This window comes from Anomaloglossus baeobatrachus, chromosome 11 (assembly GCF_048569485.1).
Source record: "Anomaloglossus baeobatrachus isolate aAnoBae1 chromosome 11, aAnoBae1.hap1, whole genome shotgun sequence".
Taxonomy (NCBI): domain Eukaryota; kingdom Metazoa; phylum Chordata; class Amphibia; order Anura; family Aromobatidae; genus Anomaloglossus; species Anomaloglossus baeobatrachus.
This window is the reverse complement of record NC_134363.1, coordinates 29,854,370-29,926,458: the sequence shown is the minus strand read 5'-3', so window position 1 is coordinate 29,926,458 and position 72,089 is coordinate 29,854,370. Positions and strand designations below refer to the sequence as shown.

General features: G+C 47.1%; 1 protein-coding gene across 1 annotated transcript; it reads left to right on the top strand.

Moving 5' to 3' along the window:
• Positions 1 to 30,361: 30,361 nt before the first annotated feature.
• Positions 30,362 to 41,554, top strand: LOC142256368 (phospholipase A2 inhibitor and Ly6/PLAUR domain-containing protein-like). Its single transcript, XM_075328006.1, has 5 exons — positions 30,362 to 30,486; positions 31,072 to 31,191; positions 35,292 to 35,441; positions 35,580 to 35,726; positions 41,319 to 41,554. The coding sequence occupies exons 1-5, from the start codon at positions 30,435 to 30,437 to the stop codon at positions 41,462 to 41,464; spliced, it is 615 nt and encodes a 204-aa protein (XP_075184121.1). The 5' UTR covers positions 30,362 to 30,434; the 3' UTR covers positions 41,465 to 41,554.
• The last annotated feature ends 30,535 nt before the right edge of the window (positions 41,555 to 72,089 follow it).

Sequence of the window (72,089 nt, the reverse complement as noted above, 5' to 3'; positions counted from 1 at the left end):
GCACCGAGCATGGTAGTGCCCGCTCATCACTAGTTACGAGTACAGAGCACCCAAGAATGGTAGTGCCCGCTCATCACTAGTTACGAGTACTGAGCACCCGAGCATGGTAGTGCCCGTTCATCACTAGTTACGAGTACTGAGCACCTGAGCATGGTAGTGCCCGGTCATCACTAGTTACGAGTACAGAGCACCCAAGAATGGTAGTGCCCCCTCATCACTAGTTACAAGTACCGAGCTCCCGAGCATGGTAGTGCCCGCTCATCACTAGTTACAAGTACCGAGCTCCCGAGCATGGTAGTGCCCGCTCATCACTAGTTACCAGTACTGAGCAGCTGAGCATGGTAGTGCCCGCTCATCACTAGTTACCAGTACTGAGCACCTGAGCATGGTAGTGCCCGCTCATCACTAGTTACGAGTACAGAGCACCCGAGCATGGTAGTGCCCACTCATCACTAGTTACCAGTACTGAGCACCCGAGCATGGTAGTGCCCGCTCATCACTAGTTACGAGTACTGAGCACCCGAACATGGTAGTGCCCGCTCATCACTAGTTACGAGTACTGAGCACCTGAGCATGGTAGTGCCCGCTCATCACTAGTTACCAGTACTGAGCACCGAGCATGGTAGTGCCCGCTCATCACTAGTTACGAGTACAGAGCACCCAAGAATGGTAGTGCCCGCTCATCACTAGTTACGAGTACTGAGCACCCGAGCATGGTAGTGCCCGCTCATCACTAGTTACAAGTACTGAGCACCTGAGCATGGTAGTGCCCGCTCATCACTAGTTACCAGTACTGAGCACCCGAGCATGGTAGTGCCCGCTCATCACTAGTTACGAGTACTGAGCACCTGAGCATGGTAGTGCCCGCTCATCACTAGTTACGAGTACTGAGCACCTGAGCATGGTAGTGCCCGCTCATCACTAGTTACGAGTACAGAGCACCCAAGAATGGTAGTGCCCCCTCATCACTAGTTACAAGTACCGAGCTCCCGAGCATGGTAGTGCCCGCTCATCACTAGTTACAAGTACCGAGCTCCCGAGCATGGTAGTGTCCGCTCATCACTAGTTACTAGTACTGAGCACCTGAGCATGGTAGTGCCCGCTCATCACTAGTTACCAGTACTGAGCACCTGAGCATGGTAGTGCCCGCTCATCACTAGTTACGAGTACTGAGCACCCGAGTATGGTAGTGCTCGCTCATCACTAGTTACGAGTACTGAGCAGCCGAGCATGGTAGTGCTCGCTCATCACTAGTTACCAGTACTGAGCACCTGAGCATGGTAGTGCCCGCTCATCACTAGTTACGAGTACTGAGCACCCGAGTATGGTAGTGCCCACTCATCACTAGTTACGAGTACTGAGCACCTGAGCATGGTAGTGCCCGCTCATCACTAGTTACCAGTTCTGAGCACCCGAGCATGGTAGTGCCCGCTCATCACTAGTTACCAGTACTGAGCACCCGAGCATGGTAGTGTCCACTTATCACTAGTTACCAGTACTGAGCACCCGAGCATGGTAGTGCCCACTCATCTCTAGTTACCAGTACAGAGCACACGAGCATGGTAGTGCCCACTCATCACTAGTTACCAGTATTGAGCACCCAAGCATGGTAGTGCCCACTCATCACTAGTTACCAGTACTGAGCTCCCGAGCATGGTAGTGCCCGCTCATCACTAGTTACCAGTACTGAGCTCCCGAGCATGGTAGTGCCCACTCATCACTAGTTACGAGTACTGAGCACCCGAGCATGGTAGTGCCCACTCATCACTAGTTACCAGTACTGAGCACCTGAGCATGGTAGTGCTCGCTCATCACTAGTTACGAGTACTGAGCACCCGAGCATGGTAGTGCCTCCTCATCACTAGTTACAAGTACTGAGCACCCGAGCATGGTAGTGCCCGCTCATCACCAGTTACCAGTACTGAGCACCCGAGCATGGTAGTGCCCGCTCATCACTAGTTACGAGTACTGAGCACCCGAGCATGGTAGTGCCCGCTCACCACTAGTTACGAGTACTGAGCACCTGAGCATGATAGTGCCCGTTCATCACTAGTTGCGAGTACTGAGCACCTGAGCATGGTAGTGCTCGCTCATCACTAGTTACGAGTACTGAGCACCCGAGCATGGTAGTGCCCGCTCATCACTAGTTACCAGTACTGAGCACCTGAGCATGATAGTGCCCGTTCATCACTAGTTGCGAGTACTGAGCACCCGAGCATGGTAGTGCCCGCTCATCACTAGTTACGAGTACTGAGCACCCGAGCATGGTAGTGCCCGCTCATCACTAGTTACCAGTACTGAGCTCCCGAGCATGGTAGTGCCCGCTCATCACTAGTTACGAGTACTGAGCACCTGAGCAAGGTAGTGCTCGCTCATTACTAGTTACCAGTACTGAGCACCCGAGCATGGTAGTGCCCGCTCATCACTAGTTACGAGTACAGAGCACCCGAGCATGGTAGTGCCCGCTCATCACTAGTTACGAGTACAGAGCACCCGAGCATGGTAGTGCCCGCTCATCACTAGTTACCAGTACTGAGCACCTGAGCATAGTAGTGCTCGCTCATCACTAGTTACGAGTACAGAGCACACGAGCATGGTAGTGCCCGCTCATCACTAGTTACGAGTACTGAGCACCCGAGCATGGTAGTGCTCGCTCATCACTAGTTACCAGTACTGAGCACCCGAGCATGGTAGTGCCCGCTCATCACTAGTTACCAGTACTGAGCACCCGAGCATGGTAGTGTCCACTTATCACTAGTTACCAGTACTGAGCACCCGAGCATGGTAGTGCCCACTCATCACTAGTTACCAGTACAGAGCACACGAGCATGGTAGTGCCCACTCATCACTAGTTACCAGTATTGAGCACCCAAGCATGGTAGTGCCCACTCATCACTAGTTACCAGTACTGAGCTCCCGAGCATGGTAGTGCCCGCTCATCACTAGTTACCAGTACTGAGCTCCTGAGCATGGTAGTGCCCACTCATCACTAGTTACGAGTACTGAGCACCCGAGCATGGTAGTGCCCACTCATCACTAGTTACCAGTACTGAGCACCTGAGCATGGTAGTGCTCGCTCATCACTAGTTACGAGTACTGAGCACCCGAGCATGGTAGTGCCTGCTCATCACTAGTTACAAGTACTGAGCACCCGAGCATGGTAGTGCCCGCTCATCACTAGTTACCAGTACTGAGCACCCGAGCATGGTAGTGCCCGCTCATCACTAGTTACGAGTACTGAGCACCCGAGCATGGTAGTGCCCGCTCACCACTAGTTACGAGTACTGAGCACCTGAGCATGATAGTGCCCGTTCATCACTAGTTGCGAGTACTGAGCACCTGAGCATGGTAGTGCCCGCTCATCACTAGTTACGAGTACAGAGCACCCAAGAATGGTAGTGCCCGCTCATCACTAGTTACCAGTACTGAGCACCCGAGCATGGTAGTGCCCGCTCATCACTAGTTACAAGTACTGAGCACCTGAGCATGGTAGTGCCCGCTCATCACTAGTTACCAGTACTGAGCACCCGAGCATGGTAGTGCCCGCTCATCACTAGTTACGAGTACTGAGCACCCGAACATGGTAGTGCCCGCTCATCACTAGTTACGAGTACTGAGCACCTGAGCATGGTAGTGCCCGCTCATCACTAGTTACCAGTACTGAGCACCGAGCATGGTAGTGCCCGCTCATCACTAGTTACGAGTACAGAGCACCCAAGAATGGTAGTGCCCGCTCATCACTAGTTACGAGTACTGAGCACCCGAGCATGGTAGTGCCCGCTCATCACCAGTTACGAGTACTGAGCACCTGAGCATGGTAGTGCCCGCTCATCACTAGTTACCAGTACCGAGCACCCGAGCATGGTAGTGTCCGCTCATCACTAGTTACTAGTACTGAGCACCTGAGCATGGTAGTGCCCGCTCATCACTAGTTACGAGTACTGAGCACCCGAACATGGTAGTGCCCGCTCATCACTAGTTACGAGTACTGAGCACCTGAGCATGGTAGTGCCCGCTCATCACTAGTTACCAGTACTGAGCACCGAGCATGGTAGTGCCCGCTCATCACTAGTTACGAGTACAGAGCACCCAAGAATGGTAGTGCCCGCTCATCACTAGTTACGAGTACTGAGCACCCGAGCATGGTAGTGCCCGCTCATCACCAGTTACGAGTACTGAGCACCTGAGCATGGTAGTGCCCGCTCATCACTAGTTACCAGTACCGAGCACCCGAGCATGGTAGTGTCCGCTCATCAGTAGTTACTAGTACTGAGCACCTGAGCATGGTAGTGCCCGCTCATCACTAGTTACCAGTACTGAGCACCTGAGCACTGTAGTGCCCGCTCATCACTAGTTAGAGTACTGAGCACCCGAGCATGGTAGTGCCCGCTCATCACTAGTTACGAGTACTGAGCACCTGAGCATGGTAGTGCCCGCTCATCACTAGTTACGAGTACTGAGCACCCGAGCATGGTAGTGCCCGCTCATCACTAGTTACGAGTACCGAGTACCCGAGCATGGTAGTGCCCGCTCATCACTAGTTACGAGTACCGAGTACCCGAGCATGGTAGTGCTCGCTCATCACTAGTTACGAGTACTGAGCACCCGAGCATGGTAGTGCTCGCTCATCACTAGTTACCAGTACTGAGCACCCGAGCATGGTAGTGCCCGCTCATCACTAGTTACCAGTACTGAGCACCTGAGCATGGTAGTGCCCGCTCATCACTAGTTACGAGTACTGAGCACCCGAGCATGGTAGTGTCCGCTCATCACTAGTTACGAGTACTGAGCACCCGAGCATGGTAGTGCCCGCTCATAACTAGTTACCAGTACTGAGCACCTGAGCATGGTAGTGCCCGCTCATCACTAGTTACGAGTACTGAGCACCCGAGCATGGTAGTGCCCGCTCATCACTAGTTACGAGTACTGAGCACCCAAGAATGGTAGTGCCCGCTCATCACTAGTTACGACTACTGAGCACCCAAGCATGGTAGTGCCCGCTCATCACTAGTTACGAGTACTGAGCACCTGAGCATGGTAGTGCCCGCTCATCACTAGTTACGAGTACTGAGCACCCGAGCATGGTAGTGCCCGCTCATCACTAGTTGTGAGTATCGAGCACCCGAGCATGGTAGTGCTCATCATTAATTTTTATATATATTCTAGCTGTAGCATCCGGCATTGCCCGGGATAGTAACTGTCTCTCTGTTTCTCCTGTTTCTCTCGCAGTGTTTGTCTGTCTATCTCTCTATTTGTGTCTGTCTCTCTGTCTCTATCTCTTTTTCTGTCTCCTTCCTCGTCTGTCTCTTTCCTTGTCTGCCTGTTTCCCTGTCTGTTTGTCTCTCTATCTTTTTCCCTGTCTGTCTCTTTCCCTGTCTGTCTCTTTCCTTGTCTGTCTCTTTCCCTGTCTGTCTTTGTCTGTGTCTGTTTCTTTGTCTGTCTCTGTCTCTGCCTGTCTATTTCCTTCTCTGTCTCTTTCCATGTATTTTTGTCTGTCTGTCTCTGTCTGTCTGCCTTTTTCCCTGGCTGCATTGTGACATGCCTAAATCTCTATTTTCTTTCATTTACAGGTGGTAACATTACAGAATTGTATTTCAAGGGGTGCATATCTTGGCTTGTCTGTCTTTTGAAGTTTAATGCTTCAATTGCTTTGGAAGAAATTCAAACAGATAAATTTAATTGCGATTAATAACAATTTAACTAAATGTAATAAAGCTTTTAAGTCTATGTGTGTCAAAATGAGCTCAGTGTCTTAGGCTGTGTTCACACGCATCATTTTTCCAGTGGGTTTTTGCAACTTTTTTTACTGCAAATTAAAATCTGCCTTTTATTTTACCAGAAAAACCTATGAGATTTCAGAATTCTCCTGCACACGCTTGTTATTTTTTCTCTCTCTGAATTTAAGAACTGTTTTGCAATCTGCAGCGTGTCAATTCTTTCAGCAGTTTTTAAGCTATTTTTTAGCATTTTTCCACCTATACAATGCAATTGGAAAATGAAAAAAACGCTGCAAAAATACTCAGCAAGAAACATTTACTAACCATTAAAAATCAACTGTAATCTGTGTCAAAAAAAGGCTGGAAAAATATTGACAAAAATGCAACAAAAAAATGCCAAGACGTGCATTTTTACAGCAAAGAGAGAAGATTTTTGCTCCAAAAAAGGCAGTAAAAACTACATAGCCTTATATTTTATAATATTCATCTGCTTATTTCAGGTACAATGTGATTAACAGTATAATTTATAAACCATCAATGCAATAAACCATCAATGCAGGAAGCCAGAATGAAGTGTCCTGCGCACCTTGACGTGCGTTTCACAACTGCATGCGAATCGTGCGTCGGGATGGCAACACACTTCACTTGGGCTCCCTGCATATTATGGGCTTATCATCATAAAGGTCATTTACCCTGCAATGTGATTATTATTAATTTTTGAGATATTTATCAGTTGTAATGATCAATCATGAATATTTGCGCTTCAATGTAAACGCTTACTACCTTACAATCTTTATCTGCGTCCCAATTCTCTACAGAGTTTGTTTCCTGTGTGTTTGAGAAATTTGAATCTAATAAAAGCAATGATTTTATTATGATATGTGTTTTATGTCCTTTACTTGAGCTTCACGTCATCAACAAGACAAGATCAACCCAGTTCATTGGCCACACATGGCCCCCGGCTTGGTCTATTAGTCAGGTACTATAATATCACCATGTACTGTATATCATTCTTAGAGAAGCCAGAAAGTGTAAAAATATGATTTACAGAGGAGGTAACTTGGCAGTAGAGCTCAGCATACCAGTACAATGGCATCAAGAGTGACCTAACATATTCGTATAATAGATGTCGACACATGTGGATTAAGCAGAAAAGTGACAGGGACCACACTTCACCCTATAAATCCAATACAGAGAATGAGATTTTATACTTATACATGTTTCAGCCATTATGAGATGCATTATTATGTCTCTTCCTTCTGGACCATCTCATGGACAGGTAATCACTTTATTACTCCAGCACCCATTCATGACCCATTTTCAAAATAGGAGGTGTATCTCTTCAGTATCAGGCAGTGGACCCTACACAAATAACAAAGCTGTACTGTCACATGAAGATTTTTACAAAGTTCGGCAACTGTCATGTGGCATTGGGATCTGTTCAGACTACTGATTCTGAAATTCCTCCTGATAACGTCTCTCATGTCTGTTACTGTGATCAACACAGGCAGACTTGTGCGTCAAGCTGCAGAGTGATAGTCCATAGGCAGGCTATTAAGAGTTAATCTCTGCTAGTCTGCTTGTTAATCTCCTTTGATCACATGTTGTGGGGGGGACCAGATAAATCTGCCCCCTGCTACATATTCTAGTTAGATCGTTCCTTCTCTGCCAGCTATAGTTTATCTTAACTGATCTGGTGAGGTGCTGTGATGCAGACTATCTGGTGATTGTGGTACTTGTTGCTCAGAATGGCTGTGGAGTTAACCCTTGTTGACTTTTGTTGCTACCTTCCTACTCTTGCTTTTCTCCTGAGTTTCTCATTGTCTATTCCTGAGTGTGTGCAGTGTGTCAAAATTTTGGTTTCCCCTTGCCTTTTCTTTTCTCTGTTTCCATGTCACTTCTGCCTCCTCCTTTCCTGTTGGGAAGGAGAAATCAGATTAGTTCCTTCCCAGGAGGGAGGGGGGAATCAGATTAGTTCCTTCCCAGGAGGGAGGGAGGAATCAGATTAGTTCCTTCCCAGGATGGAGTTGGGAATCAGATTAGTTCCTTCCCAGGAGGAAGGGGGGAATCAGATTAGTTCCTTCCCAGGAGGGAGTTGGGAATCAGATTAGTTCCTTCCCAGGAGGAAGGGGGGAATCAGATTAGTTCCTTCCCAGGAGGGAGGGAGGAATCAGATTAGGTCCTTCCCAAGAGGGAGGGAGGAATCAGATTAGGTCCTTCCCAAGAGGGAGGGAGGAATCAGATTAGTTCCTTCCCAGGAAGGAGGGGGGAATCAAATTAGTTCCTTCCTAGGAGGGAGGGAGGAATCAGATTAGTTCCTTTGCAGGAGGGAGGGGGGAATCAGATTAGTTCCTTCCCAGAAGGGAGGGAGAATCAGATTAGTTCCTTCACAGGAGGGAGGATGGAATCAGATTAGCTCTGGTCAGGAACATAGCAAGGAATGGGACTCTGGCATCTCCACCATCAGGAGTAACCCTGAGGTTAGGGATAGCCTAAGGTCCCCTAGCGTCAGGGACAGGATAGGAGCCTCTGTACCCGGCTATCCCAGTCACATTGTGACATGTGCTTTCTATAAACATCCAGCACTGAAAAGAGTTGACCCATTGGTGTGCTGAGTGTCAGACCCCAACAAGTTGATATTGATAACCTATCCTTGTGATTGGTCATCAGCAAAAAAGTGGTGGAACAATGCTTTAATCTTCATCCTGTTTAGTCCCTGATTATGATTTTCAATGACCATTTGGTTTCTAATACCCGTTGAGCAAAACCATAAAAAAGGAATGATTTACACTTCTTGCTGTGGAGATGACATGTAATAATGCATCAATGCCCAAAGAATACAAAGGCCTCGATTATATTGGAAGACTTCAAGGTCCATGTATGGTATCTACACTATTACATATCTACAATAAATCGATTAGACAAGTAGATATTACTTTGTATAGACAACTTTTAGCTTCTTATGTGATGCCAAGACAAATAGAGGAATCAGATTAGTTCCTTCCCAGGAGGGAGGGGGGAATCAGATTAGTTCCTTCCCAGGAGGGAGGGGAAAATCAAATTAGTTCCTTCCCAGGAGGGAGGGGGAATCAGATTAGTTCCTTCCCAGGAGGGAGGGGGGAATCAGATTAGTTCCTTCCCAGGAGGGAGGGGAAAATCAAATTAGTTCCTTCCCAGGAGGGAGGGGGAATCAGATTAGTTCCTTCCCAGGAGGGAGGGGGGAATCAGATTAGTTGCTTCCCAGGAGGGAGGGGGAAATCAAATTAGTTCCTTCCCAGGAGGGAGGGGGGAATCAGATTAGTTCCTTCCCAGGAGGGAGGGAGGAATCAGATTAGTTGCTTTCCAGGAGGGAGGGGGGAATCAAATTAGTTCCTTCCCAGGAGGGAGGGGGAAATCAGATTAGTTGCTTTCCAGGAGGGAGGGGGGAATCAAATTAGTTCCTTCCCAGGAGGGAGGGGGAATCAGATTAGTTCCTTCCCAGGAGGGAGGGGGGAATCAGATTAGTTGCTTCCCAGGAGGGAGGGGGAAATCAAATTAGTTCCTTCCCAGGAGGGAGGGGGGATCAGATAAGTGGCTTCCCAGGTGGGAGGGGGAAATCAAATTAGTTCCTTCCCAGGAGGGAGCAGGAATCAGATTAGTTCCTTCCCAGGAGGGAGGGAGGAATCAAATTACTTCCTTCCCAGGAAGAAGAGGGGAATCAGATTAGTTCCTATAGACAACTTTTAGCTTTTTAGGTGATGCCAAGACAAATAAGACACAATTGTTTGGGGAATTCAACATCCAATATGGAATTTCCGTATTCCAAGGAGGAAATAAACTTATTCAAACAATGAACTATTCAGATGTATTGACTTATTAAGTCCTTTAGTAATGGCCCCCATCCGTTATACATTAGAGACAAGTCAGACCATCCCGCCAATATTGGCGTAATCGGTGTAATATCTAATGTGCATGTGGCCTCCCAACCGTCGTTCCTTGATAGATTATGTCTGGAAGAATAAGAAACGGCTGGATGAAAATCATTGCCCAATCCTTATGTTTGGCAAGCAGCTACGACATAACCAGATGACTCTGCCAATGGCGCTCTTAGAGAGAACAGAGAATAGTTCAGCCAGGTGGAGTATCCATGTGTATGATGGAGTCAGGAGAATTGTTAAAACTTTTTATTGATGATATGTTTTTTCCAACCTGCAAAGAGTGGATCACCCAACAATTTTGGGGTTGGAAGAACCCAAATGAGACAGGTCCTATGTAGATTTAGAAGCATTTCAGGGTGGGCATTTGGTGGTGCTTGATCTGATCGGTCATCTTTATATAGGAAACCTGCTACATTCAGAAACATAACCTGCAGAATATAGTGGTAACCTGCAGATGAACATCATTTAAAGGGAACCTGTCGCAACTTTTTTGGCCTATAAGCTGCAGCCACCACCACCGCTGTGTAGAGCGTAAAAATCACTTTATAATACTTACCTAACGGTCGTGCAGTTGGCCTAATGGGTGTCTTCGTTGACCGGTGCCGGCGCCACCTCTTTCGGCCATCTTTGTCCTCCTTCTTCTCTAGCGCGGTGCATGACGGGTCCAACATCATACACACTCGCCGGCATTCATGTCCTGAGCAGGGCAGATCAAAGTAATGTAGTGCGCCTGTGCAGGACCGGCGAGTGTGTATGACGTAGCCGCGTCATGCACACAGGCTTCAGAAAGAGGACGAAGACGGCCGAAAGAGGCGGCGCCCGCACCAGAGAACTGTGACGCCCATTAGGCCCACCGCATGACCGTTAAATAAGTATTATAAAGTGTTTTTTATGTTATACCCCCGGCCTGGGCTCTTATATACCGCATGTTAAAATGCTGTATATAAGAGCCCGGTGGTGGTGGCTGCAGCTTATACACCAAAAAAGTGGTGAAAGGTTCCCTTTAAATCCTGTATAGTCATTTATTGGAGCAGTGGCTTCAAGGAGAAAATGAAATTTTATTTTCCCTGCAGCCGCTTGCTTCCAGTTTTTGGTTTATGGGGCAGTACAGCAAGTGATTACAGTTACTACTCAATACAAAGTGAGCATGCTGTGATCCCATCTCCACATATTGATTGACAACCTGTTCTGCACACATTCACTGTATAGACACGCTGCAGAGTGGCCTGTCAATCAAAATTCTAGGCAGTAATCACAGCGCACTTCCTTTGTAGTGATCGGTGACTGTCTTACCTCCCCGAACCGCCTTGATAACCGGATGCAAGCGTCTTTAAACTGTTCATCTTATCTGAATGAAAAATTATTTTCTTCCCTATTGTCACCCTCATTCCTGCTTTTTAAATCCGTATAATGTCCATTCGTCATCCATTTTCATATATCAATAGTTAGAAAAAAAACCAATCCAAATATAATTCATTAACATAACAATTGCAATATATCCGTAAAAAAAAAATTAATAAAATCCATTTTTTTGCCGAACCATGGTGCCAAATAGCTATGTGAAATTTGAAAAAACCTTTTTCATATGGACGGGCTTTAACTCCTTTACCCTTGGGTGATTTTTCGTTTTTCGGAACAAATTTTTTCGTTTTCTCCTCCCCTTCTTCCGAGAGCCGTAACTTTTTTATTTTTCCATAAATTTTGCCGTATGAGGGCTCGTTTTTTTACAGCACGAGTTGTACTTTTGAATGAAATCATTAGTTTTACCATATGGTGTACTGAAAAATGGGAAAAATAGGAAATTTTAAAAAAAAGTGAAATTGCACAATTGTTTTGGGGATATTTTATTCACCATTTTCACTATATGGTAAAATTGATGTGTCCATGTGATGCCTCATGCTAGTACAAGTCTGTACATACCAAACATGTATACTTTTATTTTTATCTAAGGGGTTAAAAACAATTCAGAAATTTGTTAAAAAAAAGAATTCCGCTTTTGGCGCCATTTTCCAAGACCTTTTCTTAATTTTTGGGATCTGGGGCTCAGTCATGGCTTATTTTTTGTGCCTTGAGCTGAAGTTTCTATTGATATCATTTTTGTGCAGATACCAAATTTTGATCGCCCATTATTGCATTTTAAAAAATAATTTGTGGTAACCAAAAAACGTACTTTTGGTGTTTGGATTTTTTTTCTCGCCACACCGTGTACTGATCAGATTAACTGATTTTATATTTTGATATATCAGGCATTTCTGAACACGGCAATGTCAAATATGTGTACATATTTTTATTTTTTTAACAGTTTTATTTTTAATGGTGTGAATGGGGGGGTCATTATACCTTTTAGGGTTTTTTATTTTTTCATATTTTTAAAAATGTTTACATTTTCTCTTTTTTACTATTTTATTTACTATTCTTTTTTTTTTTTTTTTTACTAGTCCTGCTACGAGACTTTATCACTGCAGTGCCTGATTGCTTGTGCATTTCTGCTGATCAGAGCTGCACAGCTCTGATCAGCAGAAATGCTTCCTTTCTGTGAGTGCCAGTGCTCTGTTGTCTCACACAAGAAATACGTCATGATAGCGACAGGGGTCATCATTGCTCCTAAAAGTCATCATTTTTAAAGCAATGAATAAATGTTACAAATGTTGGAAACTAACCTAACAAAGCTTTAAAGCCAGTGGTTCAAAACATGGTTGGAGTCTGATATGAGCAAAATATGCATGTAGGTCTTTCCTACCTGCTTCAGGTCTAAGGGGTACTTTGCACACTGCGACATCTCTGGCCGATGCTAGCGATGCCGAGCGTGATAGGACCCGCCCCTGTCGCACATGCGATATCTTCTGATAGCTGCCGTAGCAAACATTATTGCTATGGCAGCTTCACACGCACTTACCTGCCCTGCGACGTCGCTCTGGCCGGCGACCCGCCTCCTTCCTAAGGGGGCGGGTCGTGCGGCATCACAGCGACATCACACGGCAGGCGACCAATAGAAGCGGAGGGGCGGAGATGAGTGGGACGTAAACATCCTGCCCACCTCCTTCCTTCCGCATAGCCGGTGGAGGCAGGTAAGGAGATGTTCCTCGCTCCTGCGGCTTCACACATAGCGATGTGTGGTGTCGCAGGAATGTGGAACAACATCGTAACAGCGGTCAATCCGACATTATGGAAATGACCGACGCTACACAGATCGCCGATTTACGACGCTTTTGCGATCGTTTATCGGCGCATCTAGGCTTTACATGTTGCGACGTCGTTACCGGCTGCGGATGTGCGTCACTTTCGATTTGACCCCGACGATATCGCAGGTGCGATGTCGCAACGTGCAGAGTACCCCTAACAGTTGGTCATGGCATGTGGATTCTTCATTTTTATCAGTGTTGGGCAAGGACTGAAACAGGGAAGTCATAGTTGGCAGCCTCTCGAATCGAATGAGACATGTTAAAATAATTTAGTTTTGTACCTTTAACTTGTTCTTTTCATTTTTCTTGCTAACTACCTTAGGAAAAAATGACAGAGCCTACCTCCTAACCGTTCCGTTCCGAGAAGTCAACATCCATTATCCATCAGTTAGATCGGCAAATATTGTTCTCGCTTGTGACTATTGTACATTCTTGTGTTTTCCTATTTCTTACTGGTGATGAGTGATACATTCTTGCCATCCTCTGGTGAGCCTATTCATATTGTTTAATTAGCTTGCATGAATTGTTTGTAAATGAGAATTACTTATAATCATTGTATATAACCTTATCATGTACTATTCCTAAAATTGACCTCTAGTTGGAGATTAGCGGATTGTTTGAAGTTTGAATTCACTACACCGTGTGCAGAATTATTAAGCAAGTTGTATTTTTGAGGATATTTTTTATTATTGATCAACAACTATGTTCTCAATCAACGCAAAAGACTCATAAATATCAAAGCTTAATATTTGTGGCAGTTGGAGTGGGGTTTTTAGATTTGGCTATCTTAGGAGGATATCTGTTTGTGCAGGTAACTATTACTGTGCAGAATTATTAGGCAACGTAATAAAAACCAAATATATTCCCATCTCACTTGTTTATTTTCACCAGGTAAACCAATATAACTGCACAAAACTTAGAAATAAACATTTCTGACATGCAAAAACAAAACCCAAAAAAAGAGTGACCAATATAGCCCCCTTTCTTTCTGATGACACTCAGCAGCCGACCATCCATAGATCCTGTCATTGCTTGATCTGTTTACGATCAACATTGCGTACAGCAGCCACCACAGCCTCCAGACACTGCTACCAGAGGTGGACTGTTTTCCCTCCCTGTAGATCTCACATTTTATGAGGGACCACAGGTTCTCTATGGGGTTCAGATCAGGTGACAAGGGGGCCATGTCATTATTTTTTTATCTTTTAGACCTTTACTGGGCAGCCACGCTGTGGAGTAGTTGGATGCATCTGTTGGAGCATTGTCCTGCATGAAAATCATGTTTTTCTTGAACGATAGCGACTTCTTCCTGTACCACTGCTTGAAGAAGTTGTCTTCCAGAACTAGCAGTAGGTCTGGGAGTTGAGCTTCACTCCATCCTCAACCCGAAAAGGTCTCACAAGTTCATCTTTGATGATCCCAGCCTATACCAGTACCCCACCTCCACCTTGCTGGCGTCTGAATCGGAGTAGAGCTCTTTGCCCTTTACTGATGCAGCCTCTGGCCCATCCATCTGGCCCATCAAGAGTCACTCTCATTTCATCAGTCCATAAAACCTTTGAAAAATCAGTCTTAAGATATTTCTTGGCCCAGTCTTGACATTTTATCTTATATTTCTTGTTCAGAGGTGGTGGTTTTTCAGCCTTCCTTACCTTGGCCATGTCCCTGAGTATGGCACACCTTGTGCTTTTTGATACTCCAGTAACGTTGCAGCTCTGAAATATGGCCAAACTGGTGGCAAATGGCATCCTGGCAGCTTCATGCTTGATTTTCCTCAATTCATATGCAGTTATTTTGCGCCTTTTTTGACCAACACGCTTCTTGCGACCCTATTGGCTATTTGCCATGAAACGCTTGATTGTTCGGTGATCACGCTTCAAAAGTTGGGCAATTATCAAGACTGATGCATTCCTCTGCAAGACATCTCACAATTTTGGACTTTTCAGAGCCCATCAAATCTCTCTTCTGACCCATTTTGCCAAAGGAAAGGAAGTTGCCTAATAATTAAGCACACCTTATATAGGGTGTTGATGTCATTACACCGCACCCCTCCTCATTACAGAGATGCACATCACCTGATTTACTTCATTGGTAGTTGTCTCTCAGCCTATACAGCTTGGAGTAGGACAATATGTATAACAAGTATCATGTGATCAAAATACTCATTTGCCTAATAATTCTGCACACTGTGTAGTTTTGCTAAATTTTCCACAAGAATCTAATTTGCGAAAGAACAAATTTGCATGAATCTCTATACTTAAAAGCTTGTAATTGCTCGGAAAATACGTGTGGGAGAGAGGAACACACTCTACAGGAGAAAGAGAGAGAGAGAGGACCCCACTGACCATTAAGAGCTTACACTCTACAGGAGAAAGAGAGGACCCCACTGACCATTAAGAGCTTGAACTCTACAGGAGAGAGAGAGGACCCCACTGACCATTAAGAGCTTGCACTCTACAGGAGAGAGAGAGGACCCCACTGACCATAAGAGCTTACATTCTACAGGAGAAAGAGAGGACCCCACTGACCATTAAGAGCTTGCACTCTACAGAAGAAAGAGAGGACCCCACTGACCATAAGAGCTTACATTCTACAGGAGAAAGAGAGGACCCCACTGACCATAAGAGCTTACACTCTACAGGAGAGAGAGAGGACCCCACTGACCATTAAGAGCTTGCACTCTACAGGAGAGAGAGAGGACCCCACTGACCATAAGAGCTTACATTCTACAGGAGAGAGAGAGGACCCCACTGACCATTAAGAGCTTGCACTCTACAGAAGAAAGAGAGGACCCCACTGACCATAAGATCTTACACTCTACAGGAGAGAGAGAGGACCCCACTGACCATTAAGAGCTTGCACTCTACAGAAGAAAGAGAGGACCCCACTGACCATTAAGAGCTTGCACTCTACAGAAGAAAGAGAGGACCCCACTGACCATAAGAGCTTACATTCTACAGGAGAAAGAGAGGACCCCACTGACCATTAAGAGCTTGCACTCTACAGGAGAGAGAGAGGACCCCACTGACCATAAGAGCTTACATTCTACAGGAGAGAGAGAGGACCCCACTGACCATTAAGAGCTTGCACTCTACAGAAGAAAGAGAGGACCCCACTGACCATAAGAGCTTACACTCTACAGGAGAGAGAGAGAGGACCCCACTGACCATTAAGAGCTTGCACTCTACAGAAGAAAGAGAGGACCCCACTGACCATTAAGAGCTTGCACTCTACAGAAGAAAGAGAGGACCCCACTGACCATAAGAGCTTACACTCTACAGGAGAAAGAGAGGACCCCACTGACCATTAAGAGCTTACACTCTACAGGAGAGAGAGGACCCCACTGACCATTAAGAGCTTGCACTCTACAGAAGAAAGAGAGGACCCCACTGACCATTAAGAGCTTGCACTCTACAGAAGAAAGAGAGGACCCCACTGACCATAAGAGCTTACATTCTACAGGAGAAAGAGAGGACCCCACTGACCATTAAGAGCTTACACTCTACAGGAGAGAGAGAGGACCCCACTGACCATAAGAGCTTACATTCTACAGGAGAAAGAGAGGACCCCACTGACCATTAAGAGCTTGCACTCTACAGAAGAAAGAGAGGACCCCACTGACCATAAGAGCTTACATTTTACAGGAGAAAGAGAGGACCCCACTGACCATAAGAGCTTACACTCTACAGGAGAGAGAGAGGACCCCACTGACCATAAGAGCTTACATTCTACAGGAGAAAGAGAGGACCCCACTGACCATAAGAGCTTACATTTTACAGGAGAAAGAGAGGACCCCACTGACCATAAGAGCTTACACTCTACAGGAGAAAGAGAGGACCCCACTGACCATAAGAGCTTACATTCTACAGAAGAGAAAGAGGACCCTTCTAAGCATAAGAGCGTACATTGTAAAGGAGGGAGACAGAGGAATTCACTGATCATTAGAGTTTACATTCTACAGGAGAGAGAGAGACAGCGAGGGGGAGAGCTAGAGATGAGAGGACCCCACTGATAAAAAGAGCTTATACTCTACAGGAAAGAGAGGGAGAGGATTCCACTGACCGTAACAGAGTGAATTTGAATTAGTTTTGGAATATTCAAGGTAAATTTAGACTCCGATAATGCATTCATGTTAAGTACATATACATGTTCCAGCTCATTACTCGGCCTTAAGTTCTCTTAGCTTTGTGAATTATCCATGTAGCCATTATTAAATTTCAGTTCACTTACATGGCCTATCTGGAGGCACAATATTACTGACGATAGGTAGACTTTTACCGACTGCTAATCCATAAATACCTGTTTACAGAATCAGACCAAAGAAAATGATGCGCACTTAGGTATCTATAGAAGATTGCTCAGTGCTCCTAGCATGTTATTGTTACGGGTGACAAACAGTCATGTGGTTTCTGCAATAGAAGGTCACAGCATCTGGCTGCGCAAAATGCTCCCTGACCTTCCATTGTTCCTGCTGTCAGTATTCATTGGTATAGGCAGCTTTCATGTTGGATTCATCTTTCCATCTTTAGGACCCAGCTGTTGATCATCAGTATTCCCTTGATGTTTAAATACCCCTTCCTTCCTTAGACTTGTGCTGGTGATATTTTCAGTTCATTCAAGCCTTGGTTGCAAGCAGGAGGCTTGTACTTCTCTGTGGTATCGTTGCGGATAACTCTGCTGAACTTCTACCTGAGTCATCTAATCATAAGTAGTTCATTCTTTTCCCCTGTGTGACCCCCTTGTGTCTTCTAAAGTGGTTTTGAGGGTTGATAAAGCACTCATCCCATCCGTTCCCTAGTTAAGGCCTAGCACTAGGGATACCTAGGGTCAGGAATCCAGCTCGGCGCATAGGTGCGGAACCTATCTACTGTAGTGAGGGACCCCAAGAACCAGCGGTAGGTTTGGTCAGGGGTCACCATATTTCCTTTCACTAAACACAGGGTTTCCCTTCCCTTTCCTTTTGCCGTGTGCTTCGTACTTCCCCGTACCTAGCGGGACAGTCATAGACCTTGGCAGCATGAGTCTTATTTGTACAGGATAATGCACCGCTAAGAACGATGATTTTTTTTGTGTAGCACAAAATATAATTTCGCCCTATTAATGAGCATTTTGTTCAGTAATTTGGTGATCTACAGCTTGTTTATATGACAAGATAATCATAAAACATTTTAAACAATGATTGTTGATGATTATCTTGCCGTGTGAGTGTGCCCTTTTTTTTAAGAAATGCCTCATGCAGAGTATTGCTGAGTCATGGATCTAAAGGGGTTGTCCACTACTAGGAAAACCCCTTTTCATTTCCCATGTTTGTAGCCATTAAAATAAAAAAGCTTATACTTACCGCTCGTGCTGGCGCCATGTCGGCACTGGCATTCCTGTTGCTCACGCGAGGTTGCTACATCACCCAAGCTCCGCGCCCAATCATCGCCAAATTCTCTCTTCTGCTCACGCGAGGTTGCTACATCACCCAAGCTCCGCGCCCAATCATCGCCAAATTCTCTCTTCTGCTCACGCGAGGTTGCTACATCACCCAAGCTCCGCGCCCAATCATCGCCAAATTCTCTCTTCTGCTCACGCGAGGTTGCTACATCACCCATGCTCCGCGCCCAATCATCGCCAAATTCTCTCTTCTGCCTTCGGACACACGAGTAATCAACAGGAAGTGAGAGTTACGTCTGGCTCCTCAGTGCAAATTTTGACCCCTTTAGCTTTGAGGATCAAGGATGCGCCTGGACGTTGAAGTTGAGTGTAAAGAAGAGTGCTATGGCAAGGAGATTAATGACTATGTGAGGGATAATGATGTAGCATCTGTGAAGGGGGTGCTAGCAAATGTGCGCACAAACCAGCTACTGCAGGAGATGGCTACCAAAGAGACCAACGAGCAGTGAAGAACCAGCCTGTCGAAATTTGAATTCGGCAATTTTTTCAAATTTGGCCAGAAATTCCATGTACATTAGTTATTTGATGCAAATGTACCTTCTTATGATCTGTGTATGCCCTAGATAGAGTGACTTACCGCTCAACTATCCCACAGATGCCATAGTCTCATGCCCATTCATCTGCAAAGCTCCATCACACCTCTTTTTTCCTTGGTGTCCTCTGATGGCATGTTTACTTTTTGCCGGGGCTTCTGGCACCAAGGAGACATGAAGCCCTGGTGCAGAGTAAAGCTACCAGAAGTGGACAAGATGCGATGATGGAAAGAAAAGGCAGAGCGGAGCATTCCAATGAGGAAGGAGGGGCAGTGATTGGCGCGGAGAGTCATTTTTTTAACCCTTTCTCCAGCCCAAACAAATCACAAAATGGTGGCAGGCCATCTTTACTGAATTTGCACATAATAAATGACTAAAAAATTCACATTCAGATGAATGGAAATTTTGGGAAAAATTTGAGAGAATGTCAAAGGATGTGACAAGGTGTGTAATGAAGGGACAGGTGACCTCAGGCTGGCCCTCAGGCTAGAGTACCTGTGCTGTACATTATCTCAGAGGTAGGTTTGATGGTACCCAGGTCCGATCCCCCAGTGTAACCCTAAAGGCGGCGTTACATGCTACGATATATCTAATGATATGTCATCGGGGTCACAGAATTCGTGACGCACATCCAGCATCGTTAGAGATGTCGTAGCGTGACACATCCAAACGACTGTTAATGAGCAAAAATACTCACCTTATCGTTGCTCATTGACACGTAGTTCATCTTCATAATGTCGTTCCTCCTTCTGCGTGCCGGTTGTTCATCGTTCCTGAGGCAGCACACATCGCTACGTGTGACACCCCGGGAATGACGAACACAGCTTACCTGTGTCCCGCCGGCAATGAGGAAGGAAGGAGGTGGGCGGGATGTTCCAGCTGCTCATCTCCACCCCTCCGCTTCTATTGGGCGACCACTGTATGACGTCGCTGTGACGCCAAACGTCCCTCCCCCTTCAGGAAGAGGATGTTCGCCGCCCACAGTGACGTCGTTAGGGAGGTAAGTACGTGTGACGGGGGTTAACGACATTGTGCGCCATGGGCAATGAATTGCCCGTGACGCACAAACAACGGGGGCAAGTGTGATCGCTCATGCGATGGCACGATATATCGTAGTGTGTAACGCCGCCTTAACTCCTGTCCGAGCCCGAGCCACACTCTCGAAGCAGGCAGGAGAACACAAAGACAAAACCCAAAAAAAGACACAGACAATGGAGTACACGTAGCACTCAAAGCAAATAGGAGAGACAATATGTGTACTGGGAAACAACGGAAAAAGGGGGGGAAAGTAACACACAATGCTCACACCACTCAGAAGCGCAGCACGGATCACCATATATGGGAAAACTACCAAGACTGGGATCGCTGGAGTAACAACTGAAGCTATCATCAGCACAAACAGGAAGGAAATTGTGCTTTAAAAATGGAGGAGACAGCTGCATGAAGCAATAAGCAACCTGAACTCTTAGGGGCACTTTGCACACTACGACATCGCAGGTGCGATGTCGGAGGGGTCATGTCGAAAGTGACGCACTTCCGGCGTCGCACTCGACATTGTAGTGTGTAAATCCTAGATGATACGATTAACAAGCGCAAAATCGTTGTAATCGTATCATCGGTGTAGTGTCTGGGAATTCCATAATTACGCGACTGCGACAGGTACGATGTTGTTCCTTGTTCCTGCGGCAGCAAACATCGCTGTGTGTGAAGTCACTGGAGCGAGGAACATCTCCTACCTGTGTCCTGCAGCTCACGCCGGCTACGCGGAAGGACAGAGGTGGGCGGGATGTTTACGTCCCGCTCATCTCCGCCCCTCCACTTCTATTGGCCGCCTGCCGTGTGACGTCGCTATGACGCTGCACGACCCGCCCCCTTAATAAGGAGGCGGGTCGCCGGCCAGATCGACGTCGCAAGGCAGGTGAGTCCATGTGAAGCTGCCGTAGCGATAATGTTCGCTACGGCTGCTATCACAAGATATCGCTGCTGCGACGGGGGTGGGGACTATTGTGCTCGGCATCGCAAGCATCGGCTTGCAATGTCGTAGTGTGCAAAGTGCCCCTTAGGTCCTGCTCACCAGTCTGCAGGAATTAACTGCTGAAGAGCTGAAGACCATTGAACCTGAACCAGCCGATGTCCAGTTCTAGCTGAACAATACAGAAGCCTCAGGTTGCTTGTCAGACTCTGTGGTGTGAACAGAGTCCGAAAACGTCGTGCCAGCAGGTGTCTACAGAGCCGAACGTTGCATGACAGGAACATTTTCAATTTACCTTTGACCAGTTTGCTCATGTTAACAAATGAGGCATAGGATTCATATTTGAAGTCCACTTAAAGTGGAGGTGACGACCTCAAATTTTACGACGAGACAATTAATCTTGACCTTTTACTCATGAAATTCTTCATTTGAGTCACCACAACCCTTAAGGTTGTTTCATAGCACCTGCAGTGAGAATAATAAACTAATTGGGGTATAATATTGACTTCCAGCAAATATTTTGGCGCCAGGTAAATGTTAGTGTTACGTAGAGTTCTGCCAATTAGAAAATAGAAGATAATATCATAACGCAATGTTTCCCAACCTTCTTGGACTTGGGCATCCTTGGTAAAAACAACATTATCTTCTGGCAGACCAAAGAATGATTTGTTACGAATGAACAAAAACAGCTAAAAATGAAATCAAAATTGCTTTATATACAGTATGCCACATGGTTTCCGAAGTTAATCAAATATAATTATATATATAATATATTATAAAAAAAATAAAAAAATAAAGAAATTAGAATTTTGCCTCCTCCACGTATATTGGCACAGAATTGACATTTATATATTACTATTATATATATATATATATATATATATATATATATATATATATATATATATATATATATATATATATTTATATATATATATATATATATATATATATATAATAGTAATATATAAATGTCAATTCTGTGCCAATATACGTGGAGGAGGCAAAATTCTAATTTCTCAATTTATTTATTTTTTTTTTTTTTTTTACTTTTTTGCCCGGAAATTACATTTTCAACATATTTATTTTCTGCAAATTGAATTTCAATGTTTACGGTCTAGAGCATAATAAATATAATACATGTAATAATAAAATGTGCTGTAATAAAAACTAGTTATACTTACTTTACCATTCACCTCTGGTCCCCCAACTCTTCACCGACCCTTGTCCATTCCACGATCCTGGCCATTAATGCTGAAATACTCGGGCTTCTCACACTGGAATAAAGGCCCCGTCACATGCTACAATATATCTAACGGTATGTCGTCGGGGTCACGTCGTTAGTGACGCACATCCGGAATCGTTAGAGATGTCGTAGCATGTGACACCTCCGAACGACTGTTAACGAGCAAAATACTCACCTTATTGTTGCTCGTTGACACGTCGTTCATTTTCATAATGTCGTTCCTCCTTCTGTGCGGTGGTTGTTCATCGTTCCCGAGGCAGCACATATCACTACGTGTGACACCCCGGTAACGGTGAACACAGCTTAACTGCGGCCGCCGGCAATGAGGAAAGAAGGAGGTGGGCGGGATGTTACGTATCGCTGATCTCCGCCCCTCCGCTTCTACTGGGCGGCCGCTGTGTGACGTCGCTGTGACGCCGAACGTCCCTCCCCCTTCAGGAAGAGGATGTTCGCCGCCCACAGCGACGTCGTTAGAGAGGTAAGTCCGTGTGACGTGGGTTAACGACATTGTGCGCACAAATGACGGGGGCGGGTGTGATCGCTCATGCGATCGCACGATATATTGTACCGTGTGACGCCGCCTTAAGTCACGAAGGAAAGTTATAAGGTCAGGATCTCATCATAGTATATGGATTTTTTTTCATTTTTTAACCTTTTGATGGCCCTCTACAGATCAGAAAATGTCAGCCAGCAGCTATTCCTCAATCCTCTTACTAACATTGGACATACTGGATATGTCCTAGATAATGTCGGTATAATCACCTCTGGCTAGTGCTGTGAGCCGGTGTTGATCCCCACACATGTCTGCTGATTTGAACAGCAGACATGTGTGACCCACAGGTGCAGGTGGATCCATGATCCACGCACGCCTGTTAGTCACACTGTCAAATACCGACACAGCTATGTAAATGGCCTCGACGGGGAAATCGCCTTTCTCCTCCGCCAACAGATGCCCCGTGATGTGATCATGGGGAGCCAATGACTGCCATGGTAGCACAGGGTCATAAAATGACTCCTGTCACTATCATGACTCACTTCCTGTTACAGCCGGCAGAGCGCTGGCTGTAACAGGAGAGCAGCATTTCACCTGATCAGAGTTGTGCAGCTCTGATTAACTAAAATGAACAACTGATCAGACTGCTGATACTTATAGCCCTGTAGGGTGACTAGTAAAAAAAAAAAAGTTAAAAAAGTTTTAAACAAATAAAAAAAGCCTAAAAGTTCAAATCATCCCCCATTCGCCTCAGTGAAAATTAAAGTTTTAAAAAAAAAAAAAATGAAAAAACATATAAACATATTTGGTATTACTGCATTCAGAAACGCCCGATCTATCAAAACATAAAATAAATTAATCTGATCGGTAAACGGAGTAGCGGCAAAAAATTCCAAACGTCAAAGTTAAGTTTTTTGGTCTTCGCAAATTTTTCGCAAAATGTAATATCAGGCCATCAAAAAGTAGTATCTGCGCAAAAATTATACTATTAAAAACATCAGCTTGAGATGCAAAAAGTAAGCCATCACTGAGCCATATATCTGAAAATTGAGAAAACTACGGGATGCGGAAAATATTTTTTTTGGACAAACTTCTGATTTTTTGTCACCGCTTAGATAAAGGTAAAACTATACATGTTTGGTGTCTACGAACTCGTACTTACCTGAGGCATCTCACCCACATATCAGTTTTACCGTATAGTGAACATAGTGAATAAAATACCCCAAAAACAATTATGCAATCACACTTTTTTGCAATTTTTCTGCACTTGGAATTTTTTTGCTGTTTGCCAGTACAATATATGGTAAAACTCATGGTTTCATTTAAAAGAAAAACACGTCCTGCAAAAACAAGCCCTCATGTGGCAGGATTGATGGAAAAATAAAAAAGTTACGGCTCTCGGACGAAGGGGAGCAAAAACAAAAATAAAAAAAGGAAAATTAAGGGGTTAAAGGAAACCTCTCATGTGGAAAAAATGCTATTACCCTGCCAATATAGGGTTAATATGCAGGTTAAAAACATTCTGAACCTGCCTGGAGTCCACACCGAGAGACCAAATGCTGGGAGAAAATTAACTTTTTTCCTTCTGGCAGCATTCTGTTTTCAGTCATAGGGGCGGCACCGGTGCAGGTTCAGTCACTGTTTTGTGTATAGTGAGCTGTAGCTTTAACTGAGCCCCCCGCACTGACTGAAAGCCGGATCTAGTGCTGAACTCTAAAGGCCCCGTTACACGCAATGACGTATCTAACGATATATCGCCAGGGTCACGGATTCCGTGACGCACATCCGGCATTGTTAGCGACGTCGTTGCGTGTGACACCTAAAAACGGCCGTTAACGATTAAAAATACTCACCACATTGTTGATCGTTGACACGTCGTTGGTTTTCAAAAAATCGTTGATTGTTGCAGGACGGAGGTTGTTCGTCGTGTGACACTGCAGGAACGACGAACTACAGCTTAACTGCGGCCACTGGCAATGCGGAAGGAAGGAGTTGGGCGGGATGTTCGTGCAGCTCATTTCCGCCCCTCCACTTCTATTGAGCGGCTGCTTAGTGACGCCGCTGTGACGCCGCATGCCCCGTCCTCTTAGAAAGGAGGCAGTTCACTGGCAAAAGCGACGTCACTCAGCAGGTACAGTACAGACCAAAAGTTTGGACACACCTTCTCATTCAAAGAGTTTTCTTTATTTTCATGACTCTGAAAATTGTAGATTCACATTGAAGGCATCAAAACTATGAAGTAACACATGTGGAATGAAATACTTAAAAAAGTGTGAAACAACTGAAAATATGTCTCATATTCTAGGTTCTTCAAAGTAGCCACCTTTTGCTTTGATTACTGCTTTGCACACTCTTGGCATTCTCTTGATGAGCTTCAAGAGGTAGTCACCGGAAATGGTTTTCCTACAGTCTTCAAGGAGTTCCCAGAGATGCTTAGCACTTGTTGGCCCTTTTGCCTTCACTCTGTGGTCCAGCTCACCCCAAACCATCTCGATTGGGTTCAGGTCTGGTGACTGTGGAGGCCAGGTCATCTGGCGTAGCATCCCATTACTCTCCTTCTTAGTCAAATAGCCCTTACACAGCCTGGAGGTGTGTTTGGGGTCATTGTCCTGTTGAAAAATAAATGATGGTCCAACTAAACGCAAACCGGATGGAATAGCACGCCGCTGCAAGATGCTGTGGTAGCCATGCTGGTTCTGTATGCCTTCAATTTTGAATAAACCCCCAACAGTGTCACCAGCAAAGCCCCCCCACACCATCACACCTCCTCCTCCATGCTTCACGGTGGGAACCAGCCATGTAGAGTCCATCCGTTCACCTTTTCTACAAAGACACGGTGGTTGGATCCAAAGATCTCAAATTTGGACTCATCAGACCAAAGCACAGATTTTCACTGGTCTAATGTCCATTCCTTGTGTTCTTTAGCCCAAACAATTCTCTTCTGCTTGTTGCCTGTCCTTAGCAGTGGTTTCCTAGTAGCTATTTTACCATGAAGACCTGCTGCACAAAGTCTCCTCTTAACAGTTGTTCTAGAGATGAGAAGGTGTGTCCAAACTTTTGGTCTGTACTGTAAGTCCGTGTGACGGGTCCGAGCAATGTTGTGCACCACGGGCAGCGATTTGCCCGTGACGCACAACCGACGGGGGTGGGTGCTTTCACCAGCGATATCGCTGCGTGTAAAGCCCCCTTAATGTTGCAAGCTATCAATCACTGCAGGTGGTTACAGTTGGCGCTCTCCATACACAAAGCGGTGACTGAACCTGGTGCCACCCCTATTACTGAAAACTGAATGCTGCCCGGAGGCAAAAAGTTCATTTCTTCCTGGCAGCGGGATTTCAGTGCCAGCACCGGGCAGGTTCAGAATGCTACAAATCTGCACGTTAGCCACATATCTGCAGTTTCCACATGAGATATGCCCTTTAAGTTATTGTGGGATTGCATGTAGCGTGCTTACTTATCTATTATCTGTTGTACTTCATTCCATAGACAAAGATATGGAGGTGCGTTCTATTCTGAGTGTGCTGCTCATAACATAACCACAGCTCATCTTTGATGTGGTCATATATTAGCATATTGGTGCCCAGGAATAAAGAGATACGTGCTATAACTCCGCCTATCTACCTGATGAATTCTCAGACAACTGATTCTGCAGCCAGAAATGTAAAGTATACCATAGAGAAAAACTAAACTGTCCAAAATTTTTAATGAAACGCAATTGCAAAAAATATTTTGTACCTAAAACACATACATTTAGCGAAAAAAAAATGCTACTTAAGATGTCAGTATCTTAAAATACATAACTGTCGCGCTACTTACGGGGAAGTACCAAGCAAACGGCGAAAGGGAAGGGAAACCCTGTATCTAGGCAAAGGGGAGATGGTGACCGCTGACAAAACCACTGCTGGTCCCTGGGGTTCCTCACCACCCTAGATAGGTTTCGCACCTATGCGTTGAGCAGGATACCTGACCCTAGGTATCCCTAGTGCTGGGTCCTAAATAGGGAATGGATAGGATGAGCTCTTCGTCAACCCCATTAAACATTATAGACGACACAAGGAGGACACACAGGGAAAATGCATGAACTACGTATCCACAAATTACACCGGTAGAAGTTCAGCAAAGCTTTCATCAAATATACCGCAGAGGAGTACAAGCCACCTGCTTGCAACTAAGGGAGGCTTTATACGTTGCGACATCGCTTCCGAAATATCGTCAAGGTCACGTCGTGAGTGATGCACATCCGGCGCCGGTAGCAACATTGCAACGTGTAAATCCTAGGAGCGACGATGAACGAGCGTGAAACAGTCAAAAATCGCTGATCTGTGTCACGTCGTCATTTCCATAATGTTGCTCCTGCTGCTGATACGATGTTGTTTGTAGTTCCTGCAGCAGCGCACATCGCTGTGTGTGAAGTCGAAGGAACTACAAACATCTTACCTGCGTCCACCGGCAATGAGGAAGGAAGGAGGTGGACAGGATGTTATGTCCCGCTCATCTCCGCCCCTTCGCTTCTATTGGCCGGCCGCTTAGTGGCATTGCAGTGACGTCACTGTGACGCCAAACGCACCTCCCCCTTGAAGGAGGGATAGTTCGGCAGTCACAGCGACGTCGCCGACCAGGTTTGTGCGTGTGAAGCTGCCGTAGCAATAATGTTCGCTACAGCAGCAATCACCACATATCGCATGTGCGACGGGAGCGGGTACTATTGCGTTCGTCATCGCTAGCCGATGCTAGCGATGTCACAACGTGTAAAGTACCCCTAAGTCTTGAATTAACTGAAAGATATCACCAGCACCAGTCCAAAGAAGGAAGTGGTATTTAAGCACCAAGATAATGCTGATGATCAGCAACTGGGTGGAAGGCGAGCTCCTGCTGGGTCCAAAAGGGGGAGAGATGAATTCAGCATTAAAGCTACCTATACCAATGACTACTGACAGCAGGAGCAATGGAAAGTCAGGGAGCATTCTATGCAGCCAAACGCTGTGACCTTCTATGGCCAGAAACCATATGACTGTCACCCGTTTCATACCTGTGACAATACCTTGACCTTGAAGTCTAATGTTCATCTGATGACTAGGGATAGGCGAGCATACTCTCCGGTAGTGCGTATAACACAGGAGGCTCCATTCCAGTCACATCCGAGGTTGTTGTAGCCTGTTACACATATATTATCCATCTCTAAAAAAGCAGCTACTTAAAACTTTGGTTTTTCCGTCACACGGATCACATTTAACTTTGCTCTAAATTCAGCCATTTCTACTGAGCGTGGAAGATATTGTCCTCTGTTTAAAATGGCCAAGGCGCGTGGCAAGGGACGAGGAACTGGACGTGATGGTGATGCTGCACGCAGAGGCAGAGGCCATGGGAAAGCTACAATTGTGTCACAACAAACACCCACATCTTCTCGCCCGACCTTCTTGTCCCACTTCCTAGGGGATCGCAGCACACAACTATTAAACCCAGAAAAGTGTCAAAAGGTTGCTGTTTTTTTTAATGATTTTTTAATGAATTTTTAAAATAAATATCGACATGGGCTTCACAATATTTCGTGTGCCAGCCAGGTACAGCAGGCAGGTACGAGCTGCCCCCTACCCCTAGCTGCCCATTTGTACCCAGCTGGGAACCAAAAATATAGGGAAGCCCTTTTTTTTTTAATTATTTCATGAATTTCATGAAGTAATTAAAAGAAAAACAACGCATGCTTTGCCCAATTTTTGTGTCTAGCCAGGTACAACTAGGCAGCTGGGGACTGAAATCCGCAGTACAGGGTGGCCCAAGCTTTCTGCCCCCCCCCTCTTGCTGCAAATTGCAGGCAGCAGCCACCCCAGAAAATAGTGCGTTCTTCTGGGACTGTATCTAACTCTTTCAGCAGCCCTGGTGCCACGTATCTCACTGGGTAATAATGGCGTTAGGGCCAGCCGTGTATTATCAGCTGGCCCTAAGCCCGAAATTCATGGTGTCACGCCATTATTAGACATGGCCACAATGAATTTCTAGTAAAAATTAAAAAAAGAACACAGAGAAAAATATTTTTATTAAAAATAAAACACAACACAATTAGTGACTCCATCTTTATTGAACTAAAGAACCCCCCTCTGCCGTAATATCATCGGATCGGTTTGCTGGAGGGCAAACTGATCAGATGATATATCAGGTTCAAGGACCTGAATCAGATGATGTATCAGCTGATTGTGTAAAAGATGTTTACACAATCAGCTGATTCAGCAGTAGAAAAAAAAAACTATACTCACCTCTCTGGAGACTCCTGGGACAATGTCCGATCGGCTCGAGGACCCGCTGGTAATGAGCTGATGCGGTCACCTGACAGCATCATCTGATTGTTTAAACTTGCTGGGCGGTAAAAAGCTGGCCGGCTTTTATGAATGATCATCTGATTATTTAACACTAGAAGTCCCAGAAATATCAAGCTCCCCCCTGAAGTCCCGAAAGAGGGTCAAATGACCCTTAGTCCAAACTGTAATTAAGGCCATTACTGTTGCACCACAGGAGGTTGGAAAACAACAACCTCCTGTGGTGCGACAGCAATGGCCTTAATTACAGAACAAACGACGGTGATTATAGGATATTAGCTAAAATCCTTAAGGTCATTCGACCCGTCTCTGGGTTGAAAAGGTAGAAATGTTAAATGACCCCTCTCTGGGACTTCTAATGTTAAAAGCTGGCTTTTCACCGCTGGACTTAATCAGATGATGCTGTCAGGTGACAGCATCAGCTGATTACCGGCAGGTCCTGGAGCTGATCGGTTGTGTCCCGGGAGTCTGCAGAGAGGTGAGTATGCTGTTTTTATTTTCTACTGTTCACTTTTGATTTCGCTTAACAGTGAATGTACAGGCAGAGAGAAGCTTACGCACATACGCTACTAAGCGAAAGTACATGTCACATGGGATGAGGAACACAGGATTCTTCATCCCCCTAATACTCGGACAACATTGTTCACAGCAGTGACCTAGAAATCAGAAATGCTTACAGGAGTCTTCCCCATACTGTTCCCATGTCATTTGAGCACTGTTCTTATACATTTGTGACATTTTTAGGCTTTCTACAGACCGCCGGGGTGCCGCCGGACAAAATGCTCGAATTTCACATTGCTTAACATTGGGCTCGGTGCTCGGGTCGAGCAACCGAGCATTTCAATATGCCCCATCTGAGCATCGAGCACACGAGCATTTTACTGCTTGCTCATTCCTACTGATGATGACCACAACCTTTGGAACAAACCTTTAATCTTGACTTTTTTTTACTCATGAATGATTAGAGATTATGGAACCCGTACTGTTTGTACTCAACACACTCAAGTTTGGATGCTTTACGTATGCTACCCACTCAATCGAGCATTGGTATATGCTCAATGTTCGGTCCACTATGAGCCACGTTAACGGATGTAATGTGTCCAAAAGAAAAACAAAAAACCCTGCCTGCCTTCTCCTGGAAATGCTATGTTTATGGCTGGGCAGAGAGCCGAACTTCGCAATCAGTGGCTTCCACTTGAGTTTAGGTCAAGTCCGAGTCCCGAACTGAACTTTATCTAAAGTCCATCTGAACCCACCAAACCCAAACTTCAATGGGTCCTCATCTCTACTCATAAGTCTTACTGAATCCCAACAACACCTAAGGTCATTTCTTAGCACCTGCTTAAAAAAAAACAAACCACAGATTTCCTGTTGACTTTCAGCAAATAATCCTATGCTGGGCAAATGTTAGTCTTTCATACAGTACAGCCAACAATAAAATAACAAATAATGTAATTGTATAATTAGGTTACGTAACAGATCTGTTTGTGCCAAAAGAAGCTACCAAGTACAGTATAAATATCGCTCCCCTTACCAGTCAAAGTACAACCAACCAACCAACCAACCACACTAGCAGTGTAGACTTGTCTATTGACTATCAACTTGAACTTCTGATTCATCGACCATGAAGTACTTCCTTGTCTTTCTGGCTTTTGCCATTGGTGAGATCATCATAGGTAAGAGACTAATATTTGTGGTATATTATACTGTATTTTTGACTTTCCTTCTTTTGTTGTTGGTCACTTTATTAATCTTTGTCATGCTACCCCATACATAAGATTCTCGTACAGTAGAACTGAAGACATCAAATTGGTTTTCATAACTAAAACAAACCTTCATATTGAAGTACGCCATGACACATCAAGGGTTGGGCATATTTGCCACACTTTGTAGGTTGGTTAATATGAACCTCAAGGTTCTCCTGTTTCTTGTGTAGAGGTCCAACTTACAAGGTGACATCCCATAGATGGCATCTTTTATGTTAGACTCCATCTTCAGGCTCGGGGATCATTTTATCATACACAATAATATAATTCTTAGGTTCTTTATTGTTAGTAAGTTTGAAAAAAAGACATATGTCCTTCATCTTCAACCAAGGGGTGGAAGATGACATTGAATTAAGGCAAGGGGTATAGGTTTTTTTCAACTTTTTGTTATACACCTCAGTATTGAATGACATCATGGCTGACATTGAATGTTTGTAATGGACAAAGTCATGGTGTACCAACAGCCTTAACCTTTCTCAATAAATTTTCTCTTAGGTGAGGCCCTGAAATGTCAACAATGTAAAGCGATCCGTCAAACAGACTGCCAAGGAGAATCCGTTGAGTGTGAAAATGAAAATGATGTTTGTACAAAGGCGATTGAGTACAACACTGTTGGTGAGTTGAACAAAAAAAATCAACTGAACTTATTAGCTACTAGAGGTACCTTAAATAACACTATATAGGTGACACCGACGAATGTCTGATTGTAAGCTTGTAGGTTGGCTCAAGTGCACAATCCACTATCCTGAAATTCTGTTTACTTCCAGGTGTTTTCTATTTTCAGTCTTTTAATTTGTTCCATTCCACTTAGCTTTGTTCCCTTATCAATTTTAGTCCCTTGCAAGATCAGCTAAAACTAATTAAGCCTGCTTTACACGTTGCAATTTCGCATACGATATCATATGCGATTTGCAACGCCCCCATCGTATGTGCGGCACGTTCAATTTGTTGAACGTGCCGCACAAACGATTAAGCCCCGTCACACGTACTTACCTTCCATACGACCTTGATGTGGGCGGCGAACGTCCACTTCCTGGAGTGGGAGGGACGTTCGGCGTCACATCGACGTCACACGGCAGCCAGCCAATAGAAGCAGAGGGGCGGAGCTGAGCAGGACGTAAACATCCCGCCCACCTCCTTCCGTCCGCATTGCCAGCCGGGAGCTGCAGAACGCAGGTAAGCTGCAGTTCATCGTTCCCGGGGTGTCGCACGCTGCGATGTGTGCTACCCCGGGTACGATGAACAACCTGACGTTCAATTCATCAGGAATGAACGACGTGCATGCGATGAACGGTTTTTCGTTCAATCGCAATTGCACGTCGCTGTCACACGCTACAACATACCTTACGATGCCGGATGTGCGTCACTTACGACGTGACCCCGTCGACACATCGTAAGATATATTGTAGAGTGTAAAACGGCCTTTAGACAAGATGATGATCTGGATTGAGCATTCGTTAAAATAATGCTTATTTGATTTTTCTCGACATGTCCAAGCTTGTCGGCGATAACTCGTACAATGGGGAAAATGCTCAATTATTGGGTGTAACGCTTGTCACCATCTTTCGGGGTTGCATAAATGGAAGGGTACTCAAGAGAGCCGGGGTTTGGTAACAGGAGGTCATGTATAATGATAAGTGGTAAACAGAGATGTAGTCAGGGTCACAATATCAGAAGAGCACATAGTAGTAGTAAAAGGGTATAAAGAAAGACGTAGTCAGATAACGGTTCAGGGTCCAAGACAGGAATGCACGACAGGAATAGAGAGCGGACAGAGGGAAGTCCAATAACAGTCTGGAGTCAGAATACCAACATCAGAATACTAGAAAACAAACAAACTATAGCTATACAGCACAGCTAGAGAATACAACTATTATAGTTATGGGGGAGCAGGCTCAGTAAAGAAGCCTGAGAAATTACCCAGAAAATGGAACAGCTGAGTAACCAGCACCTCCCAGAACCAACCTGGACTCCAGTATAGCGACAAAGCTACTAGTTCATTAACAAAAATGGCGCCGCAGAGCACATCCAAGGGCAAAATGCTTTGCGTAAAGGAATAGACAAACTGCCTGATCTGTAAGTGCTGCAGAGCATCTCCAGGTCTGTGAGTTGCTCTCTATAGAGAATCATGACATTGGGTGATTGGATCATTCATGTTGGCCCAAAACTAGTTGTCCACTACTCGGACAAGCCCTCCTCAGTCACTATGTTTTCCAAAGTAAAATAATAACAACTATACTCACTTCCAGTGTCGCACTGCTCCAGTGATGTCAACATTGGCTCTCCCGATACTCACAAGATTTTGTTATGTCAAGCGCTCCTTGTGGTCCATCAACGGCTGCTTCACTGTTCACTCATTTGGAGGAAGTAAGATATCAAATCACAGCTCTCACTTTTTCCGGATTTCAATTACTTCCAAAGAAGGGGACAGTGAAGTGGCTGCTGATTGGCCACAGGGAGGGCTTGACGTAACGATGCCAATGCTGACATCACTGAAATGGCACTGGTGCCAGAGATGAGTATGGGTGTTATTACTTTGCTTGGTGGAACCATAGTGACTGAGAAGGGGTTGTCCAAGTAGTGGAAAACCACTTATTAACAACACATTGTCCTGTATAAACAGTAGATGTGCTGCCGATTGTAGTGATATTGTGTGCTATTAGAACAATCATTGTAATAATCATTCTGTGACCACAGAACTCCGGTCATCAAGTGTAAAAAAGCCAATTATCCACCATCGGCTTGTATACTGCCAATTGGTAGCCAGTGATATCAACATTAGCTCTCCCGGTGCTCACAAGACTTTGTTATGTCAAGGGCTCCCAATGGTCAATCAACTTGCATATAGCCAATTGGTAGCCATTTAATGGTTGGAGATGGCAGGTATAACAGCACCTTATAGCAATATTCTCAATTTTCGTTAATGAATACAAATTTTTAAAAAATAAGCCCTTTTGCCACCCTCTCCATTTTCAAGAATGGTGGTGATTTTAATTTTACCGTGTCCTTCTCATTGGCTTGGTTACTAACCACCACTGGAGTTTTGTCACGGTTCCACTGTATGGAGCATTTTGCACACTGGTGATGTTTTGCCATGCTTTGCTCAACTGCGGAGCCGACAGTTACATGTTTCCTGTGCACAGAGCATTTTGCATTTGGAAATTCTCTGCAATGTGTCTTGTGTACCTGCAGACAGATTATCTTTCAGCACCAGGTTCCATGCTGGTTCTGGGAGGTGTTTACACAGATTCTCCTCATTCCTGGTAATTGCTCTGTTTCATTACTGGGCATGCTCTGCCAGAACTTTGCCAGTTGTACTTCCTGGTCCTGCAGTAAGTGCTCTTGGCTCCTGTTTGTGTAAGTGTTCTCTTCTTGGCTTATCGACTCCAAACTGTTATTAACTTTTTTTTGCCCACTCCCTGTCTTTGTTATTACCTTCTGGCTTGGAAGGTGCTTACACAGATTCTTCTCATTCCTGGTAATTGCTCTGTTTCATTACTGGGCATGCTCTGCCTGAACTTTGCCAGTTGTACTTCCTGGTTCTGCAGTAAGTGCTCTTGGTTCCTGTTTGTGTAAGTGTTCTGATCATGGCTTATCGACCCCAAACTGTTATTGACTTACTTTTGCCTACTCCCTGTCTTTGTCATTACCTTCTGGCTTCTGACCTCAGACCATCTCCTGACCATGTCTCTGTCTGCTCCCTGAATCCTATATGTACTCTCCTGGAATCCTGACCATTGGCCTGTGACTTTACTACATCTCTGCTCTCTCACTGTGTCCTGTTGTGTCCTTCTGGTTTCTGATCCCGGCCTGTCTGACTATCCTTCCATTGCTTGAAGTAGTGTCTTGCATCACAAGTTTGTTAGTGGTGGCCAGATTCTAAAGCGGGCTTTACACGCTGCGACATCGCTAGCCGATGCTAGCAATGCCGAGCGCGATAGTACCTGCCCCCGTCGTATGGCCGATATGTGGTGATCGCTGCCGTAGCGAACATTATTGCTACGGCAGCGTCACACGGGCTTATCTGCCCTGTGACATCGCTGTGACCGGCGATCCACCTCCTTTCTAAGGGGGCGGTTCGTTCAGCGCCACAGCGACGTCACAGCAGCGTCACTGAACCGACGCCCAATAGAAAAGGAGGGGCGGAGATGAGCGACCGGAACATGCCGCCACCTCCTTCCTTCCTCCTTTTCCGGTGGAGGCAGGTAAGGAGATGTTTGTCGCTCCTGCGGTGCACACACAGCGATGTGTGCTGCCGGAGGAACGACAAACAACTTCGTACCTGTCGCTGCAGCGATATTAAGGAAATGAGCGTCGTGACAACGAGCAACGATTTTTGATGTTGATCGTCGCTCATTTGCGTTACACGCTTCGATATCGGTAACGGCGCCGGATGTGCGTCACTAACGACGTGACCCCGACGATATCTGGTTGCCGATGTCGCAACGTGTAAAGCCCACTTTAGGCTAGGTGCACAGTGCTTACAAGCTCATTCCAGTAAAGCTTGTATGCGCTCCTCCTATGAAGCTAGCTACTACTCCAACTTTCGCTGATTATGTCTCTCGTAAAGCGAGGAGTGAAAAAGGCAAGGGTGCGGTGAGCGCCAGAAAATCAATAATAAGACAACCTCTTGTACTCATGAACAGTATAGAGTTAGGAACACTACTATAACACAATCAGACTTAATAATATCTGTATATTCTTACTTTTTCCAGATGGTGATAAGACACCCACTGTCATGAGAGGATGTACAAATTTCACAATTGTCTGTGGTGTTCCTTACTCTGTGAATGCCGAACGATTCACTCTGCTGATTTTCAACGACTGCTGTAAGACTGATAACTGTAACTCAGGTCCAATTGAACGTAAGTAACATAAAACCAACAACATATGGCATATAATGTGTATAATCAAAGCTGAAACTGAGTTCTGCAGAAGCCATGACTATCTGGAAAAGAATAAATATTTCTAATGTTCCCTTTTTCTAAAAAAAAATAATCTAGCGCCACCTCCGAATAACACCCAAAATGGACTCTATTGCAAGTCATGTTTCAAGGAGGACAGCTACACTTGCGACTCCTACGAACCTATTGCCTGCAAATGTAATCAGGGAGATTGCATTGAGTTCAGCGGAGATGCCTCCCGTCCAGGTAACACTGTTATCTCATTAGGAATTGTCTTACTATACAAGCTGTCTTGTTGTATAATTAGCTGGTTGCCTGATAATTATCCAGTGACAGATCGAGTCTCTTGCTCATTATCTCTGACATTAGTAGATGACTTGTCAACTTGTTTAAAAGAGTTGTCTTATCAAAACCTTTAACCTCAGAACCATGGACAAAATAATCTCATGGCAATCTTTAAACAATGGCTTTTCTTTTGAGAACAGCTATTTTAAAGAGGACCAACCACCAGGATTTTCCGATATAAACTAAAGCCACTGCTAGACTGGCGCCATCACTCTGATTCTATACATACCTTTAGTTGTGAGATCAGATGTATAGTTTCTGAAATACAGGCAAGTAAAGTTTGTGAAATGCACTGTTACTTGATTGACAGGTGCAACGGAATATCTAATAGATGGGTCGAGTTCTACTTGTTATTCCCGCCCCTGTCTGCCTTCCTGTACTTCCTCCCTCCTTCCTTCCCCTGTAATAACAGAGACAGGGGAAGGAAGGACAGGCAGCAGACAGGGGCGGGAATAACTAGCAAAACCCGATCCACCTATTAGATATTCCGTTGCACCTGTCAATCAATTAACAGTGCATTTCACAAACTTTAAGAACAAGAGAGAGAAAACGACCAAAGAGCCCAAAATGCAATCAGTGAATCTTTATTAAGGTATTGGTGAGCGGCACACTTAGCAAGAGGAACGCTAACAACAGGGTCTCCGAGGGTAGACGTGATAATTCACTATTATTAAACATGGGTATAACATATACACAGTATAGAAGATGGTGGTTCACTATTCCTATGCGGATGGGTACAATAGATATACACAGTATAGAGAGAAGGTACAACTATATCTAATAAGGACTAGATTGTCATTACCATCCGTTCTAAGGAAAAAACAGCCAGGGAGATGACAAATATAATCTCAGGTAGTAGATGGAATGGGATAATGTGCCATGAGGACCAACAGTGGCTAGTGTATAAGGTACCCATAATGCTAGAGTCATGTAAAGTCCGAGGGGCGAATGCCCATCATATGGTATACATACCACAAAAATCCGGGAGACCGAGTAGCAGCATCCACCCAACGGCCGTTTCGGCGGAAGAGCCTTCGTCAGGGAGAGTAGTTTCTGAAATACAGGCAAGTTTGTGAAATGCACTATTACTTGATTGACAGGTGCAACGGAATATCTAATAGATGGGTCGAGTTCTTCTTGTTATTCCCACCCCTGTCTGCCTTCCTGTACTTCCTCCCTCCTTCCTTCCCCTGTAATAACAGAGACAGGGGAAGGAAGGACAGGCAGCAGACAGGGGCGGGAATAACTAGGAAAACCCGATCCACCTATTAGATATTCCGTTGCACCTGTCAATCAATTAACAGTGCATTTCACAAACTTTACTTGCCGATATTTCAGAAAGTATACATCCGATCTCACAATTAAAGGTATGTAAAGAATCAGCATGATAGTGCCAGTATAACACTGGCTTTAGTTAATATATGAAAATCCTGGTGGTTAGTTCTTTTTAAACTCTTTATTTATTTTTGCTTTAATATATTTTTTATTTTTCCATTGACAAAGCTATATGGGGACTTTTTCTTATAGAAAGTTGGAGATTTTAAAGACACCATTCATTTTACCATTTAGTCTAAGGAAAAAAATACAAGTAGGCTCAAATACTTATTTCTTTTTTCGTGGGAGGTGTGGTGACAAAAAAATAATATAATTTTTTTTTGTTTTTTTATTTATAACATTTACTCTTTGGGTTATATTTTGATAGCTTAGACTTTTTTGGACTTGGTAATCCCAATATACAATTTTTTTTTAATTTTTTATATTTCATATTTAACTGTGGAAAAAGGGAGTGTTCTAAAGTTTTATGGGTTTTTTTCCATTTTTTAAATATTTTGAACTTTTTTTACTTTTATCTTTTCTCAAGTAGTAGAAATGAATCTCTGGTTATTTGACTATATATTGCAATATGGTGGTTTTGCAATATAATAGTGGAAAGCATGGTCTCTTAGGAAACTCAGCCACAGGAGACCCAACATGGCAGAAATGACTGCCTTCAGCAGGCTCCTGGATCTAATAGCAACCCATCGTTACCCTAATATCATGCTGCTTTGATTTAGATCAGTGCCCTAAATGGACTCCCCGGCTTCAGTGCCTTTGTTAGTGATTCACACTAGAGATGAGCCACCAGCCTAGTGTTCAAGTTCGGTTCGGTTCGTCAAACGGTGGGTGTGTTTGTCGAACATTTTCGAACACCGTCGAACACCATTGAAAACAATGGCAGGCAAACACAAACAGATACAAACATGCACAAACACGAACTCACACACATATATTATGCTCACCTTACCTTCCGTTCCATCGCCGGACTCCTGGGACTTGCAGTTCACCGGTACAGGATGTGTATCGGGTAACCATCACGACCAATGCCGGAACTTCCGCTGACAGAGCGCTGACGTCAAAGGCAGAAGCCGCTTGCCTCTGATTGGCCAGCGCGCAGCCTTTGAGTAGCGTCTGACAGAGGAAGTTCCTCCATTGACGAGATGGTTACCCGATGCACATCCTGTAGCGGCGAACTACGTGTATCGGGTAACCATCGCAACGAGGGAGGAACTTCCTCTGTCAGACGCTACTCAAAGGCAGCATGCTGGCCAATCAGAGGCAAGCAGCTCCTGCCTTTGACGTCAGCGCTCTGGCAGTGGAAGTTCCAGCATCGGTCACGATGGTTACCCGATACACATCTTGTACCAGCGAACTGCAAGTCCCAGGAGGCCGGCGATGGAACGGAAGGTAAGGTGAGCATAATATGTGTGTGTGCGTGTATGTTTGTGTATGTTTGTGTGTGTTTATACGTGTTTGTGTGTGTTTGTGCATGTGTGGAATGGCACAATAAGGGACCAGGATGGGACATTTAACAAGTTGTGGAACGAATTGTCTGTATTGCAATGATTTCCTATGGGAAATCTTGCTTTGCTGAACGAGTAACTTGGTTAACAAGCACAGTCCCAGAACGGATTGTTCTCGTTAACCAAGGTTCCACTGTATTAACATTGAATGACAGTATTACTGTGAAAAGCCAGTTACGCTTTTGGTGATCGAACCGTTATCGAACATAACCTCGAACTGTCGAACTTGAAGCTAATTGTTCGCGTTCACTGAACGACTCTAACATCGCCTAAAAGAAGTCGAATTTGAGATTGGCAAACAGTTCGATTCGAACACCAGTCATCTCTAATTCACACCAGCAATTAAAGCGTTAATAGCAGCAATCAGCGCTAATGTTCTTAAAAAAAGTGCGTGGAGCAGGCTGATCTCTAGACACAACTGAATCTTCTGCTTTGGTCAATTTGTCCTTGCTTAAGGGGTTTATAACAACAAACAAGTCTTGGCGAATACATGTGTTTATATATATTTTCCATGGGTGGTCAAGTAGTTCCCCATTTAGTCATGGTGAAAGGAAAGACGTAGCCCTGTATGTAGGAGACAGTTCAGAAATAGCTTTAATTATGAAGAGGAAAAGTCCACAAGTTCATCATTCTTGAGGACTAAAAAATCTCACAGTAGACAACAGCTTGATATCTACAGACCTTGGGTAGGCAATCAAGATAGTATCTCCACCACAAGAAGATTAATGTTAGCAAAGTGATAAATTTTATCAGCCAACAGGGTGAAGGACAGTTAAGTGTATAACAATTAAGTTCAAGTGGCATAAGTCATTAAAATTGCAAGTGGATAGTGGTGGACCCATTGTCAACATTCTTGGAAGTACATTACACAATGTCCCATTGCAGGAATTACCAGTGATTAGTTATAATTAGTGAAGAGTGAATAATTCACCACATCGGGTTACTCTGGCACACTTGATTGATTAACGCGGGTGCTTGAGCTAAATGTTCGAGTCCTCATACTGTTACCTGTGACACAGCCCATGGCCACCACAGTCCCCATCTTCAGCATGCAGCAGGCACTAGACCCCTAGACATCTCCCAGCAACAACAGTTTTGTCTTCCCAGACATTAGAGATAAGCAACCCTGAAGTTCGTTATTTAGAGTTTGAGTTCGGAAACCAACTACCAAAAAAACAAAGTTTGAATTCGAAGTTTGAGGGAGTTATAAGTGCAAACCACTCAAGCGAGCAGCACCTTGCTTGGGTATGAGTGATACTCAGCCCTGTGTGAGCCACTTGCAGTATTTCATGAAACTACAAACGAGTATCTGTTCTATTCAAGAATGTCAGTTACTTATTCATGAAACTACAGATGAGTATCTGTTCTATTCAAGAATGTTCATTACTTATTCATGAAACTACAGATGAGTAGCTGTTCTATTCAAGAATGTCCGTTACTTATTCATGAAACTACAGATGAGTAGCTGTTCTATTCAAGAATGTCAGTTACTTATTCATGAAACTACAGACGAGTATCTGTTCTATTCAAGAATGTCCGTTACTTATTCATGAAACTACAGATGAGTAGCTGTTCTATTCAAGAATGTTAGTTACTTATTCATGAAACTACAGACGAGTATCTGTTCTATTCAAGCATGTCCGTTACTTATTCATGAAACTACAGATGAGTAGCTGTTCTATTCAAGAATGTCAGTTACTTATTCATGAAACTACTGACCAGTATCTGTTCTATTCAAGAATGTCAGTCACTTATTCATGAAACTACAGATGAGTAGCTGTTCTATTCAAGAATGTTAGTTACTTATTCATGAAACTACAGACGAGTATCTGTTCTATTCAAGAATGTCCATTACTTATTCATGAAACTACAGATGAGTAGCTGTTCTATTCAAGAATGTCAGTTACTTATTCATGAAACTACTGACCAGTATCTGTTCTATTCAAGAATGTCAGTTACTTATTCATGAAACTGCAGACGAGTATCTGTTCTATTCAAGAATGTCCGTTACTTATTCATGAAACTACAGATGAGTAGCTGTTCTATTCAAGAATGTTAGTTACTTATTCATGAAACTACAGACCAGTATCTGTTCTATTCAAGCATGTCAGTCACTTATTCATGAAACTACAGACCAGTATCTGTTCTATTCAAGAATGTTAGTTACTTATTCATGAAACTAAAAACTTATTCTACTTAACCCTAAGCATAATTTGTTTCGGTTACTCATTCCATTAATATTTCAATTAGATATATGTGGAGAAGCAATACATAAAGCATTCAAAGGACAGATTCTTATTGTTACACTGGACAAACGATTCATAGCCTAGGCCTTCACATCTTCATTATCAACTCAAAATTTAGCTACTGAGTATGTTAAAATTGGTTTTCTACCTACAGAACCCTTTGTAATAATTGTGAAGTTCTTACTGTTGATATAGAACCTCATAAGATCTCTGATTTCCATTCTAAGAAACTCAACACTTCCATGAGCAATAACGATAACCATATTAGTTGAAATCCACTTTTCGGAGAAGAATATATAACAAAGAGCCCATTCCACAGATACAGACATGTGAAAGTGACTTTTAGAAAACTGTATAGAAATATTAATTTACATTCCTTTGTTACATTTTTGTTCTCTTGCATTTAGGTGAGGAGGAGAAGAAGTACGCTTTCGCCGGCTGCGCCACAAAAGGAGCCTGTATAGTTGGACTTAAAGGTCTAATTGGGACCCAAGTGGCAAATGCTAATACTCTGTCTTGCCCTAAGGAAAACATTGTAAAAGTAGGAGAATAAAGATGGAAATCAAATGAAATCATTAATTGCATTCTACATATATTAAAAATCAATCTAAAATACAAATAAATTTTCTTGCAAATTAAAAAACTGTATTGTGTAGTTTTTCAGTATTTCCTAGTATATGTAGCAACAATGTGTATTTATGGCACACAATGGAAACGAAGCACCCACTTTACGACTTTCAGGGACCTGAGATACAGTTATGATATTCGGACCATTGAGTGAGTTCAAAATAAAGGGCAGGTCCATCTGGCATTCGGTAGTAGAAAATTATGACTTATAAGTCATACATCATGCACTAAATAGTTTTTTACTAAACAGATGTGGTGGTAGGCCGTCATTAAAGATGAGCAAACTGGTTTGCTGCAAATAGAATGTGTAAAATTTTGCCAACATTTTGTTAAATTGAGTGTTATGCACTAGAGGCAAGTGCCCTCTATCTCTCCCTTGCCCAAGGTTTCCTCTGCGACCACTGCTCGTTCAATCTCATGACGTTCTGTGGGCTGAATCTGCACCGGTCAGATTCTAAGTGAAAAAAAATGGGCCACTGCACATGTGCAGGCTGAATCTGCTCTGCCAGAGTCTAAGTACAGAAAACGGGCCACTGAGCATGTGCGGGCTGAATCTGCTCTGCCAGATTCAAAGTACAGAAAATGAGCCACTGAGCATGTGCGGGCTGAATCTGCTCTGCCAGATTCAAAGTACAGAAAACGGGCCACTGAGCATGTGCGGGCTGAATCTGCTCTGCCAGATTCAAAGTACAGAAAATGAGCCACTGAGCATGTGCGGGCTGATTCTGCTTTGCCAGATTCTAAGTACAGAACACGGGCTACTGTGCATGTGCAGGCTGAATCTTCTGTGCCAGGTTTTAAGTACAGAAAACGAGCCACTGAGCATGTGCGGGCTGAATCTGCTCTGCCAGATTCTAAGTGTGACGCCCTGGCCTATAAGGTCGTCACAGGGTATTGTGCAATCTGCCCTTCTGCACAGTATCCACTCCTCCTTGGTTACGGGTCCCTGACCTTTGGTGTTGCCAAGAACAAGATATTCAAAATCCTAGGAACACTCTGCACCACACCCACCAGACACACCAGTGGCTGGCCTGAAGGGAATAGGGTCGTCCACTAGGGGGTTGATTAAGGGGAGGTCAGGAGTGTCAGGAGTAGTTCAGTGTGGAGTGACTCTCGAGAAGAGAGGTCAAGAGCTGGGCTCCTTGAGACTTCTAGGTGGAAGACGTTGGTCTGGGCCTGGTAGGAGCTGGACCCCGGTCGCAGGGGATCGTGACAAGGGGCACATACTGTTGAGGAGGACAGCTGGCAGCCTTGTGCCATCACCTGGCAGGGGCCAGGGCACGACGGGGTACGTGGACCCCAGGGCAGGAAGGAGCTTCAGGCGACCTGTTAATTTACCCGACGAGGACGGAGCCTTCAAGTTCCGTTCTCGACCTGCTCCAAAATCGGGGTACTAGCGCAACGAGGGGGTTAGGACTTCCCCACTACATAGTCCAGAAAATCCCAAGCATGAACCCTGAGAGCAAGCTCACTCAGTTAGCCATACTGGTGAGCGGGACCCGAATAGTTTTATGCTAAAGGTACCAGTTAGAAGTAAGGTGCCACAGAAAAGGCCACAAGCTAACAAGCCTAACCAACGGACACGGGATCCAGGCGTGCTCCCTCCCTACTGCAGCGATAAAGACCTTTGGTTTACCACAGTTGTCGGTGTCAGCGTTATTGGACTGAGTGAGTACATACGTCACCCTTACCATCCCAATGGCACCTCTCCACAGCCCTCATCGAGTCCCAGGGTATTCCCCCTACCCGTGGAGGGGTTAAACACCTGGCTGCCCACACCATCGCCACCGGGTACTCCCAACTGCAGCGTTGGTACTCCACCTTACCACATACCACGAGTGGCGTCACGAACTTTCCACATCCTCCCGTGTAAATATTCCCCATTTTATTCCGAGTGGCCGCGCGACCAAGACCCCCAGGTCCGGAGATCCCTCGAGCCACCGCGGATCCGGATCCGAGCAGCCCCGGCTGCTGACGCAAGGGCGGTACATAAGTACAGAAAACGGGCCACTGAGCATGTGCGGGCTGAATCTTCTCTGCCAGATTCTAAGTACAGAAAACGGGCCACTGAGCATGTGTAGGCTGATCTGTTCTGCCAGATTCTAAGTACAGAAAATGGGCCACTGAGCATGTGCGGGCTGAAACTTCTCTGCTTGATTCTAAATACAAGAAAGCGGGCCACTGAGCATGTGCGGGCCGAATCTTCTCAGCTAGATTCTAAAACCAGAAAATGGGCCACTGCGCATGCTTGTGACGTGGCATCTTCTGATTGGCCGTGGGACGTCAGCTGCTCTGATATATAATTAGAGAACCCCGGCACACAGTATGGAAGGAGAAAGACAGTCAATGGTTCTTGTTGTATGTTCTAGTTTTATTCAGGAAGAATTTTTTCACAATAGGTTGAAAAACAGTCTTTTCATGACAACAGGGAGTTACATTAGAGTCCGACGTTTCGGCTCTTAAACGAGCCTTCACCAGGGACAAGAAAGGTACTAAATTTGAACAGACAAGATCATAAGAGACATAATTATAATGACATCATGTTCAAAGTAAAAACATAACAACAGAGTTTTTTTCAAGTGATGAGGTTTTAGAACGTGAAATATGTGCACGTGGAACAGTGTTAACCAGATGTACATCCGATGGGAGGGAAGGGGGGAAGGGGAGAGGAAAGAAGGAGAGGTGAAAATGAACAAGAGGAAAAGATGAGAAAAGGAGAGGAGAAGGATAGAGAGAAGAAGAGGCAACGAGAAAAGGAGAAAAGGAGAAGAGAGACATACCCTTACTGATGTTGTACTAGAAGGGTCCTATGTACAACACTAGGAGATAGGTAACTGACAACTGCAATGGAAAAGGGAATTATGATCACTATTATGTGATAATCAATGCTGACATATGATTAGGAAAAATGTAGCTTATATGCGGAATATAGCTTACTTTCTAGGGTCTTTGGGTCTCCCAAACAGAAGCTTTTAGTAGCTGGATATAGGAAAGTACAAAACGTGGCTGATAGAGAAGAAAAAGATAATGGAGAAACTGTGAAAAATTTCCAGAGGGCATTATGTGTAAAAAACGGTAATTAGGGAAATATGAAGTGTAGGACACATACCGGTGAAATTCCACTTATTCTATAAATAGGTAGTGGTTCATATATGGTAGAGGTATAGGATGTGCTTGGGGCACATATGTGTTGTTGCTATAAAAGAAGAGAAATAGACATAGATGATGAAAGCATGTACAGTAATGAAACCTTGGGAACTAAGGTGAGATAACTCAAACATACCGCTGTATGAGAGGAGGTTGTTTCAGGATTAAGGCAGGGGTCCGCTTTTCATGATCAAACAGTGGGTCGACTGCCCAATGAATTATAGGAGAAAAGGGGCTGCAATATAACATGTCACTATTATAGCCTTATGAATCAGAAAATATACTGTATAGACACAAATGACCACGTACCTATAATGGCATTGAAACGGTTGGCTGACCGAGGTAAATCCCACTAATCATATGAGTGGGCAGTGACTAGTATATATAAAGTGTGCTTGGGGCATTTATGTGTTGCCGCTATAAAAAAATTAGACATGAAAGGGAATTAATAAAAATGATACATAGCGAATAGTGATGAGCGAGTACTAAAAAGCTCGGGTGCTCGAGGCTCGGGCCGAGCATCCCAAGATACTCGTGTACTCGGCCCGAGCACCGAGCCCAATGTTATCCTATGGGAGACCCGAGTATTATTCTGAAATGACCACCGGCAGCATGTAGAAACCATAAAACTGTAAATTAAAAAAAAAAACGTGCGTGTGTGTGTAAGCGTGCATATATATATACACGCGGAGTGGAGTGCGGGAGGGGCCGTAGCCGAGCGGGGAAGTGTCGGGCTAAAGGCAGGTCATGCTGTGAGGGCCGGCCAATCACTGCAATTCCACAACAGGGCTGTGGCATTGCAGTGGTCTGCCAGCCAATCCCTGCATAAGGGCTGGCCCTAAAAAGAGCGCCAACATGAAGACCACGAGTACAGCACGAGTATTGCGAGATTACTCGGTCCCCGCCGAGTAGCCCGAGTACAGTGATACTCGTGCGAGTACCGAGTAGTAACAAGCATACTCGCTCAACACTAATAGCGAACCCTTGTGGATAAAAGCTGCACCAACCCTCTGGAACGCTCTACCCCAAGAAGTTAGGACAAATCACAACTTACTCAGCTTCAGACGCACCCTAAAGACGCATCTCTTTAGGGCGGCCTATCACACTCCCTAATCAGATTCGATTCACATAGTCCCTCTACAACCTCTCACAACATAGCTCCACATCAAACTCCATGGCACCCAAAGGCATCTCAAGGCTCGGGCCCACTGGTCCAGGAAACCATTATCCAGCCCCATTTCCGTGAGATGGTTGGATTGTCATTGTAAATAAGCACTTGAACCTTGCCTCTCCCCCCATCTCATTGTAGATTGTAAGCTCTCACGAGCAGGGTTGTATTTTTTTTTTCCCCTCTAAATATTGTATTTCTATAACTGTTACTTGTTTGTATATGATCCTCCTGAATTGTAAAGCGCTACGGAATATGTTGGCGCTATAGAAATAAAGATTATTATTATTATTATTATTATAAAAGGAATTGAGAAAAACATACCGCTGTATGGCAAGAAATTACTTCAAGGTTGGGGCATGGATCTGCATTCCATGTCCAGGCAGTGAATTGACTGCCCAATAGAATGTAGGAAAAAGAGGGCTGCAATAAAACATGTCAGTATTATAGCCTTACTAATAGAAAGTTAGATTCATTATACTGTGGAGCCATGATCACATACCTATATTGGCAGTGAAACGGTTAAGACCGGAGGAAAGCCGATGCCCTGAAGAGGATGTAAGTATAAGTAGGTAAGAGGAGAAAGACATGAGTGAAAAGTATCATAGCAGAGACAAAGGAGGACCTTACCTAGAAGCGCCTATGAATCGCTTTGTGGGAGCCCAGGGAAAGAGTGAAAACAGCCCGGTATATAAGGGTAACATATTGAATGGCGTCTGATGTCACATCCGGGTCTGGGAATGCTGGGAGGTGATGACGTGAGGGCGCATGCGCATTGCGCCGTACTCGCTCTGCCCTCCAGACTTAGGAACGCAGGTGAGCGATGCGCAATGTACGCATGTGTGGCGCCCCAGGACCTGGTCGCCACAACAGCATTGCCCTTCCAAAGGGTTAATGCTGAGCCTGGAGGTAATTGGGAGATCTATTGGCCAGTAAGTGTAACACCTAACGCAGTTCTCCCTCCGGCCAGCAGGGGGAGCTCTGAACCTGGAGCTTCAGGGAGCATTCCTTAAGTCTGGCTGGAGGGAGGAAGTAGTAGTTAGTCTGGAGACAGGAGTGAAAGAGGACAGACGGAGAGTAGTGCTGCCTTGTGAAACTGGGGCCTAGAGCTGGGATAGCTTGGCCCAGTGAAGCAAGGGGAGCAGAGAGGCACAGCCGAGACTCGGACATCGGAGTCTGTAGTTGCCAGGGCATAAAATCCATCCCTGGTAGCTGAATCCGGAGGGCAGGAGAGCTACAAGCCCCCTGGCCCAGAAGCAAACTGAGGGTACAGCTGCATCCCAAGGCCCCGGTGTGGACTCCAGCAGAGAAGCACCAGAGAGGGCCTGCGCAGTCTACCCCACAGAAAAAGGGACGAACCACCGGTCCCAGCAGCAGGAGGGCCATTGCTAACCCAAAGTGCAGTGTCCTAAAACAGCAAAGCAAGATTAAGGAGTAGGCCTCATACTCAACTGGCCAAAGATCACCCCAGGCACTTCCAGGCCGGCCGGATCATCTTTACCATCTGTGACGGTCTCCCTGGACTAAACTTCTGCCGAGTAAAAGAGGAGAAGGTAAAGAGACTACTGTTTGTGCCTGGTTCTTTCATTGCTTGTCGGCCCTGCACCGTGTTAGTCACACAACACCATAGACTTCCACAAGCACCAACTGCGTCCCGGGGCACCGCTCCACCTGTGGGGAGCAGTACCACCATTGCTGCCACGCCATCACCCCGGAGGCCTTACACAGCAGCGGCGGCTTAATAGCCGCAGACCACAGGTGGCGTCACGAATACAAACTTAAAGTCACCAGCCACATATTCTACTGACACCCACCAGGGCCACGGAGCCGGGCCCAGCCACCACTGACTACCACCGGACTAGTCCAGCCCGGCACCGGGTGTCCCATAGCCCTGGGGTGGGCGAGTCAACTTTTGGCGTCACGAACAGGATTTCGTGCCCGGTCACACCGGGTACTGTGCGCCTGAAGAATTGCGCTTAAAAGACTGTGTTACTGCGTGTTTCATTGTTTGAAAACTGCCGCCGCCATTAGCCTTGCTGAGCGCAGGAAGAAGGGGGGCGTGCCTGACAAAGAGCGCGAAGGGAGCGCGCCATCAGAGCAGAGCGCTGTTAACCCTCCGCGACCCAGAAGGAAATTTGAAAAGTGAACGGAGCCTGGTAAGGTTCACTAAGGGGGAAGAAGATGTCCGACTCAGAGGGAGAGCAGGTGGCTGCCATAGCCCGAGACGCCGCAGCACCGGCCGAAGCAATCCCAGTCGCCGTCGCCCCAGCCCCCGCTGCAGCGCCGGTAATTCCGATCACAATGCCGTACATCCCGGGAGCAGAATGGCTGCCGCAGTACTCCGGGGAGTCCCATACCTTGAGCGACTTCAGGGAAAGCCTGCACAGCTTGTTCCGGGTGTATCCTCTCACCGAGAGCCAGAAGGTGGGCATATTAATGGGACAGCTAGCCGGCGCAGCCCAGCGTGAAGTGAAGTCCTGGCCTGATACAGATAAAGAGACAGTAACCCAGATATTGGCCAAGCTAAAGAGTACTTTTGACACCCGCACCGCAGCAGAGATAAAGATGAGATTCTTTGGGTGCAAGCAACGGGCCACAGACAGCATAAGGGACTATGCCTTAAACTTGCAGGAGGCCCTGAAAGCAGTTAAACAGGTGGACCCAGAGAGTGTACGTGAAGAAGACAAACTCCTAACTGAGCAGTTCATAGAGGGGCTCCTGTCAGATGCCCACAGGACCCAGCTGCGTATCATGGTCCTGCAGAACCCTGCTCTGGACTTTGCAAAGTTTAAGGACCAGGCCATCCGGGTACTGAGAGAATCTACACCGAATGATTCAGTATCCCTCCGGCCTCTTGCTATCACGTACCCCGGGGTGGTGCCTGCAACACGAGCCGCTGCAGGGGCTGAGGCGCAGTCCCTGGATAAGGACCCCACTGCAGAGCTCAGACAGCAGGTCCAGGAGCTGACCAAGACTGTAGCTGCCCTGGCCAAGACCGTGCAGTCTCTACAAGTGACCCCATCGCCTGCAAGACTCGAGTTGGCCTCCAGCCCAGATGACGTCCCCTGGATGCGACAGAGGAGGATTCCGCCAACCCGAGGCAGAGACACAGACCAGTATGATTCAACGGGACAACCGATCTGCCGCCGCTGCAGCCAGGCGGGCCACATTGCACGACACTGTCCTTTAAATGGGCCGAGCCTGGGGCCAGGAGCCAACCCCCAGGTGTGAGGAAGCCCGGCTCAACCCCCAGCCGCAGCAAGTATGTGGGAGGACGCCCGGTCCTTCCTATTGTGCTGGATGGGATCTCTTTGAATGCCCTCCTGGATACGGGGTCCCAGGTAACAACCATCCCCTACAAACTGTACAAAAGATATTGGGCTGATTCAGACATTGACCATGGCCCAGATGATGATTTAACAATTGTGGCCAGTAATGGTCAGCCCTTACCCCAAATTGGGTACAAAGAAGTAACCATTAAAGTGGGGCGGGTAGAATTGCCATGTCAGGGGATGATAATTGTAGATATTGATCGCAAAGAATCTGAACCACTGCTAACCATTGGTACAAATGTGATAGAAAATTGTATTGCCGAAGTGATAATTTTGTTGCAACAGGCGTCTGAAACCGCCAGCTCCGGGCAGCAGCGTGCCCTACAGAGGGAGATCAGAGCCCTGATGAGGAGGCAGCAGGTAGAGCTGGCCGGAGGAGAAATTGGCAGTGTGAGGGTAAGTGACCCCCTCCCCATTGTAATACCCCCAAGAAGTGAAATGTTGATATAGTGTCGGGCAGCAATAGGCCTCAAGGGTCAGGATTACCATGCCTTGGTAGAACCGGTGTATTCAGACAGTAGGCCGGGAGTCCTGGTAGCCAGAGGGGTAGCAGACGTCCGCAAGGGGAGAGTGCCCGTCCGTGTCCTGAATTGTGGGGAGGAGGAGGCCAAATTGCCCCGGTACGCCACTGTAGCAAAACTGTACACTGTCAGCAACAATACCATCAAAGCAGTGGAACCCTTGATCCCGTCCGACCAGGCGGAAGACAATGGCTCCAAGGGGCAGCTGGAGGACTGGTGCCAAAAATTACATGTGGGCACCGACTCCACCCCCTCACACCAAAAGCATGGGGTTTACCGGGTGGTACAGGAGTACGAGCGGGTCTTCAGCAAACACCCCCTAGATTTTGGGCAAGTGAAAGGGGTTAAACATCAAATCCCCACGGGTGATCATCATCCCATTAAAGAGAGATACCGCCCTGTGCCCCCCGCACAGTATCAGCGTGCCAAAGAGATGTTGCGGGAAATGAAGAAGGCTGGGGTTATCAGAGATAGTTGTAGCCCCTGGGCAGCTCCCCTAGTGCTCGTAAAGAAAAAAGATGGTACAATGAGAATGTGCGTAGATTACAGGCAAATTAACCGCATTACACATAAAGATGCTTATCCACTGCCCAGAATAGAGGAGTCACTAACAGCCTTAAAGTCAGCTAACTATTTCTCCACCTTGGATCTCACCAGTGGGTATTGGCAGGTTCCCGTGGCAGAGGCGGACAAGGAGAAGACTGCATTCACGACACCAATGGGCCTCTGTGAGTTCAACTGTATGCCATTCGGGCTCTGCAACGCCCCAGGGACATTCCAAAGGTTGATGGAGTGCTGCTTGGGCCACCACAACTTTGAAACCGTGCTATTGTACCTGGATGATGTCATAGTCTACTCCAAGACTTATGAAGACCACCTGAGGCACTTAGCAGAAGTGTTTGAGTCCTTGTCGAAATATGGCCTGAAGATAAAGCCGTCCAAATGTCACCTCTTGAAGCCAAAGGTACAGTACCTGGGTCATGTGGTCAGCGCAGAAGGTGTGGCACCTGATCCGGAGAAAGTCACCGTAATCAAGGACTGGCCAAGACCCACCACGGTAAAGGAGGTGCGGCAGTTCCTTGGGCTGGTGGGCTACTACCGAAGGTTCATTGATGGTTTCACCAAGGTAGCAGCGCCCCTTCAAGATCTCCTGGTGGGCCAGCCAAAGCAGGCTAAGAAGCAAAGCCCTCCATTTGAATGGAGCAGCCAACTAGAAACATCCTTTGTCCGGCTGAAAGGGGCTCTCACGGGAGAAGAGATTCTGGCCTACCCTGACTACAGCCAGCCGTTTGTACTGTACACAGATGCCAGCAACGTGGGACTGGGAGCAGTTCTGTCCCAGGTGCAGGGAGGCAGAGAGAGGGTGATAGCGTACGCCAGTAGGAAGCTTCGGCCCACAGAAAGGAATCCAGAAAACTACAGTTCCTTCAAGCTGGAGTTCCTCACTATTGTTTGGGCAGTGACTGAACGCTTCAAGCACTATCTAGCGTCGGCCAAGTTCACCATCTTCACGGACAACAATCCGTTGACACACCTGGCAACAGCCAAGTTAGGTGCGTTGGAACAGCGATGGATGGCCCGGCTGTCTAACTTTGACTTTACCATCAAGTATCGGGCTGGCAAGAAGAATAACAATGCTGATGCGCTGTCCAGAATGCCTCACTTACCCGAATCTGGAGAAGACCTGGATGAACTCGAAGAGATAGAGTTACCGGCTTTCCATCATCAGGGTGTTTCCCAGTGTGAGCATGCTGTGGGAGTGAAGCGCTCGAGCCAACACGAGGTCTCGGTTAACCCATTACTCCACCATAATTGGGAAGAGACACAGAACAGTGACCCGGCTGTGCGATTGGTCAAAGAAAAGCTAGCACAAGCTGAGACTCATCTTGGCCCAGATGCTCCAGAAGAAGCCCAGCAGTTGTGGAAAGAGAGGGGACGACTGTTCACCTACCAAGGCAAGCTCTGCAAGAGATATGTCAACTGGCGAACAAATGAACTTGTCTGGCAGATAGTGGTTCCGCAGAGGGATGCTCCAATGGTCCTAGCAGCTTATCATGATAACGCAGGACACTTCGGGTGGAAGAAGTTGGAGGCCCTACTCCGTGATCGGTTCTATTGGGTGCACATGAGAAAGATGATCGAGAAGTGGTGCCGAGACTGTGGCCCGTGTAACCTGAGGCGGAAGGATGATGCCAGCCAAAGGTCTCCCCTACAGCCAATTGTCACGAAGCAGCCCCTGGAGTTGGTGGCCCTGGACCACGTGAAGTTAACACCAAGCCGGTCAGGCTATGTGTACGCCCTCACCATTGTGGACCATTACTCTCGTTTCCTGGTAGTAGTGCCTGTGAAGGACCAGACAGCCAGAACAGCAGCTAGAGCGTTCCAGGCATCCTTTTGTCGGCCTCACAGTTATCCGGAAAGGGTACTGACTGATCAAGGTCCTGCATTCGAGGCCGAAGTGTTCCAAGAGTTCTGTAACATGTGCGGCTGTAAGAAAATCCGAACCACACCGTACCACCCCCAAACCAATGGACTGTACGAGAAAATGAACCATGTGGTTATTGATATGCTGAAGACCCTACCTCTGGAAGAAAGGAACCAATGGCCAGAGAAGTTGCCAGATCTGGTAGACCTGTACAACCATATCCCAGTAAATTCGACCAACTGCAGCCCCGCTTACCTGATGCGAGCCAGACCTGGCAAGTTGCCTGTAGACTTTGAGATGGGGACTGTGTCGCCTGAGGCGGTTCAAGAAATAGAGGATTGGGATACAGAACGGCAGCAACGGTACCGTAAGGTCCAGGAATGCGTAGAGAGGAGCCTGTCTCAAGCAAGAACGAGACAAGAGCAGCATTACAATCAAACAGCCCCAGCAACTCCCTTAGCACCTGGAGAACAAGTCCTCAAGAAGAAGCGGAGGACGCATAAATTGGATGATCAGTGGGAAAACGAGCCCTACACCATTATCCCCTCCAACTTTGACAACAGTAAGGTATGCCTCATAAGCAAGGATGAAGGCAAGACCTATCAAGCAATTTCTCGAGACCGCCTGAAAGCGTGCCCTGAACGGTGCAGAATCCAAAGAGAAATGGAAGAAGTACAAGGAAGTCCCCAAAGTCAAGAGAAAGAGGGGGAGATGATCCAAACAATCCTTGGAAAATTCCCCAAAACTTGGACCCGAATAAACAATGCCATAGTGGTACCAGTTTTGACGTTTCCGCAGTTGGTCGAGCCAGAAACAGAAGAGGTTCCGGATCCACCTAAAGAACCGTCCGCTCCAACACGAGATGACACGCCAGCAGTGGAACAGGAGGATCAACCCCCTGTCAGTGGTGAACCTGTCATACCCTTGGCGACTCTTAGACCACATAGGCAATCATCACGCTTACCTATCGGGGTTAGGCCTACCTGTAGTGCTGAGGTAGAAGACACACCAAGTAGTCAGGGGCAAACACCAGAACTACGCAGGTCTCAACGCAGCACTCGGGGACAACCCCCTCCAAGGTATAGAGAGTCAACTGTATAAGGGAAAAAGAAGGAGTACTTATTAGAATGTAAATAGTTATGCGAAATGTCTGTAATGTTGTGTACAAAATGTTTTTCTTTTTCTTTGATTGCGAAAATGGACAATTGGGCCACTGGACTATGGGTGGCCAACACCTAAATTGTTCATAGTTAGCACCAGTGTGCTCAACACCCCTGAAGAAAAACCCGTCCGGCGTGCATAGAGTGGGGTCATCAATGCTCTGACGCACGCCCAGAGCCTACGTTGGGGGTTTGATCGCGGCGGGTCCCCCATGGAGCAGTGTAATGGACACCCGGCAGGGAGCCACATTGGACTCTTATAGTAATGTTTAAGTTTGTAACGTTAAAGTATTTGTGCCTCCCATAATGGGATGAAATGTTCTAACATGTCATGTTTGTTTCTACAGTCCGGGAGTACTGAATTTAACTAAGGGGGAGTGTGGCGCCCCAGGACCTGGTCGCCACAACAGCATTGCCCTTCCAAAGGGTTAATGCTGAGCCTGGAGGTAATTGGGAGATCTATTGGCCAGTAAGTGTAACACCTAACGCAGTTCTCCCTCCGGCCAGCAGGGGGAGCTCTGAACCTGGAGCTTCAGGGAGCATTCCTTAAGTCTGGCTGGAGGGAGGAAGTAGTAGTTAGTCTGGAGACAGGAGTGAAAGAGGACAGACGGAGAGTAGTGCTGCCTTGTGAAACTGGGGCCTAGAGCTGGGATAGCTTGGCCCAGTGAAGCAAGGGGAGCAGAGAGGCACAGCCGAGACTCGGACATCGGAGTCTGTAGTTGCCAGGGCATAAAATCCATCCCTGGTAGCTGAATCCGGAGGGCAGGAGAGCTACAAGCCCCCTGGCCCAGAAGCAAACTGAGGGTACAGCTGCATCCCAAGGGCCCGGTGTGGACTCCAGCAGAGAAGCACCAGAGAGGGCCTGCGCAGTCTACCCCACAGAAAAAGGGACGAACCACCGGTCCCAGCAGCAGGAGGGCCTTTGCTAACCCAAAGTGCAGTGTCCTAAAACAGCAAAGCAAGATTAAGGAGTAGGCCTCATACTCAACTGGCCAAAGATCACCCCAGGCACTTCCAGGCCGGCCGGATCATCTTTACCATCTGTGACGGTCTCCCTGGACTAAACTTCTGCCGAGTAAAAGAGGAGAAGGTAAAGAGACTACTGTTTGTGCCTGGTTCTTTCATTGCTTGTCGGCCCTGCACCGTGTTAGTCACACAACACCATAGACTTCCACAAGCACCAACTGCGTCCCGGGGCACCGCTCCACCTGTGGGGAGCAGTACCACCATTGCTGCCACGCCATCACCCCGGAGGCCTTACACAGCAGCGGCGGCTTAGTAGCCGCATACCACAGGTGGCGTCACGAATACAAACTTAAAGTCACCAGCCACATATTCTACTGACACCCACCAGGGCCACGGAGCCGGGCCCAGCCACCACTGACTACCACCGGACTAGTCCAGCCCGGCACCGGGTGTCCCATAGCCCTGGGGTGGGCGAGTCACATGCGCAGTGCATAGGGTGACGTGCGGTCACATGGTGCCTTCCTAATCATAAACGTGAAGTCCAAAGTGACGTCAAGGCAGTAGTGGAGCGTGCTGCTGGTATAAGGAAGTGTGTGCACGCTATAAAATCAGTGAAAGGGTGTTCTAGGTTATCTGGGGAAGAGAAAGAAAAAAATGTTAGGATCATATTAGTGAATACAAGAACAGTAATTCTCATAATATAAATGAGGAGGACATTAGTGGGTAGAGACCACACACATAATGCAAATGCAGACATATTATTATAACATTATACCTTATGCATGTACATACAGAAGGGTTATATCTAGGATAAGGAAAATTAATAATAATGTGGTATACATTTACAGGCATCATCATAGTTTCAGGAGAGTGTCACTTGGGACAAAGGGTCTCCAGTGGATGGTGCTCATATTATGAACAATTGTTAAAACTGTTGCGACAAGTATTGAGGCACGGAGAGAAAAACATAATAAACAATGTACATGCATAAGGTATAATGTTATAATAATATGTCTGCATTTGCATTCACTGCCTGGACATGGAATGCAGATCCATGCCCCAACCTTGAAGTAATTTCTTGCCATACAGCGGTATGTTTTTCTCAATTCCTTTTATCCACAAGGGTTCGCTATGTATCATTTTTATTAATTCCCTTTCATGTCTAATTTTTTTATAGCGGCAACACATAAATGCCCCAAGCACACTTTATATATACTAGTCACTGCCCACTCATATGATTAGTGGGATTTACCTCGGTCAGCCAACCATTTCAATGCCATTATAGGTACGTGGTCATTTGTGTCTATACTGTATATTTTCTGATTCATAAGGCTATAATAGTGACATGTTATATTGCAGCCCCTTTTCTCCTATAATTCATTGGGCAGTCGACCCACTGTTTGATCATGAAAAGCGGACCCCTGCCTTAATCCTGAAACAACCTCCTCTCATACAGCGGTATGTTTGAGTTATCTCACCTTAGTTCCCAAGGTTTCATTACTGTACATGCTTTCATCATCTATGTCTATTTCTCTTCTTTTATAGCAACAACACATATGTGCCCCAAGCACATCCTATACCTCTACCATATATGAACCACTACCTATTTATAGAATAAGTGGAATTTCACCGGTATGTGTCCTACACTTCATATTTCCCTAATTACCGTTTTTTACACATAATGCCCTCTGGAAATTTTTCACAGTTTCTCCATTATCTTTTTCTTCTCTATCAGCCACGTTTTGTACTTTCCTATATCCAGCTACTAAAAGCTTCTGTTTGGGAGACCCAAAGACCCTAGAAAGTAAGCTATATTCCGCATATAAGCTACATTTTTCCTAATCATATGTCAGCATTGATTATCACATAATAGTGATCATAATTCCCTTTTCCATTGCAGTTGTCAGTTACCTATCTCCTAGTGTTGTACATAGGACCCTTCTAGTACAACATCAGTAAGGGTATGTCTCTCTTCTCCTTTTCTCCTTTTCTCGTTGCCTCTTCTTCTCTCTATCCTTCTCCTCTCCTTTTCTCATCTTTTCCTCTTGTTCATTTTCACCTCTCCTTCTTTCCTCTCCCCTTCCCCCCTTCCCTCCCATCGGATGTACATCTGGTTAACACTGTTCCACGTGCACATGTTTCACGTTCTAAAACCTCATCACTTGAAAAAAACTCTGTTGTTATGTTTTTACTTTGAACATGATGTCATTATAATTATGTCTCTTATGATCTTGTCTGTTCAAATTTAGTACCTTTCTTGTCCCTGGTGAAGGCTCGTTTAAGAGCCGAAACGTCGGACTCTAATGTAACTCCCTGTTGTCATGAAAATACTGTTTTTCAACCTATTGTGAAAAAATTCTTCCTGAATAAAACTAGAACATACAACAAGCACCATTGACTGTCTTTCTCCTTCCATACTGTGTGCCGGGGTTCTCTAATTATATATGGACTATTTTTCCCCCGAGCACCAGGTTTATAGTAGTGAGCCCAGCTTATTCCTCACTGTCAGCTGCTCTGATGACATGACATCCCTGGATTGGCCGGTGGACAACAACCACGTTGACTGGGCGTGAGTTTGTTTGGGGCGGTACTTAGGTTATATATGTACGCCACCGATGCCAGATGGCGCTCAGTCTTTTTCAGCCTTATGGTGTAAGGGTGTTAGGCAGATTGCATGAATTGTGTCTTCAGTACCGGTGTGTGTGTGACGCTCCTACGGCTTCAGGTGCCACAGGGTACTGCACCTCACCCAAAGTGCAGTATTCCTCTTGGATATGGAGGAGGTCGTCACCAGTAATCACCACCAAACTCACTCATCCAACACATAAACAAGGGAACTCTTCCACTTGGACTGGGCTAGGGTAGGTGCCGGGGTGGCCATCATGAGGTATGGGACCTCTTGCCGACTAGTGCAGCAACCCGGGAGGCGGGGCACTAATAGGGGAAGTTAGGAGCCATCTCACACACAAGTTAGTCTGGCAGATACCTTAGGACGCAGCAGACGTCTGGGGAGACTCAGGAACAAAAGGTCAAAAGTGACCTTTCTATCTTCGAGTCTGTAACCTGCTTTACACGTAGAACCATGCTAATGTGACGCCCTGGGCAAGCCAGGGGTCACAGGTCATAACACCACCACACCCTACACCCCGGATAGGTACACCAAAGCTACACAGAAATCCTTGTTGCCTTCCTCCAGGGGCTGATGTTCACACCAGGGGGTGGGCCAGACGGTTGGCTCCGCCCACCGAGGAGTTCTCCAGTCCTGGAGGCGGGAAAACCAGGCAGTAGAGGGCAGTCGAGTAGAGAGTTGAGTTCAGATTAGTGAGAGCTGAAGTTGAAGTCAGAGTGAAGTGGTAGAGGAGCAAGTGAGAGGAGTAAAAGTGGAAGAGAAAGTGACAGTTGAGTAAGCCTGAAGTTGGTCCGGGTGTGTGCCCCGGACTGAGACAGCAAGGTCAGCAGACGGCGGTGACCGTCTGCAGGAGAGGCTGATCGGAGGTTGCCGAAAGGACTGTGGACGGGTGGTGGCCCGGCGGTACCGGAGCGGTATACGAAGAGAAGCCAGCACCATTGGCAGGGGCTTTTCGGATCCCGGCAAGGCTAGGAGTCGCCGTGAATTTGCCAATCCGTCAGTGAAGGGGACCTCCTGGGTCTCCCAACAACTAAGTCCCGATTGAAGGCAACAGTCCAACCGTAGGAGAGAGACACCGCCACCGCCAGGGCACCAGTTTCTCAGGGCCAGCGCCTGCGGGCAAAGAGGGGCTCCTCCGGCCCATATCCAAGCCGGGGAGCGGGTTACCGGTGGGAACCCATCGCTACCAACATTTCACTAGGTGCAGGAAAAGTGACAGTCACCATCAACTACCGGGGAAAAGCAACAGCTGCTGTCCGTGGGAACCGTCTTTCCAGCCGTGTGTTTTACCGAGAACTGTGTCAACGTCTCATGCTGAGTGAGTACCACCGTGCCGTGTGGCACAGCGCTGCCCCCGCGACCCTGCACCTCACCAGGCCCTGCACCGGCCCTGCCATCCCTCATCCCCCACCTCATCACTGGGCCCCGGGACAACCACCCCCTACCCACGGAGGGGAGAACTAACAACCTTGCTGCTCCCTGTCACCGCTCCCGGGATCCCCATACAGAGCAGCGGTGGTGTCCACACAATCACCACAACCGTGGGTGGCGTCACGGACAATAAATCCCCAAAACCAATCCCCTTTTCACTCATGGGCGAGGAGCGCCGCTCGAGTCCCCGGGATCCGGCACAACGTTCGAGCCACCGAGCAGCAGAGGCCGCAACAGCAGCGGCAGCCGGACACGAGCAGTGTGAGAGCGCAGCGTCCCCTCCTCCGCCCGCGACACTAACATGTTGAATGGCATAATTTTCAAGGTGATTGCAGCTTAAAACACTTTGATGGTTGCATCTGTGACGCCCCTGAACTAGTCAGGGTGTCACAGGGTACTGCACTCCTTTCTCTTTTGGTGCAAAACTCAACCCCCCATGGTTCTGGGATCCTAACCATTGGTATTGCTCAATCAGCATGCAAATCCTAGTCACACCTCACACCACAACCTTTCAGGCACACCAGTGGGTGGTCTAGCTAGAACAGGGCCACTCGCCTAGGGGTCAGGCAGACTGGTGGGAGGGAAAAAGTCAGTGACAGGAAGTGGAGAGCAAAGCTGAGTCAGAACAGAAATAGCTCCCAAAGAGTGAGGAGCTGGTAGTTGGAGCTCCTTGGGGACTTTTGGCTAGGCCGCAGACAGTGGTCTGGGACAAGAGGAGTCAGAGACCTGGTCGCAGGATATTGGAGAAGGGTGCCAGGCTTAGTTTTGGAGAACGGTCGGCACCAGAGTACCTAGTAACCGAACCGGTACCGAGCACAGCGGTGTACTGGACCCTAGATCAGGGAGTAGCTTCAAACAACCTGATAATTAACCTGTGGAGGATAGTCTCTGTATGAACTTTCCCCAAGAGCTCAGAGATTGAAGGCACCAATGTGACGCCCTGGGCAAGCCAGGGGTCACAGGTCATCACACCACCACACCCTACACCCCAGTTAGGAACACCAAGGCTAACCAAAAATCCTTGTTGCCTTCCTCCAGGGGCTAATGTTCACACCAGGGGGTGGGCCAGGCGGTTGGCTCCGCCCACCGAGGAGTACACAGCCCTGGAGGTGGGAAGAACCAGGCAGATGAGTTTAGGAGGAGGAAGTAGAAGGAGTAAACAGTGAGAGTGGAGACAGTGGAAAGTGACAGTTGTAAAGCCTGAAGTTGGTCCGGGTGTGTGCCCCGGACAGTGACAGCAAGGTCAGCAGACGGCGGTGATAGTCTGCAGGGGGACTGCTCGGAGGTTGCTGGAAGGACCGCGGACGGGTGGTGACCCGGCGGTCTGGAGCAGTATACGAAGAAAGTCAGCACCAGGGCAGGGGCCTTTCGGATCCCGGCAAGGCTAGGAGTCGCCATAATTTGCCAAATCCGTCAGTGAATATCCAAGCCGGGGGGCAGGTTACCGGTGGGAACCCATCGCAACCATTATCATCATAGGTGCAGGACAGAGGGACCGTCACCGTCACCTACTGGGGAAAGCAAGTGCAGCCGTCCGTGAAAACCGTCTTTCCAGCCGTGTGTTTTACCGAGAACTGTGTCATCGTCTCAGGCTGAGTGAGTACCACAGTGCCGCAAGGCACAGCGCTGCCCCCGCGTCCCTGCGCCCACCAAGCCCTGCATCTCCCACCTCATCACTGGGCCCCGGGATCACCAACCCCTACCCACGGAGGGGCAACACAACAACTGGCTGCTCCATACCATCCCTCCTGGAATCCCCATACAGAGCAGCGGTGGTGTCAACAAATCACCACAACCGTGGGTGGCGTCACGGACAATAAACAATCCCCACACCCAAAAACCCCCTTTCACTCACGGGCGAGGAGCGCCGCTCGAGGCCCCGGGATCCGGCCCATCGCTCGAGCCACCGAGCAGCGGCAGGCCGCAGCAGCCGCGGCAGCTGGACCCGAGCAGTGGGAGAGCGCGGCGTCCCCTCCTCCGCCTGCGACACCAACACAAAGAGGGGGATAGGGCTTTCCAACTTATGTGGCCCACTGAAATCCCAAATGTCAGCCATCAAGAGCACAGCTTCCCTACACGAAGAAGCCCTAGGCGAAACGGCCGTCAGGGTAATCATCCCTCCATCCACTTTCCGTTGGTATTCGGCAGTCTGGTATCAGTACCTTTCCTGACTGCATGTGTATCTGGTATTTGGACTTGCTCCTTGTCTTTTGTGACTGGCATTTTTTCCTTCCATATTTAAGCAAGCACTATATTTTTTCTAAGACAAATAGCTATATATTGTTGTATTGGGATTTCACTGCCCTCTTGTGTACACCTCCCTTATAGGCATTCTTATTTTTCTTATATGGGCAAGTGATTTCATGAATTCCATCTTAATAATAAAAATGCTTTTGTCTGGAAAAGCCATATTGGCAATATATATTTCTCTATATGCTTGTTGATATTATATATTCTTTATGGGAAAGTGCTAGCACTATCTACTGGTTTACAAACCACTGCTTGGTTTTCATATTCCCTCCTTTGGTACTGTACAAAAATGTATTCCATTGTGGATGTGCAAAAATTCTCTCTTAGGGGTTTTTGTTTTCCTGCTTTTAGCATGTTATATGTATTGAGAAACTACAAATTTTTGTGAATATTTTGTGGTTTACTGAGATATACACATATGTGAATTCAAGTGGTTCTTGGAGGGATTGTTCTGTGGCAAAAATCCCCCCTTTTTTCTTATATTCCTCTTACAAAATGTCTTTTTAAAAAAATACTTCTAATAAAATAATTCTGTTTTTTAAAAATTTTCGCTATATACTCTGGTTTTTTCATTGGTATCTTCCCTACTTAACAGTAGGGAGCGGGACCCCGACAGCTTCAAGCCACGGGGTCACTCAGAACATCTAAAATAATAGTTTATGGAGGCAAGGTACAGACCATCAGCAATACCAACGGGAGTGGACTCCCGGGCGAGCTCCCCTGAAGTGGCAGCGGCACCCAGAGACTTTGTTTACTTCTGTGTCAGAGTCTGCTTTGTGGTCACATCTCTACCAACACGACCTGAGTGAGTATGTCGCGGGCGGGGAGGAGGGTGTCGGCACACTACGCTCACCCCTTCTGCTCGGGTCCGGCAGCTGCTCAGTGGTGGCTCGAGCGGTGGGCCGGATCCCGGGGTTTCTCGAGCGACACTCCTCGCCCGTGAGTGAAAGGGGTTTGTGGTTGGGTGTGGGGGATTGTTATAATTCGTGACGCCACCCACGGTTGTGGTGATTTCACCACCGCTGCTCAATTCGGGGATCCCGGGGATGGTGATGCGGAGCAGCCAGGTGTTGTGTTGCCCCTCCGTGGGTAGGGGTTGGTGATCCCGGGGCCCGGTGGTGGAGAAGGAGGTGTGGGGCCTGGTGGGTGCAGGGACGCGGGGGCAGCGCTGTGCCTTGCGGCACTGTGGTACTCACTCAGCCTGAGACATGGACACAGTTTGTACGGTAAACCAAACGGCTGGTAGGACGGTCCCACAGACGGCTGCACCTGCACTCCCGGTAGGTGACGGTGATGTCCCTCTTCCTTGCACCTATGTTTGACTTGTGGTAGCGGTGGATTCCCTCCGGTTACCCGCTCCCCGACTGCAATCTGGGCCGGAGGAGCTCTACACTTTGCCCGCAGGCGCTGGCCCCGAGAAACTGGTGCCGTGGCGGTGGCGGTGTCTCTCTGCTTCAGGTTGGGCTGTTGCCTTCAATCGGGACTTGGTTGTTGGGGGATCTACGTCCCCTTCACTGACGGATTCGGCAAATTTGGCGACTCCTAGCCTTGCCGGGGTCCGAGAGGCCCCTGCCCTGGTGCTGACTGTCCTTCTGAACACTGCTGCAGACCACCGGGCACACAGCCAACGGGGTCCTTCCAGGAACTTCCAAACGGTCCCCCTCCAGACAGTCACCGCCGTCGCTGACCTTGCTTATCTGGCCCTACACAAAGCTGGACCCTTCAGGCTCTCTTCCTTCTTGTCACCTCACTTGCTTTCCTCCTTTACCACTTTCTTACTTCCACTGCTTGTTGACTCTCACTTTTGCTCCTCACACTTGCCCTCCCTGGGCTAATCTGCCTGGTTTCTCCCGCCTCCAGAGCTGTGACCTCCTTGGTGGGCGGAGCCAACCGCCTGGCCCACCCCCTGGTGTGAATCATCAGCCTCTGGAGGAAGGCAACAAGGATTTCTGGTTAGCATTGATGTGCCTACCTGGAGTGTGGGGTGTGGTGGTGTGCGACCTGTGTCCCCTGGCTTGCCCAGGGCGACACATTCCCCCTTAGCAAAATGCAGACCGTCCGCGGGCTGCCGTCCTACACCGGTTTTATTTTTCTGAAAAAGGGGGTAACAAGGTTAAGCAAACATGAATAACATTTTTAATAACTCTTCCCAAAACGGGAGGCACATTTACTTTTAACGTTGCTACGGTTTACGGCTACGGTTTCCGCTCTCTCCCACCCAAGCAACCTGGCCCTGATGCTGCCCCTAAAGCCCAGGCAGCACCCCTTGACCCACAGTCCAGCACAAGTTACCCGAGCGGGATCTGTCCTTCCCCTCCAGAGGGTAGCCACCGGTTCCTTTGGTGGCTGGGCACCAGCCTGCTCTGCTCAGGGCCCTCCCTCCAACCTGCCTCTCCGGAGGCGGCATTGCGGAAACGGTAACGGTAACCAACATATTTACAAGCCACTTAACGTTTGTGGTGCCCTGCAAGTTCACGGGCTTGTCCATGGATAGTCCTCCATGCAAAACTTTAAACGGTCCCCACGGGGACAACGGTGCCGGCTCCTGCCGGTTCAATCACAAGCAAATCAGGTGAAACTTCGGTAATTTTCATTTTCCTTATCATTCTTTCCAAAACTTTAAAACAAACAACAACTCCAGTGGTGGTCCCAACGGGGACGGTGTAACGGGCATCCGCTGCCCTACTGGGTGTTTTCGTCCTCCTCACCCGGCTCGGGGTGGAAGGACACGGGCACCAGCCCCTCCAGTGCATAACAAGCACGGCGTGGAAGAGCGGCCCGATACCCGTTGCCCCCGGTTCGGGGAACATAAGTGGCCTCCATGCCAGGCAGGGCAACGATCTCCTCCTCTTCTTCTGACACAGGCTCAGTGTCAGGTCCGGGATCGCTATCTTCTGCCTCCGCCGCAGTCACAGAGAGAGGCACACCCGACGGGCCAGGTACGGTGCAGCACGCGAGTGAGTAGGACGGAGGTAACACAGGAGCCAGGGGCAGACCGGGTCCCTCAGCCGCAGCGGCTGGTCCCTCGGGGACACAGGGGCGTGGGTCATTCTCCAGCTCCTCCATCACGGCCTCCACTCCATACACTCGGGCCACAGCAACTAGCGCTTCCACCTCCGCGGCCCACTGCTCCATCAGTCCGCCAATCTGACTCCGATAGTGACGGCAGATCCCCGCCGCCCGGGCCCTCAGCCATGCCGCTGTTCCGGACACCGGCTCGGTAGTCTCTGCAGGACTAGGTGGAGCGGACATTTTCCGTTAGGGTCGATGGACCGGGGGGGTCCCAGTGTGTTTGTCGCGACGCCACACTTACATGCGTCCAGCCGCCATCGCGTCCCCCTTAGCTCTTTTCGGCCCCTCCTCTCTCGGGGCGGGGTTCTGGCCTTCGCGCCTCTACTGCTCGAGAAGACGCTCGAGCGGGAACTTTTCGCGCCAAAGATGGCGGCTTCTGAAATTTTTCAGCCGGATACCTCCGGCGGTAACAAGGCGCACCTCTACCAAACGGCAGAGCGGTAAGATCCTGTTCGTGACGCCAAGTTGTCGCGGGCGGGGAGGAGGGTGTCGGCACACTACGCTCACCCCTTCTGCTCGGGTTCCGGCAGCTGCTCAGTGGTGGCTCGAGCGGTGGCCCGGATCCCGGGGTTTCTCGAGCGACACTCCTCGCCCGTGAGTGAAAGGGGTTTGTGGTTCGGTGTGGGGGATTGTTATAGTTCGTGACGCCACCCACGGTTGTGGTGATTTCACCACCGCTGCTCAATTCGGGGATCCCGGGGATGGTGATGCGGAGCAGCCAGGTGTTGTGTTGCCCCTCCGTGGGTAGGGGTTGGTGATCCCGGGGCCCGGTGGTGGAGAAGGAGGTGCGGGGCCTGGTGGGCGCAGGGACGCGGGGGCAGCGCTGTGCCTTGCGGCACTGTGGTACTCACTCAGCCTGAGACATGGACACAGTTTGTACGGTAAACCAAACGGCTGGTAGGACGGTCCCACAGACGGCTGCACCTGCACTCCCGGTAGGTGACGGTGATGTCCCTCTTCCTTGCACCTATGTTTGACTTGTGGTAGCGGTGGATTCCCTCCGGTTACCCGCTCCCCGACTGCAATCTGGGCCGGAGGAGCTCTACACTTTGCCCGCAGGCGCTGGCCCCGAGAAACTGGTGCCGTGGCGGTGGCGGTGTCTCTCTGCTTCAGGTTGGGCTGTTGCCTTCAATCGGGACTTGGTTGTTGGGGGATCTACGTCCCCTTCACTGACGGATTCGGCAAATTTGGCGACTCCTAGCCTTGCCGGGGTCCGAGAGGCCCCTGCCCTGGTGCTGACTGTCCTTCGGAACACTGCTGCAGACCACCGGGCACACAGCCAACGGGGTCCTTCCAGGAACTTCCAAACGGTCCCCCTCCAGACAGTCACCGCCGTCGCTGACCTTGCTGATCTGGCCCTACACAAAGCTGGACCCTTCAGGCTCTCTTCCTTCTTGTCACCTCACTTGCTTTCCTCCTTTACCACTTTCTTACTTCCACTGCTTGTTGACTCTCACTTTTGCTCCTCACACTTGCCCTCCCTGGGCTAATCTGCCTGGTTTCTCCCGCCTCCAGAGCTGTGACCTCCTTGGTGGGCGGAGCCAACCGCCTGGCCCACCCCCTGGTGTGAATCATCAGCCTCTGGAGGAAGACAACAAGGATTTCTGGTTAGCATTGATGTGCCTACCTGGAGTGTGGGGTGTGGTGGTGTGCGACCTGTGTCCCCTGGCTTGCCCAGGGCGACACAAGTACATGGTCCTCCGCTGCTTCCAATCTGCACCACGCTCACCTACACCTCCACCATCCAGAGTCCCGGGGCCTCTCCTACCCGTGGAAGGAACATCATCTGGCTGCCCCACTCCATTTCCCCTGGGTACTCCCACGGGTGGCGTCACAAACTCTTATCCCCTGTAAATACGCCCCTTTACATTTGAGCAGCCGCAAGCCCCCGGGTTTATGGATACCCTTGTAGGAGGACCTTTTTTTCTGGTAACCATGTCCCTTTGAGACAATGATACTCTTTGGATTTTCAGCATCTCTTTGATGACGCCATGCCTCTTTCACCTGCAGGAGGAGCTGGTGCTCCATTTAATGAAAAACCATTCCCGTTTCATGAATGGGAAATCTTTAAAAAATACTTTCCTTCAGATTTCAATGGTGCATATTGGGTTTTCTAACCCTTGTGGGAGTCTTCATCAACCTGTTTTTAAAGGGACTTATGGATGTTATGTTAGTGTAAGGTAGGTATTGCTGAGATGTCTCTGTATGGTGTATTTTGGGGGGATTATACTAAATAAAGGGCTGTGTGGGGGGCATTATAATGTGTAGAGAGTTGTGGGGGACCATGTCTCCGTATGTTGTGTTTTTTGGGGTATTACACTTAATATAGGGCTTATGTGTTCGATTAAACTGTGTGATGGGCTGTGGGGTCCATGTCTCTGTATAGTGAGGTTCTTTTTGGGGGGGCATTATTCTGAATAGAGGCTGTGTGGGGCTTTAATACTGGGTAGAGGGCTGTGGGGTCCATGTCTCTGCATGGTGAGTTTTTTTTTGGGGGGGGAGGCATTATTCTGAATAGAGGCTGTGTGGGGTCCATTATACTGTGTATAGGGCTGTGGGGGGGCCATGTCTCTGTATGTTGATTTTTTGGGAGGAATTATACTGAATAGAGTGCTGTGTGGGGGCTATTATAATGTGTAGAGAGTTGTGGAGGGCCATGTCTTTCTATGCTGTGTTTTTTTGGGGGATTACACTTAATATAGGGCTGTGTGGGGTCCATTATACTGTGTGAAAGGCTGTGGGGTCCATGTCTCTGTATGGTGAGTTTTGGGGGTGGCATTATACTGAATAGAGGGCTGTGTGGGACTATAATACTGGGTAGAGGGCTGTGGGAGGCCATGTCTCTGCATGGTGAGTTTTTTTTTGGGGGGGGAGGCATTATTCTGAATAGAGGCTGTGTGGGGTCCATTATACTGTGTATAGGGCTGTGGGGGGGCCATGTCTCTGTATGTTGATTTTTTGGGAGGAATTATACTGAATAGAGTGCTGTGTGGGGGCTATTATAATGTGTAGAGAGTTGTGGAGGGCCATGTCTTTCTATGCTGTGTTTTTTTGGGGGATTACACTTAATATAGGGCTGTGTGGGGTCCATTATACTGTGTGAAAGGCTGTGGGGTCCATGTCTCTGTATGGTGAGTTTTGGGGGTGGCATTATACTGAATAGAGGGCTGTGTGGGACTATAATACTGGGTAGAGGGCTGTGGGAGGCCATGTCTCTGTATGGTGAGTTTTGGGGGGGCATTAGCATTATACTGAATAGAGGGCGGTGTGGGGGCTATTATAATGTGTACAGAGTTGTGGGGGGCCATGTCTCTGTATTTTGTTTTTTTGGGGGGGATTACACTTAATATAGGGCTGTGTCGGGTCCATTATACTGTGTGAAAGGCTGTGGGGTCCATGTCTCTGTATGGTGAGTTTTGGGGGTGGCATTATACTGAATAGAGGGCTGTGTGGGACTATAATACTGGGTAGAGGGCTGTGGGGGCCATGTCTCTGTATGGTGAGTTTTGGGGGACATTATGCTGAATAGAAGCTGTGTGGAGTCCATTATACTGTGTGAAGGTCTGTAGGGTCCATGTCTCTGCATGGTGAGGTTTTTTTTTGGGGGGGGAGGCATTATTCTGAATAGAGGCTGTGTGGGGTCCATTATACTGTGTATAGGGCTGTGGGGGGGGCCATGTCTCTGTATGTTGATTTTTTGGGAGGAATTATACTGAATAGAGTGCTGTGTGGGGGCTATTATAATGTGTAGAGAGTTGTGGAGGGCCATGTCTTTGTATGCTGTGTTTTTTTGGGGGATTACACTTAATATAGGGCTGTGTGGGGTCCATTATACTGTGTGAAAGGCTGTGGGGTCCATGTCTCTGTATGGTGAGTTTTGGGGGTGGCATTATACTGAATAGAGGGCTGTGTGGGACTATAATACTGGGTAGAGGGCTGTGGGAGGCCATGTCTCTGTATGGTGAGTTTTGGGGGGGCATTAGCATTATACTGAATAGAGGGCGGTGTGGGGGCTATTATAATGTGTACAGAGTTGTGGGGGGCCATGTCTCTGTATTTTGTTTTTTTGGGGGGGATTACACTTAATATAGGGCTGTGTCGGGTCCATTATACTGTGTGAAAGGCTGTGGGGTCCATGTCTCTGTATGGTGAGTTTTGGGGGTGGCATTATACTGAATAGAGGGCTGTGTGGGACTATAATACTGGGTAGAGGGCTGTGGGGGCCATGTCTCTGTATGGTGAGTTTTGGGGGACATTATGCTGAATAGAAGCTGTGTGGGGTCCATTATACTGTGTGAAGGTCTGTAGGGTCCATGTCTCTGTATGGTGAGTTTTGAGGGGCATTATACTTAATAGAGAGCTTTGTGGAGCTCTAACACTGGGCAGAGGGCTGTGGGAGGCCATGTCTCTGTATGGTGAGTTTTGGGGGACATTATACTGAATAGAGGGCTGTGCGGGGTGCATTATACTGTGTTGAGGGTGGGGCGGTTATGTCTCTGTATGGTGAGTTTTGGGGGACATTATACTGAATATAGAGCTGTGAGGGCTATTTAACTGTTTAGAGTGCTGTGTAGGCCACATCCCTGTATGGTGAGTTTTGGGGGACATTATACTGAATAGAGAGCTGTGAGGGCTATTTAACTGTGTAGAGGGCTGTGTAGGCCATGTCTCTGTATGGTGAGTTTTGGCAACATTATATTGAATAGAGGGCTGTATGGGATCCATTATACAGCCCTATATTCAGAATGAAATATCAAGGTGCAATTTATGCAACCAAATGCAATGAGTTTCTTGTCTATCAACCGTTACACACCCGTAACAATAAACCATGGCTGTACAACCCCTTAGATGCTTGTTGTCAATAGTGGCTACAGCATCTAGATGGTTAACAGAGTGCGGAGCTCCCTCTTTAACTCTATCGGCATTCTGAGATCATGATTAAATGTTCCTAAAGGTTGCAATGGCATTTTGAGGCCCAGGACTTTGAGTTTGCCATCTATAGTGACCACCGACAAATGATGTGATTTGCATAAAAATAACTTTTATTAAATGTAAAACATTAAAAAACATAGACAAGATGTCTCAAGCAAACAGACCCCTCAAAGGGTAAATATGTATCAAAAGATTATTATGTTGGGAACACCAAGTCAAAGAGACATGTAAAAAGTCACCCCGTATAGAGAAAATTATAGTATATATATGGATTAAAAGTACAAAATAGTGACACAAGTGTGTGGTTATAAAGATATAATGGCTACAATAAACCATAAGAAAACATAATCATAACAATATACCTACAGGAGAACAGTAGACAAAGGTAATAGCGTCCCACACCCTCTCCAACGCACGTTTCGCACTTGGATATTCCCAAATATTGGTTTTGTTTTTGGTGTTGATGATCTATAGTGACCAGTTCAAAAATTAGCAACAGTTAGGTGGTAAAAATATTTTTTTTCTTTCCTATCATGCCACTTTGCATAAAGCAGTTGAGATGGCGCTAGACTGGTTGACTATTTTAAAGCAGAGAACTTTAGATTACCTCAAATGTCAGTTTTTTGCTCCATGTCAAGAATTCCTTTCAAAGGACAATTCTGGAGTCAAGAATCAGTCAAGAGTAAGGCCGGCGTCACACAGGACGATATATCATGCAATCGCATGAGCGATCGCACCTGCCCCCGTCGTTTGTGCGTCACGGGCAATTCATTGCCCGTGGCGCACAAAGTCGGTAACCGCCGTCACACGTACTTACCTCCCAAACGACCTCACTGTGGGCGGCGAACATCCTCTTCCTGAAGGGGGAGGGACGTTCGGCGTCCCAGCGATGTCACACAGCCGCCGGCCAATAGAAGCGGAGGGGCGGAGATGGGCGGGATGTAATATCCCACCCACCTTCTTCCTTCCTCATTGCCGGCGGGACGCAGGTAATCTGCAGTTCATCGTTCCCGGGGTGTCACACGGAGCATTGTGTGCTGCCTTGGGAATGATGAACAACCGAAGCACAGAAGGAGGACCGACTTTTTGAAAATTAACGACGTGTCAACGAGCAACGATAAGGTGAGTATTTCTGCTCTGCTCGTTCACAGTCGTTCGCAGGTGTCACACGGTATGACATCTCTAACGATGCCGGATGTGCGTCATGAATTCTGTGACCCCGCCGACATCGCACGATATATCGTACCGTGTGACGCCGGCATAAGGGTTCCTACAGAGGCTTGAAGATCCATCTGCTGGATAAAAGGATCCACAAAGGTTAGAAAATAATTGACTTCCATAGATATAGCCTTTTATTATGTGATATTATGTCACTACTATCCATTGGGTGCACATGGGTGGTTTCTGGGGTTACACGTCCCCAGGGCTGCATGTGCGCCCCTGTCTGGTGACCAGTCTCGGACGGGATGCATGCGCTGTTGCGCGTGTGCCCCGCTCGAGCCAGCTGTGATGAGATGTACGCTGCGCTTGTCAGGGTGACGCGTCCCCGACTCGGCGCGTGCATTCTCTAGCTGACCGGTGGTGCGGGACTTCTAGAGGTTGTCCTAACTTCCTGATTCTCAGCAGATTACACATGTGCCGTGATTCCTTCCATAATAATGGGGCTATTTATAACTGCCCGGACCGTATATGCCATTTGGATCTTCCCTCCTTGAAGAAGAAAGAGTATCCTCGCAAAACGCACGTCGGTGGTTCTTAGATCCATCTCTGCAGGTCCTGTCATACCTTGAGAATAGGCTCTTACTGTGGTTCCCTTGCACTTGCACTTTAGGTAACTATGGCTTTTTTTGCCTTTCTATTTCCGATACTCTCCCATCTGTAATCCTGCTATATAAGGGTCTATGTATAGAGGGTTATCTCCTCCCCTTTATTTAGAAATCTGGGTATTATGCCGTGTTTGGGAGAGGGTGGATATTTATCATACATTCCTAATAGGGGATTCTGCCAATCTCCTTTAAACTTATGACTTCCGCCATGTCTCTATGTAGTTGTTTTTATGTATTTTATCACTGTGAATTTTTCAATAAAATTGTACCCTTTTCCACTAATACTCTAGTTACTATTGTTTTGATACTATCCATTGGTTTCTTATTTGAGGCACTTGGTCTTTTGGGTGACAGAACCATTTTTGGTGGGTTGAACATGCAATTTAAAGAGCAGTAAAAAAATATTTGATCAGGCATTCAAAAATGTTTATATATTTTTTTTCATGACACATGGGGTGCATTTTTTTATGTAATTTTCATACTCTCTTCCTTCGTTTTTTTGCCTTCATCAGGTATCATCGGTGGGAAAATAAAGGAACTATGTGACCACGAAATGTGGCTTTAGACACCTTGAAAAGTTCCAAAGGTTTCTTTCTACACGAAGTTGCCCAAAAATGTAACCATGTTTATCCTGTTCACATCTATTTGAAGAAGATCCATCAAAATCAGTGGTGCTGGATAGGGGCCAGGGCAGGACATGTTGTGGCTATGCCCATTGATCACATTCAGGAAAAGTTCTGGGGCTTTGTATACCAGAAATGATACTCCAGTTCCAGGAGACACAGAGGTGCACGCCATTAATTAGATACGACAAGAGAGTGGAACAGGATACCACGGGAGGTGGTATGGGCAATCAGAGAGTGGAGCAGGTTACCGCAAGAAGTAGTCAGGGCAGTCAGAGAGTGGAACAGGCGGAAATTGGAGGTAGTGAGGGCAGTCAGAGAGTGAAACACGCTACCACGGGAGGTAGTGGGGGCAGTCAGAGAGTGGAACAGGCAACCACAGGAGGCAGTGAGGGCAGTCAGAGAGTGGAACAGGTTATCACGGGAGGTAGTAAGGGAAGTCAGAGAGTGGAACAGGCTATCACGGGAGGTAGTGAGGGCAGTCAGAGAGTGGAACAGGCTATCACGGGAGGTAGTGAGGGCAGTCAGAGAGTGGAACAGGCTATCACGGGAGGTAGTGAGGGCAGTCAGAGAGTGGAACAGGCTATCCCGGGAGGTAGTGAGAGCAGTCAGAGTGGAACAGGCAGCCATGGGAGATAGTGAGGGTAGTCAGAGAGTGGAACAGCCTACCACGAGAGGTAATAAGGGCAGTCAGAGAGTGGAACAGGCTACCATGAGAGGTAGTGAGAGAAGTCAGTCAGTGGAGCAGGCAACAACAGGAGGTAGTGAGGGCAGTCAGAGAGTGGAAAAGGCAACAACAGGAGGTAGTGAAAGCAGTCAGAGAGTGGAAAAGACAAAAAACAGGAGGTAGTGAGGGCAGTCAGAGAGTGGAACAGGCAACAACAGGAGGCAGTGAGGGCAGCCATAGAGTGGAACAGGCTATCACGGGAGGCAGTGAGGGCAGTCTGAGAGTGGAACAGGCAACAACAGGAGGTAGTGAGGGCAGTCAGTGAGTGGAACAGGCTATCATGGGAAGTAGTAAGGGCAGTCAGAGAGTGGGACAGGCTGCGACAGGAGGTAGTAAGGGCAG

Bases quoted from the DNA above. Each gene is read 5' to 3' on its own strand.
- LOC142256368 (XM_075328006.1), top strand. From the start codon at position 30,435: ATGAAGTACTTCCTTGTCTTTCTGGCTTTTGCCATTGGTGAGATCATC. The intron at 31,192-35,291 runs GTGAGTTGAACA...TACTTTTTCCAG, and splicing joins GATTGAGTACAACACTGTTG to ATGGTGATAAGACACCCACT. The intron at 35,442-35,579 runs GTAAGTAACATA...AAAATAATCTAG, and splicing joins TAACTCAGGTCCAATTGAAC to CGCCACCTCCGAATAACACC.